Raw genomic sequence first — 72,089 nt, forward strand, 5'->3', positions numbered from 1 at the left:
ATTCAATACTGACGCACTCATAATGAAAGTGAGCATGAAAGAAATAATAGATGCTCTAAAAGCTCAAGATCTCACAAAAATTATGGCTTTTTGATGTTTAAACTTGTGAATTCCAACTCAAGATAATACCTAAACTTGGGGAAACAACCAAAAAGTTTTTAATTCTTCAAAAATCAACTTATCATGCTTGATTCCCTAATTTCTTAAAGTTTAAACCCTCAATGCATAAATGCCTATGTTTTAATTCAAGATATATCAATAAAAGTCATAAATCAATCAAAACTTATCCTAAACATGATATGAGAGCTTTTCAAGAGAACAAGGCAATCATTCAGGGATTTTTCTGATAGTGAAATGAATATCCCCCCCACACTTAAGATGTACATTGCCATCAATGTACAAAGATAGATATGTAGAAAAGAATATAAATATAAGAAAGGGAGAGAAGTGAAACTTCCTGAGTGATGAATGAATTTCCTTGAACTGGAGTTTTGGAGAATAATCGGCGTGAGGGTAGAGGAGGATACTCCGGCGATGGTAGAGGTTCATTAGTCCATAAGTCCTGCACCAAAAGAATATTATATCTGGTGGTAGCTATGGTCGTGGTCAAGCAGGACATAGTAGTCGTGGAGAACCTTTCCCAGTGGAGATTCAAGTTCTTGAGTAATAATGAGCTTTGGAGCTCTTTATAACTGTGATAGAATCAGGAACTCTTTTAGGAAATATATAAGGAAGAGTAAGTACTCAATATGAATTAGCCGAAATTAAAAATTGTAAAATAATAATTATAAGTCCTAATTAAAATAAGGTGACAGAAAAATAAAAAGTAGTCTTAAAAAAAATAAAAGTAAAAACATAAAATAATAAATAAAAGTTTTTAAACATCTTCTCGCTAGATGGTTCGCGAGGTGGGGTGACGATGAGATGTGGAGGTGCTGAAAAATCAACAATAGAGTAGCATCAATGTTATCGAAGCGCTGAAAACACTGTTGCTCGAACCGGGTAAGGCACTCAGAGATGTCAGCGTATGAAGCCGTCGCATGAACTAGACGAGAAGCAGGTGGTGGCTGAGGCGGTGGGTCCTCGTGACATAGAGGGACATCATCAGTAATGTCCTCAAGGGCCTTCTCCTCGGTGGATTGGGCGAGACAGTACTAAAGAGGGAAGGTGCCACATCGTTTCTCGATCATCCTCATCCTTAGCATGCTCGAGATGCCCTGTGACGACATCTGGCCTATGAGAGTGAGGGAGGATGACTGGGCTGCTGTGTTGAGGAGCCCGAAGTGCCAAGCCAACCGTGTCACATAGGGCCCAATGGAGATGACCCCTTTCCTATGCCACTCCGTCTAATGTTGAATGGCGAGTGCAATAAAATAAGTAAGGTCTATGACGTGCTCGTGTGACATACACCATAAAAATTAGGCGTCGTGAGTGTTGACGATGCCAGTGCTCTCTCACATTCCTGTTAACGTGTGAGCCAAAATGGAGTGTAAGTACCTTAGAGATGGAGGGAGAGTCGATACCTTGGAGCGGCTAGGAATGTAGGAGGCAACGCTAGGGACGAGGGCGTTCCAACACTGTGAAGGAGAGTGATGGATGTGGCGATTGAGAGCGTAGAGTTCATTCTCCTCCATGAACTATTCAGTGTAAAGGCCTAGTGCAGTTTCGAACTCTGGGACGTTCAATTGGTGCACTAGACTACCGAGGCAAAATTGGATTATTCTCGGGTCATCAAAGCGGGCCATCACAGTTTGAAGATGGAACATTGAGCAAAGTTCCATCGTGAGTTCGAGATATGTCGGCTAGACAATCTTAAAGAAAAGCCCCAAAGGATCGGTGGTGAGGAGAGCCCGAATTGCATCCGCGAGTTGGACTTGTTCTAGCGCGGCCCAATCGATACAGCGGCCCATTTCCAAGGGTCAGGACAGTAGAATCTAGAAAATTTCTTCTTGGGGCCCAATGGGAAACTGCAGGAAAGGATGACGAATTTCCGCGGTAGGATCCAAAGAAGATGACGCTCCCTTCTTTTTCTTCGAAACAGGGACAGCGACTTTTTTTCCTTCTGAAGATGACATGGTGTACCTGTAATAGAAATTGAAGTGGAATGTGAATACTTTCCATGGGGCTTACTTATTAACCTATACTATAACAGCCAAAGTAAATGTGCCAAATAACCCTATGAGAATAAGTAATGGAGATATCTAAAGAATGAATTTGTATGGGGTTAATAGCATGAAACCCATAGAAACAATAACCATGAATGAATGTAGCCTAATATACTGACTAAGAAAAAAAAAGAAATTACCAAAACAAAACTTAAAAATATACATTTATCTACTATCCTAACTATGAATGTGCACCTAAAATAGTCAATTAGAGCATAGAAATCATGAAAGAAGCAAAATAATTGAAGAAGATTGAGATAATGGAGTAAACAAACGTAAGAAGGTGGAGCTTAGGCGTCAAAAATATGGTTGAAGGCGGTGCACGAGTGTGGCAGGAGGCCGTGTGAATCTGCAGCGGCTAGGGTTAAGGATTTTGGGTGAGGAAAATGATGAATAATGAAGGGTATTTATAGATTTTGGGACACACAGCCAAAGAACACACCCGTGTCCCCTAATTTTTGCCCGTGTGATTCCCGAATTTTGAATTTGGGCGCGTCTGACAATTTCCCCACACCCGTGTACCTTGGGTGTGTTGGTGCACATGGCTATGTCGCACGGCTGTGCCTGTCTTTGTTCGCTTCTCCCACGCCTGTGTATGAAGGTCCACGCCCGTGTTGTTTTGACAGGCTCACCCACAGTTGCTTAGCACGGGCATGTCGCACGCCCGTGTTGTTTTGGGAGGTTCGCCCACGGCCATGTCTCACGCTGTGGCGATTTATCATATCTCGTGTTGGGGAATTGTTGCCCTATTTTCACACGGCTTAAGGCACGCCCGTGTGCTTTGCTGTGTTTGTGTGGTAAACCTATATTCAAGAGCTTTGTTAGTAAGCTAGGTGTTAAACACTAAAATTTAAAGAAGTGAATATAGTTAGTGCTCGGGTTGCCTCCCGAGAAACGCTTATTTATAGTCTAAGCGCAACTTACCTCTCTATTGAATGATCATGATGGTTAGAGGAGTTTATACTCCTCATTCCTACTATGAATCTCATCAAAATAAGGTTTTAGGCAAGTATTGTTTACCTTAAAAGTGCTGAACTTGGGATGACTTACCTCGACTATACCAAATGGGAAAATGCTAAGTACTTTAGGAGGAATTTCTTCATTCAATTTGGCAGTGACAATGTGAGGATCTGCGGCATCTAATAAAACTTTATCTCCAACCTTAAGTTGATTTGGAAAGGTATTGAGCTTGTTCTGGCGTAGTTTTGGTGTGTTCTCGATTTATGTGTCTGCCATCCTCTAGCTCCTCGATTTGTAGCTTTCATTCTTCATGAGTAGGTCCTCTACTATTGCTTGAAAATGGCTCGTGTACTTCCTTCAAACTCATTTCCTCTAAAGTAGGTTGCACCATATTGTCAGTTTTAGTAAAACGGTTTAGACAATCACCTTCAATTTTTGATGTGTTTCCGGAATTGCGAGCTTGAAGGGTGATTGTTTTGTCTTCCACACGAAGTGTGAGCTCACTTGTGCCAACATCAATAATCGTTCTAGCAGTTGCTAAAAAGGGCCTTCCTAAAATTAAAGGAGTGTTGCTATCCTCCTCTATGTCTAGAGCAATGAAGTCAACGGGAAATATATATTTATCGATTTTAACTAGCACATCTTCAATAATACCCCTAGGAAATCTTATAGTTTTATCTGCTAATTGAATTCTCGTCCTAGTCTGTTTGGGTTTCCCAAGACCTAGTTTTTTAAACATTTTGCAAGGCATGACGTTAATACTAGCCCCTAAATCAGCTAATGCATTATTAACATCTAAACTACCAATTAAGCAAGGAATCATAAAACTCCCTGGATCTTTTAGTTTGTTGGGTAGTTTATTCTGTAGAATAGCTGAGCAAACTACGTTTAGCTTCACATGCAAAGCCTCGTCCAACTTCTGCTTATTTGCTAAAAGTTCTTTTAAATATTTCATTGCGTTTGGCATCTACGATAGAGCTTCAATAAATGGTAAGTTAATATGTAATTTTTTAAGAGTTTAAAGAATTTACCAAATTTTTCATCTAAGCGGTCTTTCCTTGTCGCATTAGGGTATGGCACACGAGGTTTGTATTCTGTACTTGCCGGTTTCTATTCATTGTAGTCTACCTCACCTTTACCTTTGCTTATCTTAGTTTCTTGCCTTGGTTCTGGTTCAAGTGTGACTAACCCTTCCTCATCTTGACTAGTAATCGCGTTGAGTTGCTCCTTTAGGTTAGATTCTGTGTTGCTTGGCAAGCTACCTTGTGGTCTTTCAGAAATCAACTTGGCAAGCTGTCCAATCTGAGTTTTGAGCCCTTGGATCAATGCTTGTTGATTCTTAAGTGCTGTCTCGGTATTCTAAATATAAGTTTCTAACACCGATATAAACTTTGAGAGCATCTCTTCAAGGTTCGGCTTCTTTTCCTATTAGTAGGGTGGTTGTTGAAAACCCGGAGGATGTTGTGGCCTTTGATTTCCTTGACCGCTCCACGAGAAATTGGGATGGTTTCTCCAACCTGCATTATAAGTGTTACTATATGGGTTATTTTGGAATCTAGAGTTATTGTTACCCATATATTGGACTTGTTCCTCCTCGATTCTAGGGTTGAAGGGTTGATATTATGTGTATGCTCCTCCTTCATTCGAATCGCACCTCATCACTGGATGTACCTGAGTAAAACCACACAAACCGTCAATCTTTTTATTTAAGAGTTCTACATGGTTAGATAGCATAATAATCGTGTCGAGGTTGAAAACACTGGCTGCTTTTGTCGGCTTTGTTCTCATAACTTTCCACTGATAGTTATTCAATGACATCTCCTTAATAAATTCGTAAGCCACCTAAGATGTCTTATTATTGATAGTTCCTCCAGCAGCTGCATCAATCATCTGTCGAGTCGAAGGATTCAGACCATGGAACGTTTGAACTTGTAGCCAAAGCGATAACCCATGGTGAGGGCATCTTCTTAAAAGGTCATTGTATCTCTCCCATGCATTGTAGAGTGTTTCTAAATCCATCTGCACAAAAGAAGAGATATCATTACATAATTTGGATGTTTTAACTGGTGGAAAATATTTTAATAAAAAATTTTCGGTCATTTTTTCCCAAGTAGTGATTGACCCTCGTGGTAACGAGTTCAACCATTTTTTAGCCTTATTTCTTAACGAAAATGGAAACAACCGAAGGCGAATGGTGTCATCAGAAATGCCATTAATTTTGAAGGTATCGCAAAATTCTAGGAATTTTGCTAAGTGAGCGTTGGGATCCGCGTCCTGCAAACCATCAAACTAAACAAACTATTGTATCATTTGAATTATGTTAGGTTTCAGTTCAAAATTATTTGCAGCAATAGCAGGTCTAACTATACTTGACTCAGTTCCTGTTAAATTAGGTTTAGCATAATCATACATAGTGCGCGGAGCAGGATTTTGATAAACAGCAATTGCAGGAGGTAGTGAATTTTCTTGGTTTTCAGCCATATCCTCGGTTGTGCTTTGAATATCGTCCTCTTGCTCGTTCGCTGTGTATCTTAAGCTTCACTTTATTTTTCTTTGGTTTCTGCGAACTGTGTGATCGATCTCACTGTCAAAAAGTAATGGTCCTGACGGGTTACTTCTAGTCATAAACTATAAGAACCTGGCAGAAAAAGGGAAAAGAAAGAATTAGTAATAAAAATTAGAATAAAATTTAAATTACAGTAAAAGTAAATGGCTAAAGTAATAAAAATCGAGTGTTCTTAATATCTTAATTCCCCGGCAATGGCGCCAAAAACTTGATACGTGATATTCGTAAAAGGTTTTAAATATTTATAATGAATCGTTCTTGAAACTAACTATTATCACGATGAAGGCAAGTGTACCTATAGAACAGTAGCATAGCTTTAGCAAAACCGGATTGTCGAACCTAAAAGAACTAAAAGTACTAGTACTGACTGTCTTTTTATTATCTAGCCTGAGAATAATGGGGTTTGTTTTAACTAACTAATTAACTAAACTAAGGATTCACAGAAAATAGAATTGGGGAATTACTTTTAAAAAAAACCGATTGAATTAACACAATACCTAAGGAAAAATCCACCTAGACTTCACTTGTTATTTGACTCTGAATCGGACGATTTATTCATTTGACTTGATCCGTAGAAATTCCTAAGTTATATTATTAGGTTTCACCCTAATCCGGCAAAATCTTGTCACACTATCTCCAGGCACGCAACCAACTCCGCTTAATTATGACAAATGTACTCTTAGACAGGGTCTATTCCTCCTCTGAATAAGATCTTAACTTGAATCAATATCCTGGAATATCAAAACAAGAATTAAGAACACATTATTAAGAACAAGTCAAATATTTATCATACAATTCAGATAATAACGACAAGATCTATCTTAGGTTTCATTCCCCTTAGGTATTTAGGGGTTTTAGTTCATAACTAAAAAAGGTAAACATCTCAGAAGAATAATGAATACAAAACATAAAGAAAAACCCAAAACTCCTAAAGGGAAATTGAGGGGAGATCTTCAGTCTTGATGATGAGTCCGGCTTCTGAGATGGATCAATCGACTTTCCTTGAGCAGTTTCCTGCTTCCTCCTCCGTGTGCCCTTTTCCTCCTCCTCTACGGTGTATTTATAGGCTTTAGAATGCCTAAGAACCCTCAAAATTGGCGTTTTCCAAATTGGACTAAACTTGGGCTCGACAGGAACACGCCCGTGTGCAATTGCTTAAGGCCGTGGTTAAGCCTGTTAAATAGACATGTGCGTGTGGTCCACCTGTGTAAGTCGTGCTTCGATTCTACCAAATTGACTCAGTCGTGTGTTCTACCCGTGTAAGGAAGTCCAGCTCGTGTTGATTTCGTACATTGACCCATTTTCTCCTTTTTTGGCCCGTTTCTCGTTCTTTTCACTCTCCTATGCTCACCTAAGTATAAAACATGAAATTAAGGCATTAGGAGCATTGAATTCACCAATTTTAAGGAAAAATCATCCATAAAATGTGCTAAGCATGGGATAAAAATATGTATGAATTACGGTTTATCAGCTAAATACTGTTATCTGCCGGTACGTTCATTTAGAAATGTACCAACCGGTTCCGTATAGTTTTGTAAGTATGTTTTGCTATTGAATTGCTTTCTAGATTCTCTGTTTCTGATTCTATAGTATATGGCCTTGATCTCCCACTGAACTCGAGTAGATCACTTCCTCTTCTGTTTCCCCTTTCAGGTACAGTTCTGATTCTATTGGTGGGCTCAGTATGCGGAGGTTTCGGACAGTCTTAGAGGGAAATAAATTATAAGTTTGTGATTTCAGTTTCAATTTGATACTCAGTTTTGAAATGTAAGGTTTTCAATATTGTGGTACCTCCTCTGTTTTAAGACTTAAATACTTTACTATTCCGATTTTAAATACTTTGATATCAATGCTTTTGGAAATGGAACTAAGGTCAACTGGTTTTATAAAATTTTCTCAGGATCACTTCGAAGATCAATGTAGCATTTCAAATTCAGTCTAAACTCCTAAGCCAGGATTGGGGTGTTAGATTTAGTGGTATTAGAGTTAGGTTTGCAAAAATTTAACCTCTGCTCCTACGCTTTCCTGTGCGTACGTGTTGGTTTTAAAACGAAATTTTTAAAAAACATCACCGTAGTAAATTAATGATTGTGTTTTGTGTTATGAAAATGAACTGTCTGAGACTCAGATACTGGTCCAGGCAAAATTTGAAACTGTAAAATTAGAAATGTAGACTCTGTTATTACAACTATTTTGGTGTTCTGATAATATAGGCCTTTTAAGTTAGCCATATGCCAGATATGACTCCCGAAGGTGAGCGTGAGGAGCCATCTGCTCCCCCGGAACGTGTGACTGTTCAGGAGTTGGAGGACAATCTGAGTCCGCCCACTTTGGGTAGCAATACCTCAGAGCTTGGTACTGAGACACTGACCCGGGTTGTAAGGGAAGTGCTAAAATGAGTGTTGAAGGCTAGGATAGGAGAGCTTAGTGAAACGTTTTAGTCTAGGTGCGTGGATTATTGGAAGAAGAGATATCGCAATTGATAAACCGTAATTTATACATATTTTTACCCAATGCTTAACACATTTTATGGATGATTTTTCCTTAGAATTGGTGAATTTGATTCTCCTAATGCCTTAATTTCATATTTTATAGTTAGGAGAGCATAGGAGAGCGAAAAAACAAAAAACGGGCCAAAAATGGAGAAAATGGGCCAAAGTACGAAATCACCACGGTCTGGACTTCCTCACATGGCAGACCACACGGCCGTGTCAATTTGGAAGAATTGAAGCACGACTCACACGAGTAGAACACACACCCGTATCATTCTAACAGGATCGAGCACGGCCTAAAGTAATTACACACCGGCGTGTTACACGGGCGTGTCCCTGCCGAGCCCAAGTTGAGTCTAATTCGAAAAAGGCTAATTTCAAGGGTTCTTAGGCATTCTAAAGCTTATAAATACACCCTAAACGAAGAAAAAGGGACACACGGAGAGAAGGAGGCAGGGAACTGCTCAAGGGAAGCCGATTGATCCATCTCAGAAGCCGGATTCACCATCAAGACTGAAGATCTCCCCTCAATTTCCCTCCAAGAGTTTTGGGTTTTCTTTATGTTTTGTATTCATTATTCTTCTGAGATGTTTTCCCTTTTAGTTATGAACTAAATCCCCTAAATACCTAAGGGGAATGAAACTTAAGACGAATCTTGTTATTATTTTCTGAATTGTATGATAAATATTTGGGTTGTTCTTAATTATGTGTTCTTAATTCTTGTTTTGATATTCCAAGATATTGATTCAAGTTAAGTTTTATTCAGATGAGGCATTGACCCTGTCTAAGAGTACAATTGTCATAATGAAGCGGAGTTGATTGCGCGCCTAGAGATAGGGTGACAAGATTTTGCCGAATTTGGGTGAAACCTAATAAGGGGATTCATAGATCGAGTTAATGCAACCCTAGCGTGTTAATTAGAGAAAAGTCTCAATTATTCAATCTAGGAATTAGACGTTATTAATCTTGAATAGGGATAATAACATAACTTAGGGATCTCTACGGAACAAGTTAAATGAATAAATCGTCCGATTCGGAGTCAGAATAACAAGTGAAGTCTAGGTGGATTCTTCCTTAGGTATTTCTTAATTCAATCATTTTCCAAAAGTAATCCCCCAATTCTATTTTTTGTGAATTCTTAGTTTAGTTAATTAGTTAGTTAAAACAAACCCTCTTATTCTTAGGCTAAATAATAAAAAGACAGTCATTACTAGTACTTTTAGTTCGTTTGGGTTCAACAATCAGGTCTTGCTAAAACTGTACTACTGTTCGATAGGTACACTTGCCTACATCGTGATAATAGTTAGTTTCAAGAACGATTCTTTATAAATATTTAAAACCTGTCACACAAAAATCGCGATCAAGTTTTTGGCACCGTTGCCGAGGAACTGAGATATTAGGAACGCTCAGTTTTTATTACTTTAGCCATTTATTTTTCTTGCAAATTAATTCTATTTTAGTTTTATCATTATTTATTAATTTACTTTTTCTTTCTCTTGGCAGGTTTTTATAGTTTATGACTAGAAGAAACCCGTCAGGACCACAACTTTTTGATGAAGAAATCGATCGCACAGTTCGTAGAAAACAAAGAGAAATAAGGCGAAGCTTAAGATACACAGAGAACGAGCAAGAGAACGATATTAAAACCCCAACCGATGAGCTAAAAACCAAGACAATCAGCTACCTCCTACGATACCCGTTGAACTGGCAAATCAAAATCCTGCTCCTCGTACTATGTATGATTATGCTAAACCTACTTTAACAGGAACTGAGTCAAGTATAGCTAGGCCTGCTATTACTGCAAATAATTTTGAACTAAAACCTAACACTATTCAAATGATGCAGCAATTTGTTTAGTTTGATGGTTTGCAGGATGAGGATCCAAACAATCACTTGGAAAATTTCCTGGAATTCTGCAATACATTTAAAATTAATGGCATTTCTGACGATGCCATTCATCTTCGGTTATTCCCTTTTTCGTTGAGGAACAAAGCTAAACAGTGGTTGAACTCGTTACCACGAGAGTCAATTACTACTTGGGAACAAATTACTGAAAAATTTCTATTAAAATATTTCCCGTCGGCTAAAACAGCAAAATTACGTAATGATATCTCTTCGTTTGTGCAGATGGACTTAGAAACTCTTTACGATGCATGGGAGAGATACAAAGACCTACTGCGAAGCTGTCCACACCATGGATTACCTCTATGGTTGCAAGTTCAAACATTCTACAATGGTATGAACCCCTCGACAAGGCAAATGATTGATGCAGCAGCCGGGGGAACCATCAACAACAAAACACCTGAAGAGGCTTACGAATTTATTGAAGAGATGCCACTGAATAACTATCAATGGAAACTCACGAGGACTAAGAGAACTAAAATAGAAGGTGTTTATAACGTCGATTCGGTTACTATGCTGTCAAACCAGGTAGAACTTATAAATAAAAAGATTGACGGTTTACTTGGTTCTACTCAAGTACATCCAGTAATGACGTGCGAGACGAATGGAGGAGGAGCATGCACAGAGTATCAACCCTTCAACCCTAGCATCAAGGAGGAACAAGTCCAATATATGGGTAACAATAACTCTAGATCTCAAAATAACCCATATAGTAACACTTATAATGCAGGTTGGAGAAACCATCCCAATTTCTTGTGGGGTGGTCAAGGAAATCAAAGACCGTAACATCTTCCGGGTTTTCAACAACCACCCTATCAACAGCAAAAGAAACCGAACCTTGAAGAGATGCTATCTACATTTATCTCGGTGTCAGAAACCCGTTTCCAGAACACCGAGACAGCACTTAAAAATCAACAAGCGTCGATCCAAGGGCTCGAAACTCAGATAGGCCAGCTTTCCAAACTAATCTCGGAACAACCACAACGTAGCTTGCCAAGTAATACTGAACCCAACCCAAGGGAACAGCTCAACGCAATTAATGTTCAAGATGAAGAAAGATTCGTTGTGCCTGAGCCAGAACTGAGGCAAGAAACTGTGGTGAACAGAGGTCAAGGTGAGGTAGGTCATAATAAAAACAAATCAGTGAATGTCGAATATAAACCTCGTGTGCCATACCTCAATGCGAAAAGGAAAGACCGCTCAAATGAACAATTTGGTAACTTCCTTAAACCTTTAAAAAAATTACATATTAACTTACCGTTTATTAAAACTCTATCGCAGATGCCAAACGCAATGAAATTTTTAAAGGAGCTTTTAGCAAATAAGCGGAAGTTGGATGAGGCATCGCATGTGGAGCTAAATGTAGTTTGTTCAGCTATTCTAAAGAAAAAAACTACCCAACAAACTAAAAGATCCAAGGAGTTTTACGATTCCTTGCTTAATTGGTAGTTTAGATGTTAATAATGCATTAGCTGATTTAGGGGCTAGTATTAACGTCATGCCCTACAAAATGTTCAAACAATTAGGTCTTGGGAAACCCAAACAGACTAGGATGAGCATTCAATTAGCAGATAAAACTATAAGATTTCCTAGGGGTATTATTGAAGATGTGCTAGTTAAAATCGATAAATTTATATTTCCCGTTGACTTCATTGTTCTAAACATAGAGGAGGATAGCAATGCTCCTTTGATTTTAGGACAGCAATTTTTAGCAACTGCTAAAACGATTATTGATGTTGACACAGGTGAGCTCACACTCCGTGTGGGAGACGAAACAATAACCCTTCAAGCTCGCAATTCTAGCAACACATCAGAAATTGAAGGTGATCGTCTAAACCATTCTACTAAAACTGACAATATGGTGCAACCTACTTTGCAGGAAATGGGTCTGAAGGAAGTACAAGATCCATTCTCAAGCAGTAATAGAGGACCTATTCATGAAGATCGAAGGCTATAAATTAAGGAGCTAGATAAATGGCGGACGCATAAATCGAGAACACACGATAAAAACAAAACTACGCCAGAACGAGCTCAATACCTTCCCAAATCAACTTAAGGTTGGAGATAAAGTATTATTAGATGTCGCAGATCCTCACATTGTCACTACCAAATCGAATGAAGAAATCTCTCTTAAGCTACTTAGCATTTTCCCATTCGGTACAGTCGAGGTAAGTCATCCCAAGTTTGGCACTTTTAAGGTAAACAACACCCGTCTAACACCTTATTTTGATAAGAATGATAGCAAGAATGAGGAGTATAAACTCCTCGAACCACCATGACCATTCAATGGAGCGTGGATTGTTGGAAGAAGAGAGATCGCAAATGATAAACCGTAATTTATACATATTTTGACCCCATGCTTAACACATTTTATGGATGATTTTTCCTTAAAATTGGTGAACCCGATGCTCCTAATGCCTTAATTTCATGTTTTATACTTAGGAGAGCATATGAGAGCGAAAGGAACGAGAAACAGGCCAAAAATGGAGAAAATGGGCTAAAGTACGAAATCAACACAACCTGGACTTCCTCACACGGGCAAACCACACTGTCGTGTCAATTTGGCAAAATCGAAGCACGACTCACACGGGTAGAAAACACGCCCGTGCCGTTCTAACAGGTTCGAGCACGGCCTGAAGTAATCGTACACAGGCGTGTTATACGGGCGTGTCCCTACCGAGCCTAAGTTGAGTCCAATTTAAAAAAGGCTAATTTCGAGGGTTCTTATGAATTCCAAAGCCTCTAAATACACCTTAGAGGAGGAAGAAAGGGACACACGGAGAGAAGAAGGCAGGGAACTACTCAAAGGAAGCTGATTGATCCATCTCAAAAGCCGGATTTACCATCAAGACTGAAGATCTCCCCTCAATTTCCCTCCAGGTTTTCTTTATGTTTTGTATTCATTATTCTTCTAAGATGTTTTGCTTTTTAGTTATGAACTAAATCCCCTAAATACCTAAGAGGAATGAAACCTAAAATGAATCTTGTTATTATTTTATGAATTGTATGATAAATAATTAGCTTGTTCTTAATTATGTGTTCTTAATTCTTGTTTTGATATTCCAGGATATTGATTCAAGTCAAGCTTTTATTCAAAGCAGGAATAGACCCTGTCTAAGAGTGCAATTGTCATAATTAAGCAGAGTTGATTGCGCGCCTAGAGATAAGGTGACAAGATTTTGTCGGATTAGGGTGAAACCTAATAAGGGGATCCATAAATCGAGTTAATGCAACCCTAGCGTGTTAATTAGAGAACAGTCTCAATTATTCAATCTAGGGATTAGACGTTATTAATCTTGAATAGGGATAATAACATAACTTAGGGATCTCTACGGAACAAGTTAAATGAATAAATCGTCCGATTCGGAGTCAGAATTACAAGTGAAGTCTAGGTGGATTCTTCCTTAGGTATTGTCTTAATTCAATCGTTTTCCAAAAGTAATCCCCCAATTCTATTTTTGTGAATTCTTAGTTAGTTAAAACAAACCCCCTTATTCTTAGGCTAGATAATAAAAAGACAGTCATTACTAGTACTTTTAGTTCCTTTGGGTTCGACATCCGGTCTTGCTAAAATTGTACTACTGTTCGAAGGTACACTTGCCTACATCACGATAATAGTTAGTTTCAAGAACAATTATTTATAAATATTTAAAACCTGACACACAAAAATCGCAATCAGCACTTCTCCGATTGGAGCCTTGTGTTGTGAAGCGTGTTAAGACACATTTAAGTGATAATAAAAGTGGTGCTAGTGGTGGTGTGAGCGTACCGTCTTACGAGCATTGCGAGAGGCGTCATTTGGGCTACTGCTGGAAGAAGATAGGAGCGTATCTCAAGTGTGGATCTAAGGATCATCGGGTCCGAGATTGTCCTCGGTGATTTTAAGTCAGGTATGTTTGGATGTTTTGGAAAATATTTTATTTATTTCTGTTTGAAGTTAAAATACTTATTTAGTTTATTTTATTATTATTATTATTTTTACTTTTATTTTTAATTTTTAATTTTATTCTTCTTCCTTTTCATTTTTTTTTGTTCCTCTTCCCCTCTTCGTTTTTTTCTTTTCAATATTTTCTTTCTATGAAAATGAGTTAATTACAGATTCTGGAGTCTCGCTCCTCTATCATTTCCTTCGTCATCGAAAAAAGGTGTGGAATTCAAACTTTCTCTGCATTATTTTAGTTTTCCCGAATTCTGATTTGACCTATCGTGTATGAGTATTTTTAACACTTTGGTTTTGGTTTTCTAAATGCTGAAAGTGAGAGAAATACTTCAATTGTTGATATTTTTTTTATATTACTTAAGTTGGGGATGGTTTGGTGGCTAAAGCGGAGCTTTCGAGGTTGTTTTGAGGTGGTTTCGTGACCTCCCTGATGGCCACACGGGCGTGTGCCAAGGCACACGGTTGTGTGGCCAATTTGGGGATTTTGTAGTTTCTCATACGATCGTGTTCCTTGTTCCACACGGGCATGTGAGTTTGCAGATTAGGGTTTCAGATATTTAAGTCACACGACCGTGTGACTGATTTGAGAATTAGGGATTCCACACGGGCGTGTGTTTTGGAACACACGGTAGTGTCTGGTGGGCACACGGTCGTGTGAGATCCTCACACAGCCATGTTTGGTGGGTACACGACCGTGTCTGCTCTCATCTTATTTTAGAGAAATTGGACAGTGAGTTACACGGCCTACACAGCCTACTCACAAGGCCATATGCCTCTATCACACAGCCGTGTGCTACCTTACACACAGGCGTTTGGACCTCCACACGGCTTGGAGTGTCCCACACGGCTGGGGCATACCGGCGTGTGGCCCTATTTCGCCAGACTTTGATTTTAAGGCATATGTAAGTGCGACAGGGACTTCGTGTGTTTAAACCCTTAGCTAAGCTTTAGTAAAGGTGTTTACGACTCTGATCTGAGTTTGGATAATGCGTTTTTGTGATTGGTTGTATGACATAGTTTATTTTCAACCCGATTAGCTTGGTGAGTGTACGTGTAACTAGTTTTTATCTGACCGTCTGACTACGTGTCATTGATATGCGAGGTTATTTTTCTAATTGATACTGAACTTAAGTAATAAGTGTGTACATTTCTGATTCTGATTGACTAAATATGAGTGACTGTCTCTGATTGATTATATGGAAATTGGTATTCTGAGTTTTGTGCATCCATCTACATACATACATTTGCATGAACTAATTTGGGTAGAATTTTGAAGAGAAGGGAGATTTACGAAACTGGCAGCTGATCTACTAGTGACTGATAGCCCTATTACCCAGAGGGTCGTGGACATTACTGATAACAATATAGCAGATTACCACCTTGCACTGTACTACATGTACATTAGCTATACTACGTACCACTATCTGATCTGGCAGTTTTTACTGCACGTCTATACCGCGGTTTACCGCATTACACAGTACAGCTTATAAGCTAGCCTTGCTGCGTAATATATCTGATCTGGGAGTTTATACTGCATGTCTATATCGCGGTCTTCCGTATTATATAGTACAGCTTATATGCTAGCCTTGCTATATAATATATTTGATCTGGCAGTTCATACTGCATGTCTGTACCGTAGTCTACTGCATTGCACCATACAGCTCAGTAATAGCCTAATTCTTAGAGGGTCGTGGCCAGTCTCAATTCCTTAAAGGTCGAGGACAATGCTGATGTCCATCATTGCCAGATAACTTGGGATGACATCATATAGAGTGTAGGGTTGGATGGATGGGTTGATTATATCCTCCATGGTGTGATTGGTTGGATGAGCTTACAGCTCTATTGAGGTGTGATGGGGGACAGAGAGTTGTGTTGGCTGGATGGGTAGGTTTCTTTCGCTCAACTGTACTTATATGCATTTTATCAACTGTTTGAGAATGCGACTGACTGTTATACTGTTTGACAGAAAAGCTTTTCTGACACTGTGTACTCTGATTGCGACAGTCTGACTGAATGTTATAGCGACTGTGTGATTGAGTGTGTTTTAATATGTGCTAAATATTGTTATCTGTCGGTACGTCCGTTTAGAACGTACCAACCGATTCTGTATAGTTCTGTAAAAATGTTCTGCTACTGAATTGCTTTCTGGATTCTCTGTTTTTGATTATATAGTAGTTGGCTTTGACCTCACACTGAGCTCAAGTAGCTCACCCCCTCTTCTGTTTCCCCTTTCAGGTACAGTTCTAGATTCTGTTAATGGGCTCAGTATGCGGAGGTTTTGGACAGTCATAAAAGGAAATAAATTCTAAGTTTGTGATTTCAGTTTCAAGTTGATACTCAGTTTTAAAATGTAAGGTTTTTAATACTATGGTACATCCTCTGTTTTAAGACTTAAATGCTTTACTATTCTGGTTTTAAATACTTTGATATCAATGCTTTTGAAAATGGAACTAAGGTCAACTGGTTTTATAAAATATTCTCAGGATCACTTCGGTGATCAATGTAGCATTCCCAATTTGGTCTAAACTCCTAGGCCAGGTTTGGGGTGTTACAGGGTTGAAGGTGTTAGTGAGGGGATGGACTCAACTGTAAAAGAAGAAAGATGCACAATCAATGAAATAATGCTGGAAAATAGGATGTCATTGACAGATAATAAGAGATTAAGACTTGAGAATGATGAGCTCAATATTGACGATATGCGAAGAATGCGATTGAGGGTAACTCGTTTGGAAGAGAAGATAAAATTGTACAAGGATAAAATGTCCAGGAACAACAAATTAATAGTTGCTTATAAGTTGTTGTTAATTGTATCATGGATGATATTTTTGGTTATCTTGCTTCTGGATGGTGAAATACTGTTCATTTATTTTCATTAGTTGTTAAGAATGAATGAATGGAATGGAAAATATTTTTTTCCAACAATTGACATCCATAAATTGAACCATCCATTACAACCAAAATTAAACCAGTCATCAAAAACCAAACATCAATGAAGTGTTCATCAAAATACAATAATCAATTAAATCGTCCATCATCGAAATACATCCAACAAAATCATCTAAAAAAATAAAACTATCCATCATATGTTAACAAAATAGGACCATCAAATTAAACATGGAACAACATCAACTATCTCCATGGCTTACGATACTACTTGGGTAGGTCTTCGGACTTAGCCTTTTTCATGTTCCTACTTTCCTGAGTCCCACCAGCAATTTCCTTATCCTTCCTTTTATTGGTGCACTTGGTTGGGGCAGTTACCATGGTTTCCCTTCTCATTCCAAGTTACAATGCATAAATTACATAATTAAAAAACATGTCATCAAAATATAGTAAACATTTTAGAGGTTGGCTACTTACATTCAAAATTTACATCCCTATCCTCTCATCGATGTATAACCCAATCCCTTGCACAACTTATTTTCCCCTAATATGAAGTCTTGTAAGTATTTGTTGTGTCAAAAAGGTTGGCATGGTTGAAGGATTTGGTTTTGTTGAAGGAGTTAATCGTGATGACGATGATGCTTTAAATGCAACAATTTGAGAAGGAGTCGGTGGAGTAGGATCAGAATAACCTGGTAGAGCAGAAGCTGCTGCAACTGGTGGAACAGGAGCTACTGGAGCTACTCCAGCTGGTGGAGGTGTACTCTACAAATTAAACATGTTAGTAGTTTTCAAAATAAACATGTTTTGCATTAAATTTCTTATAAGTTAATTAAACTTACAGTAGATGAATTCTGACAACTTTTGAAGTTGTGTGCATATAATAGTTCGATTTAGACCCTTCGAAATGGTGGTTTTGGGACCACAAATCCGAGTCAAAAAAATTTTTAAAAATTATTTTATGTGTTTATTATGTGTGAATTTATATTCATGAAATTTTCATGTTTTAATTTTGTCGTTTGAGTGCCCTATTTAATAAAGGGCTTAATCGCGTAAAATGAAAATTTGATGGTTAAATGTGAAAAGGTCGAATTGTTGTTGTATTTTTAATTTGAGGTATTTATAATGAAATATTACCATAGTTAAATTGATGCACAGTTTAACACATTGTTTATAATGGTTTATTATTTTATAACTAAGGTTAAATAGGTAAAATGATAATATTGCAATAATAATAAAACATAAAAAAATCAAAACCATGTGTTCATCTTTCCTACTTGACCGAATATGAAAAAGAAAGAAAGAAAAATAAATCTTTAAGTTCCGTCCATCGTTGAAGCTTGATTAAGGTATGTAACTAGCTAGGTTTTTTATAATTTTTACGTTTTTGAAATTGTTGCAGTGTAATGTACAAAGCCCATACTTGAATTTCTAATTTTTATGAATATTTTGAGTTATGCCATTGATGAATAATTGATCTTTGTGATGTTAGATGATGCATTATGAAATATATGTTTTGGATTAATATATTTTGTATTTGGAATTTTTGATGAATTTGAGTAATTAGGGCTAAATTGAAAAAATAATAAATTGAGGGACTAAAATGTGAAATAAATGAAATGTATGGACTTGCATGAGCATGGGTCACATTCGACCTAAGCATGGTGTGTGCAAATTTTGCATGTTTTGTGTTTTGTGCAATTTGGACTAAATTGTAAATAGTGTAAAATGTTAGGGGCAAAATGGTAATTTTCCATTTATGTGTTTTTGGACTAAATTTAATGAAATTATGTTTGAATGAGTTTAATTTGAATATGTTTAGATCAAGAACCAAACAAATCGGATTTGGATTAGGAAAAACCAAAGTTTTCGAATAATCATTCTATTCCGATTATCGTTGTCTGAGGTAAGTTTATAAGCAAATAGATGTTGTAAATTTTAAATAAATACGAGTTATAAATGCTGAAATGAATTATGTGAAAGTATATAAATGGTAGCCGAATGTGTATATTCTTGGGAGATATGTTTACAAACTCGATTAGACCGAGATACGACGTCCGAAAGCCCCGTACAAACCTTGGGAATAGCTAGGATAGATATGTCATGACATAGGATTTCTTATATCTGATTACGTGTAAGACCACATCTAGGATGTTGGCATCGATATGTGATTACGTGTAAGATCACGTCTGGGACGTTGGCATCGATATGTGATTAAGTGTAAGACCACGTCTCGTACGTTGGCATCGATATGTGATTCTGTGTAAGACCATGTCTGGGACGTTGGCATCGATATGTGATTACGTGTAAGACCACGTCAGGGACGTTGGCATCGATATGTGATTACGTGTAAGACCATTTCTGGGACGTTGGCATCGATATGTGATTACGTGTAAGACCACATCTAGAACGTTGGCATCGATATGTGATTATGTGTAAGACCACATCTGGGACGTTGGTATCGATATGTGATTACATGTAAGACCACGTCTGGGACGTTGGCATCGAATATGTGATTATGAGTAAGACCACATTTAATACGTTGGCATCGATATGTGATTCCAATATGTGTGTTCGAGTAAGACCATGTTTAATACGTTGGCATCGATATGTGATTCTGATATGTGTGTGCGAGTAAGACCACATTTAATACGTTCCCATCGATATGTGATTCCGATATGTATATTCGAGTAAGAACATGTTTAATATGTTGGCATTGATAGGTGATTTCGATATGTGTTTACGAGAAAGACCCTATTTGGGACAGTGGCATCATTATGTAATTACATGTAAGACCACGTCTGGGACGTTGGCATTGTACGATATGTGCGACTATCCGAGTATCCTATTTAATTCCAAATGATTCAACGGGCAATGTTAAGTAAAGACCGAATGTGAAATTGAATTAAAAGGTACAAGTATGTGTCAGCTAATGTATTGAAATTAAGTTAAGTTTTGGTATTTGAAGTGATGATATGAATCATGTTATAAAGTTGGTTATATGTATATTGAATGCAAATCTATATTCGGCAAAATGATATAAGTATGTGATATTAAAGTGTGAAACATGTGTATGCATATATAATTGTGTATATATATTCGTCTATATGGTGATATTATGACCTTGGAAGTAAATGATAACTTTGATAATGGATATATATGTATTTCGGCCAAGTTAAAGTTGATACATGAATGTATATATTGTATATGAATTTGCAAGTTTGAGATTAAATGTGATTATGATAGCATGAATTGGTTTGGTTAAATTGAGTTGATTATGTCATTAAGATGTTTATTTGCTTATGACTTACTAATCTATGATAGCTTACTATGTGTATGTTTACTTCTGTTTTATAGATTTTGGAGACTAGTTACGGGCTCAGGGATCGTCAGAAGTCTATAACACTATCGTCTGATTATCGGTATTTTTAAAACCTAAATTTCGAACCTATGGCATGTATAAGCTATACTACTTTTCTGATATGTTTGAAGTGTTATATATAATATGCCATGCGAAAATGGATAATTTGATATATAGTATTTGCTATCTTGATCATGGTTCTTGTGTGTGCTAAGTTTGGTTTGTATGCTATGCTCAAATGATGATTTTATTTGGTTTGGTTGAATCGGCTATGATATATATATAAGTATGAATTATGCTTGATATGTTACCTATTGTTTAATGATTCGTCTATGTCTTGTATTTGATAGTAATGATTTAATTTGGTTGATGAGTGTATTCAGTTAAATGTTGAATTTAGGTAATGAAATTATTGAATTGATGATTCGGCAATGTTATGTATATATATGTGTGTATGAGAAACATGTTTTATTTAGTTTTGCCATGTATTTTGGTAACAAGGTGATTCGGTTATGGCATGTGATAAAAGTGAGTTCAATATGCTTTCATTAAGTGAAAAAATGAATATGAATTATGTTAGTAAATTAATCATGATTCGGCACTTATATATATATAAGCATATGATGTGTTGGTTTGATATATATTTATATGTGCTTATCCAAACATGTAACCATTAAATTGGTATTGAATATGAATGTTCTTTTTCAAGATAAGTGATATTAACATGTTTAGATTTGGTTTTGGTATTTTAAAATATTAAACAAGTGTTGCTATGTTATATGTATACATATACATATTTGTGATGTGTTTGATGTGAAATGCAAATTATGGTTAATATATGGATTTGATTCTATGTGAGATTACATGCACGTAATGTGATTGAGTAAAGTTGAAAGTGGACATTAAAATAAACTTAAGAAATAAGCATGACTACATTCGGTTATGGCTTTGTAAAATGACCAAATGAATAGTAATTTAAGTTATATGGAATCATGATTATTTTTATGCAAAATAGGTGAATGTGAATGGTTATATGTACTTTGATGGTTAGACCATTCGGTGTTCTTTTAATTTATGTCTAAATTGATACAGGACCTTTTAATCTTGTGCAATCTACTTAGATGAACTTATAAGTAGACTTGTTTATGATTTAGCCATTTCAAACCATATATATATTGTAACGTACTTATGCCATGAATAATTTGGTTAAATTTATTATATCCTTATTGTGCCGAATAGAGTTTTGCTAAAAATGATATGTACTTAAATATGTTTACTTTATATAATTCATGTTTGTAATAATTGATTGAATTATTTTATATCTTTGATATGCGCATATACTATGTGGTAAAATGATATATTTGGCACTATTTGCTTATGAACAATATAACTGAATATATGTTTGAAAAACGTTATGATATGTAACACCCCTTACCCGAGTTCGACGCCGATACTAGGTACGAGGCATTACCGTTCACAAATCACATACACATGAACTAAGTCAAGTCATACGAGCCCGTTAAAATTTAAAACTTTTTCAAACTTGGTCTAAACTTCTTTAATATGGCCTACGATGCCCCAAACATCCATTGGAAAACCATTCAGGACCAACTTGAGTCCTTAAACCAACTTTAGAAAATGACCTTCGAAATAGGGCACACGCCCATGTAAGAGGGAAACACGCCCGTGTGGAACTTGAACATGGTCGTGCTATTGGTCCGTGTGGCGTACACGGCTTATGCATCTAAGGACACGCCCATGTGGATTTATTTTTCAATTCGAACCTACAAGGGTTTTCACATGGCTTGACACACGCCCGTTTCCATGGCTCGTGTCCCTCACACGACCTCGGCACGCCCTTCTCTCAGCCTATGCCCAAAAACCTTGACATTCTATTTCTGACATTAGCAACCCCTTAAGGGTCACACGGCTAAGGCACACGCTCGTGTGCTAGGCCGTGCCCTTCACGCCCGGCCGATTAACACGCCCATGGGGCTGACCGTGTGTCACACACGGCCTAGACACACGATAGTGCGGACGAAATAAGGCTATTTACCAAGCCTTTTTGCCACCCTTACTTGCAGTAACCTACATAACATCTAACATGACAAATCCACACAGCAATACAAAGTCTAATCAGCCATACAAGGCATTATCTCATTCATGCAATTTACTCATCCCTGAAAATATCATCATTTGCATATATCAATAATGAACATTAGCCATTATCCCATGCTTTATACAAAATGAAGGGATTCATCCCAAGCCAACACATTTGGCCAAATTAACATTGACACAAAACTCAAAATTCTAAGCCCTATAAATTTCATATTCAAAATAACAAAACCACTTATACCAAGTGCTTCAGTTGATAGTGTGATCGATACCTCCGACATCCGATGATCCTCGAGCAAATTAGGCAGCACTATAAGAAAATGGAAAGGAGAGGGAGTAAGCATAAAGCTTAGTAAGTTGCATGCAAATAAATATAACAACAACTTTACCATTCATCATCATGCTCATAATACAAAAGTAGGCATAAGCACAACTTACTCATCACTATCCAATACAATTCACATAACATATATTGAGTTCACATCTCATACATTTCAAATAGGTGCCTATACCACTCACAACACCGTTATACTTTTCTCATTTAACTTAAACTATAACTCTCAACGTTGAACTATTTGGAATGTTATCGGATATTCACTAAGCCTCAAACATTGGGTATAATGCCGATGCCATGTCCCAGATATGGTCTTACACTGGCTCATCCATCAAGTCGATGCCATGTCCCAAACATGGCCTTACATTAGCTCTCACATATCCATGCCGATGCCATGTCCCAAAATGGTCTTACACAGACACATCTCGTAGCTAATACATGTCCCAGATATGTCTTACATTGGCTTACATCTCGAGGCCAATGCATGTCCCAAACATGTCTTACACTAGCACACAAATAACCGAATGTCATGGCGTGAATATCCGATTTATTTCTTAAGGTTCAAACGGGAGTTCTACTATCTCAATATTCATCATACATAATCATTTCCACAAAAAATCAATTTAAGTTATATCAATTCAAACACATATAACAACAATGTAGTTGTATTATTTACATACAACTTACCTCGGTATACATAATGTAGGTGACTAGTTCGACTTAGTCTGCTAGCTTTGCTTTTCCCCGGTCTAGGCCTGAATTTTGTAATTCTTGATCTACAATGATAGAAATTCATTAATTTCATCAGCATATTAATCTAGACACTCAAAAATTCATAATTGGGCAAAATGACCATTTTGCCCTTAGACTTTCACAAAATGACCATTTTACCCCTGGCTCCAAAAATCGATTTTTATCACATTTTCTCACTAACCAAGCCTAGCTGAATAATTTTATACTAGAAACAGCCCATAATTCTCATTATTTCACACATTTATCACATATTTTATAACTTATGCAAAATGGTCCTTAGTTAAGGTTTCCATGAAAACTACTTCACAAAAGTTGTTTATTTAACAACCATGATTCATTTTATTCCATAAAATTTCAGAAATAAACATGTTTAATATCATGGAAAGACCCTAAACTTTCAACCATTTTGCAAAATAGTCCCCTCATTTGAAAGCTCATGCTACAAGGGGTCCAAAAATACAAAAATCATCAAGAAAAACTATCAAAATCACATACTTGTGAAGGTAAAGAGTGGCTGAAATTTTTCAAGCTTCCAAACCCCTATTTTTGCTAGTATTTTCGGTGGTGAAGAGGGTGAGAAAAAGATGATATCTTTTCCTCTTTATTTTTTTCATTTTGGTCAAATAAATTACCTAATTTCCATCTAATTTTGACTTTCTCTATCTTTTGTCTCCTATGGTCGGCCATCACTTATCCAAGGGTCTATTTTCCCTTTAGAGACCCCAAATTTTGGTTCTCTAGCTATTTAACACCCTTAGCTATCAAAATAGGACTTTTGCACTTTATACGATTTAGTCCTTTTTCACAATTAGGCTCGCAATCGCTAAAATTAATTCGCCAAAATTTTCATGCACCTATATAATCATAATATAACACATAAAAAATATTAAAAATAATAAAATAGTTTCTCTAACTCCAGATTTGTGGTCTCGAAACCATTGTTCCGACTAAGCCCAAAATCGAGCTGTTACATGATATGATTCGTAAAGAATTTAAATTAGTTATATATGTTAATATTTGATTGTTATAAAAGTTTGAGCAAGTGTACGCATACAATTGTTCAGAATTTGTGTCTTGTCTGGTAATACCTCGTAACCCTATTTCGGCGACAGATATGGGTTAGGGGTGTTACAGTCCAACTATGGAACACTTGTGGCATTTTATCTTCCTCCCTCTTCTAGACAATTTACTCCCACTTATCTCTTTCTCTTCTCTGACTCTGTTTTTTTTTTCTCTAAGGCATTTTCCTTGGAATGGGAGGGTCACTTGGTCCCATATCGATTTTAAACTAGAATTTCTCACTTAGGACAATAAGCAATACAAAGCCATACAATTTTTCATAAACATCTTTTTTAAACCTCTTATAAACAAAATCAGAAATATAAGCTTTTTTCCACAAAATTGATACAACAACATATGAACATGGGATACCAATGAGATCCCATGTCCTACAACTACATGACCATTAAAATAAGTCAACAACTACAACATCACCAAAGTTGGCCACTTCAAACCCTTTTGCTCCATTCCATTTAACATGACAGTATGAACTCATTTGGATACTCTTGTGTAACTTCTCACATACCTTAGGACAGAATTGATCATTCCAGTTTTTAGTTTTGGCCAAATTCTTTACAATCCTACTCATAACATATTGTTTAATTTCTTCTAACATGGAAATTATAGACATTTACCTAGCTCCTAAAATTTTTGTATTAAATGACTCGGTAAAATTATTGTCAGTTGTATCACACATGGACCTACCAGAAGAAAAGGCCTTTGACCATTGCTCAGGGTCAATCCTAAGTAGACTTATGATAAGTGATAAAAGTAACATATTTTAATCCCATTCTTAATGTGTTTTTGGATGATTATTTATGCAAATTTGTAAATTTTATGCTCCTTATCCTTTAAATTCATGTTTCTATACTTAGGAAAGCATTCAGAAGCAAAACAAGAGAAAATCAGATAAATAGAGCAGACTTCAGGAGCCATACGGGCTAGGTCTTCCTATATAGGTTAGACACACGACCACGTGCCAAACCGTGTTGATTTCGTGATTCGCATCCCAAACACTTCGAAAAATGCTATTTTTAGGCTTTCTAGACATTATAAAGTCTATAAATACCAAATAGCAGAAGAGAAGAGGGAGAGATCAGAGAATATTCAAGAAAATAACTCGAAGAACACCATTGGAGCCAACTTTGAAGTAGATTTCCATCAAGATTGAAGACCTCATTTTAATTTCTTTTGAAGTTCTTATGAGTTTCTTTATTTCCTGTGGTATTCTGTCTTTAAGATGTTTTTATTCACAATTATGAACTAATTTCATAGATACCTAGAGGAGATGAACCCTGTGATGAATTCTATTATTTGATTACTTTATTCTTCTTCTCAGTTATGTGTGCTTAACTCTTGTTTTACTATTTCTAGGATATTAATTCATGTTTAATGTGCTTAAATCAGAGGAGGAAACGTCCTTATTTAAGAGTAGGTCTAGCATATTTGAGTGCAGTTTCATGCAATCCTAGAAATATAACAACATAAATCTATTGGATTAGAGTCAAATCTAATAGGGGAATCTATAGATCGAGTTAATGTGACAATAGGGGTTTTAATTAGAAAGAAATTTCAATTAATCAACTTGGAGTCAGTTACTCTTAATCTTGAAAGAGATATTAGCATAATTTAGGGATTTCTATGAATCAATTTACCAAGTGAATAAATCATTTAATTTAGATTCATAATGATAGATGAAGTCTAGGTGGATTCTTTCATGGGTATTGTTTCGCATATCAGTTATTATTCAATTATTTTTCAGATTTATTCTCTATTGAGTTCTTTAGTTAATTAATTTAGTAGATTTTAGCTTAAACCAATCACTACAATTTGTCGGTTAAATAATAGGAAAACGGTAATTACTAGTACTTTTAGTCCTCGTGGATACGATATCTCTACTCACCGTAGCTATACTATTTATAGATAGATGCACTTGCCTTTTTCGTATTTTTAGTTAGTTTTGTGACACATCAACTTACCTTGGCACTATGTTTGATATAGTCAATCTTTTTTCTATGCTCTTCAAAGTCAGCAGTTATGTATGATTTGCAGGCTCCCCAAAATGATTGTTGCAGGTCTCCTCCAGGATTTTCTTTCCTCTAGTTGGTATATAGATGCCTTGCACATACTCTATGCTCAATCCTTGGCAACAACTCAAAAATCTCTTACATCAATCCCTAAATGCAAACAAAAATAATAATATTAGATGACTTCTATAATAAAGCAAGTATCATATCATAAAATTATTTAAGTGAACATACCTTATGTTTGTCAGTCATAAAAGTGAATCTAGAACCATCACCAATTACTAAATCCGAAATAAGATTATTAAGAAACCATCCCTATGTGTCTCTACTTTTATTCTCCACAATTGCCCATAAGATAGGGTATATTTGGTCACTACCATCTCTCCCCATAGCACACAAAAGTTTCCCATTGAATCTCCCATTCAAAAAGCATCTATCCAGACAAATAAAATGTCTACAACACTCTAGAAACCTTTTTCTCAAGGCACTAAACCCTACATAAAATCTCCTAAACTTGGGAACTTCAATAGGGGTTGGTCTTTTACCATCACCTCTATATTGCTATTTGGATATGCCTTTTTAAATGCATTTGCATAGTCCTATAGTTTATTATACTCATAGTAAACCCTTCCATTTATTTCCTTCAGTGCCTATTTCCTAGCTCTACTACATGTACCCCTGCTTAGCTCAACTTTCAACTCTTCCTTAGCTAGTTTTTGCATCTCAGTTAACTTCATCTTTGGAATCAGTCTAATCTTCCTTAAGAAATGTTCCCCAACAAACTTGTAAGATGCCCTTTTGTTCTTAAAAGTAATAGAACTCTCGTGGGTTTCTATAAAGGTTTTTATCTTGTAAAACCCATCATTATTATCTACACCAGCATATACTCGAAATGGACATCCATCTACCCTACATTTAGCCCTAGTCCTACCCTTCTTATTCCTAAGATACACAATATCAAACCTTTTTTTTACGGCGTACTTTGCTAATGTAGTCTTAAATTCCTTTGATCCCCTAAACACCATACCAAGTTTCGAATGTGGCATTGGGTTATTAAGATCAAAAGATACATGTCTGCTTCTCCTACAAACTACCTCATCATCTGAATCACTTCCATAAGACCCTAGATCTAATGAATCAACGTATTCAGTTCCCTCATCTAATGAAACCTTACCATTTTTCTCTCCTCTTTCATTACTTTCACATACCTTTGCTCATTCTCTTTGTTTTTTCCCTTTATTTTTTTTATACTAAGCCTTTATATTTCTCACATTTTCATTCTCATCCTCAGATTCTGCCCTTAAAGCCCCTTCACTGCCCATTAAGTTGTCTGTATCATTGGCCCCATTGCTTTCAGTACTTTCCCCACTCTCAACACATGCATCACTACTCCTACTGAAGTCTGGTCCCACATTAGATTCCACATCTAACTCTGTAAATGTTTTCTTAACCCCACCATTAACTCTCTCATTTCAATTTAATTATTTATAACAATTTTGCTCCTTAACACCACTATCATTTTCCTTACTACCAGACAACAACATGGTATCATCAACAACATTAGGTGTGTTTACCTCGTGTTCAACATATACATGCATGGACCCCCTTTGCCTAATATGGTTAATCATTACTATAAATGATTAATTATCATAGTAAACACACAGCCCCTTACTAAAATCTACCCCACCCTCACAATATACAAAGCTTCTCACAACTCTATACCCTACTTCCACTATCATCTCACACGGCATGTAATAACACAAAAAATCAAGGTCAAAATCCCATTGCAGCACTTCCCCTCCAACATAAGATGCACATGGATTTGTAACAAAAGTTCCACCGAAATGTATATGCACCACACATTTATCTGAAGACATTATAGCAAACTGTACATGCATGATATAAACTGCAATATACATACGTGATATACATACAAATTTTTAACAGTGCTAAACCTAACATGCATAATATACATACATAAACATTAATAAACAGTCATACACATAACAGTGATATACCACATAATATACATACATTAAACATGACATACATAATAAACAAACATAACTGTAATATAACACATAACAAACAAACAAGTATACATACATAATATGCATAACAACACATAACATACATAACATACATACATAACAGTACATAATATACATAAAAATTTAAAAACATAGCATACATATATAAATAGTAAAGAAACATACATAATAGACATACCTTTCACCCTTAATCTCTAAAACGCTCGAAGAAAATCCCCGTCACCCACGAATGCCAAAAAAAACAAAAAAAAGTCAAATATCATACGAATTAAAAATTGGAAGTCAGATATAATACGTACAAAAACAATTAGTTTGTGAGAATGAGTCTAAATAAAAGGGTTTAATTTTTTAAAAAAACATAAAAAAAACCCCACCGAAGATGAAAAAAGCTTTGTATGCTAAAAATATAATAATCTTAATTCGATGATGAACAATAACCCACAAAAATAAAGTGAAATACTTGTAATCGATGGTCAAAATATGGAAATCTTGATTCGAATACTACAACAAATAGTTGGGTAATCGAAAGGGATGACTAGTTGATGATGAAATAAGGTTTTTTCTAGACAGATGGGTGGGTAATCGAAAGGGTTTCTGATATTGTGAAAGGTTTCAAACAAATTGAATCGAAACAGTTTCTCAAATGAACAATCAATTTTAAATATGAGATTTTTAATAACTATTATCTAACTTTTGATCTTCAACAAAAAAATCCTCATAGTTTTCTTTAGATGAAGAATTGACAGATTTTTCCCCAAACAATTCAAAGCCCGATGCTATGCTTTTAGTTCTTTCTTATTTTTTCAACTTTTAGTAAATTTTGTCTTTATTTTTTTTCAAAGGTCGGGTTAGTAGCTGAAAAGAAAAGGGTCAAATGGGGTTCCCAAATTGCAACACGTGGTGGAGCGCGATTGGCCGACACCGACATGTTAGTAAAATTTAAACGGCGTTAGGCTAAGGTACCAAACCTGTAATAGCTCAAATTTCAGTGATGTCGAAAATAGTAGTTCGAGACCACCAAATCCGAAAAATGAACTAGTAGATTATATTATTTAATATTTGTGAGCCAAATGTAGCTTTTAAAATATTTTTGAAATAGTAAATTGTGTTTTATAAATATTTATTTGGTCAAGAAAATGAGAAAAAAAATTTATCGAGATCTCGGTGTTATAAATCGAGCCATAAATATTTTTATAAATATTTACAGAGTGTCAACAAGGTAGTAGTAAAATTTCGTTAGAAAATTTTGACGTTTGGGTGATTAATTCAATAAAAAAACTAAATTGAAAAAGGTGTAAAAGTTGCTAGAAGGATTAAATAGCTCAATTGTCAAATGAGGAAGGACCTACAGTGTAAATAAGCCCAAAAGAGATATTTTGGGTGGCAATAGCTAAGAAAAATCAAGAAATGGGTGAAATAAGGGAAAAATTGGAAAATTGTCAAAATTAGCTAAATAAAAATGGGACCAAATTTGAATATCTAGAATTCTCTTCATTTTCTTTTCATTTTCATCAGCTGAAAAACACCCATGGAAGAGGGTTCAAGCTAGTTTTCATACTCTAGCTTCATGTAAGTTTAATTCTTGCTTTCTCCTTCAAATTTCTAAGATTTTGGACTTTTACAATTGGGTCCAACTTACTATGTCATTAGTTTTTGATTCCATGGCTAATTTTTAAAGTTGCTATGGATGAGTGCTAGAATCATATGATGAATAAATATATAATTGAAGCTTTAATTTTGATATATGATGATTTTATCAAGTAAAATTGATGGAAATTGATTTTAAGACCTAATTATGAAAGAGTTTGGAATTAAGGTCTAGTGCTAAAGTTCTGATTTTCAGGGGTTATAAAGTAGTTTAAAATGATAGACTAAAGTATTAATTGAGAAAAATTAGCTCAATTTAGGGGTTAATTGGGTAAGAACTGAATTGTATGAACTGTGAAATTTGGGGTAAAATGGAAATCAACAATTTGCATAAAACTGTTTTGGACAGCAACAGTAGTCTAACTTTGAAAAATCACCAAAAATTGTAGAAATCGAATGAGAGGATGAATAAAATATGAAATTAAATCTTATTGAGTCTTGTTTCTTATAGAAGAAACGATGTAAGCAAAGGAATTGTAAATCATGAGATATAATAAATTTTGTGAGACAAGGTCATAATGATTTTAGGTTCCCCTATTCTGAATTTGGAAAATCATAAAAAATTGAAAAAAAAATTATGGCTTAAATTTATATTTTTAGAATCATAAATGAGTTTATTTTCAATAGAAACAAACGGGAACATTATTCGAATCTTGTATGAGGAGATAATTAATTTTTAGTGAAGAAGGGTCGGAACTATCAAACAGCAGAACAGGGGTGGGTGACTTTAAAGAATAAACTGTACTTATTGGCTAAACCAAAAATTTTGAAACTTTTATGGTAAAAATATATGTAAGTATAGTTTCAGGGAAAACTAGTGGATCTTAATTTGGAGCTCCATAGCTCAAGTTAAAAATAATTTAGTGACTATGATACGGATGGACAGCTTTGGAATATAAATATAAGTAAATAGTGAAATTATAGATAATATTACTTAGAAGCATGACATATACATTAAGGATATGGAATGGAGAGGAGGAGGAGGAAAATATGTGGTAAGTATTTTCATAGTTATTATTGAGCTCATTCACATGAATCTGTCATTTGAAATTGTGATAGACAGGAAGAAATAGTGAATGGCATGCTTATGTATGGTTATATGTATTTATCTGAAATACAAGAAAATGATGGGTATATATTTGATATATGGAGACATGAGACTATGATATATGAACACGGAATATATTTTATAAATGTGTTTGTTCATAATTATAGAATTGTGCAACTCAAGTGTACTATCTGTATAAAGATAGTATTTCAAATGATTTGATGAGTAAAGCTCCAATATGAGATAGTCTGAAATCAAGACAAATCGTTATGAAAGCATATTTAAAATACATTGATATGATTGTTATAAGTTATGTGAATAAATGATGTGTAAAAGTATATGCATATGAAATGAAAGTTGACCTCATACATGTTTCTTGATATTTATATGAATTATATAACTAACAATGTGATAAGAATAGATATTAGGGCTCATGATCAATTCGAATAATTATGCTTTGCATAAGTATGTTGAATATAGAGAAATGGTAAGTTAATTACCATGTTATACGAATTTATTAAATATTACATGTTTACTTTGTTTTACTTTTTCCCCTAATTAATAATGATTCGATAAGCTCTGGTAATGCCTCGTACCCATTTCCGATGACGAATACGGGTAGGGGGTGTTACAAAACCAATGGACGGACAAAAATTTTGGATACTAATCTGGAACAAAAAAAACCATAGGTACCAATCTGGGAGAAGTTGACAAGTTCAGGTACTAATCTTATATTTAACCATTTATTCTATTACTAATTATTAATAATTCATAATAATTGAACTTTTACCAATTTTCTGATTTAGTCCTTATACCTTAATTAATCACTAATTCAATAGAATTTCCTATCCGAAATTCAATTCTATATAATATGAGTTCGGTTTACATAAGCGGGGTCTCGAAATCAAATTTTTCAATACCACTGGCTTTAGGATCATTAAACTTGTACCTTAATTAACTATCAATTAAACAAAATTACTAGACCAACTTTTCATATATTTTTATACAAACCCCATAAATATTAAATATTAGTATTTACGAACATGGTTTACGAAAGTAGTATTTAAGAATTGTAATTCCCAACACCACTGACTTCCGGGTTGTTACATTAGGTGGTTTTCCAAACATCATCTTAGTGGAGAAAGTGATCTAGATTATGTATAGGAGTGAGGTCACAACTTGGTGAGTGGGTTCGACTTAAATCACATATTGTAGAAGTCGATTTATAATAGATTATTCTCTAAGTAAGGCCTTGCAGGCGTATAAAATTTTCAAACTGTGTAACCAAACTTTTATTTCCATCTATTATTTTATATTTGTTAGTTAGTCGAGTTGTAATTCAACATAAATCTAGAAGACAAATAATGAATTCACTGATCCTTAGTTTGATTCATGGAATCTAAAATTACTTTGAATAATAAGATTACTAAAATATAAGATTATTTGGCACATTATTAAGTATGTTACATTACCTTGTTTGATTCATGTGATTGAGATGTAAGATTTTATTATTGGTTAACATCATCAAGATTAACTAAAAATACATTTTATTAAATTAACCTCATAGAAATTAGTAGAATACATTTTTTTTGTTAAAACATGTTAACTCGTTATGGTTTAAGAACAATTTAATCAAAATGATATGATACAATAGTAAATTCGTTTTGAGAAATTTAGCATTGTTTTGAGAAATACTATTAAAATGTGTTGTGAAAAAGTAATTTTGAGAAGTACTTTTAAAAAGCTTGGTTTAAGATTTAAGTGTTTAATATTACTATTAAAAAGTACTTTTGAAAAATAAAATATTTATTTTAGACATGATGTTATAAAGTAACAAATATGTAATTAAATTATTTAATATTATGATATTTTAGTAAGAATATAAAAGATAATTTATTATAATTTGTTATTAATATTTTAATATATGAAATATAAATTTCAAATATTTTTTAAGCAATTAATATTAATTATTTATAAAATTTAATTCGAATATATAAAATATATTTTAAATATTAAAATATAACCAATGAAAACTAAAATATATAATATTATATATTTAAATAAATTTTGATAGGAAAGTAATCACATACTCAATATAAATATTAGATAAAATAGTTTATAATGGTTAAAATTGTTCCTTGTTTTTTAAAGTGATTTTGCCAAATGTAGAAGCTAGAAAAAATTACTTTTGCTTTGGGGGTTCAAAAGTATTTTTTAAAAACACTTCTGACTCTAAAAATTATCTACAAGTATTGCTTATGGCTCAAAAAACGTGTTTTAACTTTAAAAGTACTTTTGAGAAATAATGCTAAACTAAGTCTTAGTGTTTAAGACTTGGGCATTAAATTTTATATAACAATTTAATATTTTAATTGAAAAATTATTTAAATTAATTAATAACATTATAAAAAATATAGTGACCAAATTATGTTAAGAATTAAAGCATAAATATTAAATCTCAAATTTAGATATGATAGAGGGACCAAAACTAAAATTTAATCAATTTAGATAAATGAAAAAGAAAAGAGAAAGCATGTCCATATGTCAATAAAGCGTTTTGAATAATTTCATTATAAATTTTTATCATATCTTTTTTTTTACATAATGTCTAGAACTACCCACAGCCCTTCCCAACACATAAATAGGAGGATAATGCGCTTCAATACACTCGAACCCACGTCCTCTTGTATTGACAGCAATATCCATATCAATCGAGTTAAAAGACTTAATCAACCAAATATATGAATTTTTAAAATATTTGAATTTTGTTACTAGATATTTTTTTCAATTTTTTTAAGTAAAGAGGATAATGAATTTGAATGCATGAATACGAATTCATTATCAGCAAGAATAAAATAAATTCAAATAATGGATATATGAAACTAAATTTTATTCATAAAAATAACATGGATTTGAATAATGGATGTTTAATACTTAATACATACATCATTTTAAAATCTATTATGAATAATAATTAAAATATCAAAATTCAAATATTATCTAAATTCGTAAAATAAAAAATGTAAAATCTAAATCTATAAATAGATTAAATATATATAAATATACAAGGTTTTTATAACAAAATCAGTCATCAAACCAGAATCAATTAGTCGGTTCAGTGGAACAAATTATAAAAAAATTTAAAATATAAAATATAAAAATATGTTCATTCTGTTATGAATATCTTATTAAGTGGATGTTCATCATGATCAAGATAAAGTTTTGATGTACTTTAAATTCTAATAGTTATTAGAATTAGATATCTACTTCTTTTATACTTCTTATACCTATAAATAGAGACTCTGATGAAGCATTGTAAATCATCCCTTTGATCAATAAAGTACATTCTTTATTGCTTTCATATTTTCTTTGTTCTTTATTCTCTTTGACTCTCTTTATTTTATAACACGTTATCAGCATGATGATTCTCTATTTTTTTTTCAAAATCTTTCGAAGTCATCACACAAATCAAATTCCTTTTCACCTTAAACTTTCTTCCTTACAACTTCATCTTCAGGATGTTGAAAGATTCAATTTCAGAATGGATTGCGGTTCTTATTCCCGATCTTTGATTTATACTTGTACAGCATCGGTAAAGAATAGATTTGTCAAGGTGATGACGATGATGTTAAAGATCTTCAGGATGTTTATTATTTTTGGAAACTAATCATGACAACATGAATAGATTGATTCTAATTTAAGATCCACGCATGTTTGCGATGGTGATTATGAAATAAAGAATCAATTGAGACATTTATAAGTTCGTCCTAGTAAATCTATTACATTCCCCGAAATGAATGTAAATATAAAGAAAATAAAAGATACACTCATGGACCACTAAAAGTGGGAACATAATAATAAATAAAAGAACAATGAGAGTTCTCAAGATAACTTTTCAAAGGGTAAAGATAACTTATGTTATCAATGTGATATGAAAGATTATTGGCCATATATGTGGCGTATGCCCAAATATTTTGTTTCTATTAATATTCTTTGAGGAATGATATGAAAATATAGTAATAAATTCTATCATTACAGATAAAAAAATATTTATCTTATTTGGTATTGGAACAAACAAATATTATTCCAATATTTGATAATACAAAATTAGTTGAAAGCTCCAGAAGAGCTAATATATCACTATCCAAAAAGCACAAAATTTGTGATGGTTAATACATTACTTTTAAAAGTTATTTGTAATGGATCTCATACTGAGATTATGCATGAGGAAAATATTATATTTCATATGAATAAAAAAGGGGATTGGGTTATTAATTTGTATTTATTTTATAATCTTTGTGATATTCTTTTGTCATCATCCCTATTAAAGGGTTGAAAAAAATATATTTGATTGTGAAAGATATACTTATGAGCAATAGAATATGATAATTCTATCTAAAGCTTATTATGGTTGGATGCACCTAAATTTGTAAGTTTTTTTTAAAAACTGTAAGTATAACTCTATAGTATTCAGAATAAGTTCTAAATTAAAATTACATGGTAAAATATTACCAATGAGAACTTGCAAGAGAAAAACTTATGTATTAAAGTCATTGGTTATGTACCTGTTGTACATCTGAAAAATAAGATCCATTCTCAAAGTTTGCTATTAATATATTTTTGGGCATTTGAAGATTTTGACATATTCCCTGAAGCAAATACTGTATATAATTATTTGGAAATTATATTTATTGACTTGGTGGCATTATAGACTTCACATTGATTTAGGCATTTCCAGTAGTAAATGTCACAATAGTACTTAATTGTGGATACAAATTAAAAGGAATGATAATAAAATTATCAATTTGTTACAATTTAGTACAATTGAGACACATGTTAAAGTAAACCAGAAGTTTACTAATACAAATGTGTTTACTACTTGACGTGACCAGTTAGACCATCCTGGATCATATATGATGCGAAAATAATTGAGAATTCATATAGACATCCATTAAAGAACCAGAAGATTCTTTAATTTAAAGAATTCTCATTTGTTGCTTGTTCTCAATAAAAAATAGTTTTTTGAAACTCACTAGCTAAAGTTGAGATTTAATGTCTTACATTTCTGAAATGAATATGGGTTCATTCATCCACCATGTGGATGGTTTTGATATTATATGATTTTGGTAGATGCATCTACAAAATAATCACATGCGTTATCAACTCGCAACCTAACGTTTGTGAGATTGCTTGTTTAAATGATTAATTTCAGATTATGCAACAAAAACAATTCATTTGCTAATGTTGGTGAGTTTACATCCCAAGTTTTCAATGATTATTACATATTAATTGGGATAAAAGTTGAACATCCTCTAGCTCATGTTCACACACAAAATGATTTAGTTGAATTGTTTATCAAATGCCTCCAACTAATGGCTAAATCATTACTTATGAGAACAAAACTTTCTATTTCAATATGAGATTGTATTGATTTACATGTTGTACGCATCAAGCTAATAAATTACAATACTCCTCATTACAATTGATTTTTGGTCAAGAGCCAAATATTTCCCATCTTACAATTTTTTTGATGTGCAGTATATGTTCCAATTACTCCACCACAATGCATAAAGATGAGTCATTATAAGATATTGGGAATCTATATTTATATGAGTCTCCTCATAATATTTTTGAGCTATTAATTCGATATTTAGTTATGACAAGAGTTGTCAGTTTTACCAGGGGGAAAGAATAAAAAGTTGGATTAATAAAGTACTTGAAATGAATTATCAATGTCTAAGATCCTCGTACAAAGCAATGTGAACCAGAAGTTCAACAGATAATTTTTTTGGGACCACTAATCCGAGTCAGAAAAATATTTTGAAATAATTTTCTATGTTTATTATGCGTGAATTTATATCTTTGAAATTTTCGTTATTTAATTTTGTCATTTGAGTGCCCGATTAATTAAAAGGGCTTAATCGCGTAAAATGAAAATTTGATGGTTAATTATAAAACGGCCCAAATGAATGTGTCTTTATAAGAGGAAGTACTTATGTTGCAATTATGCAATTTATTTTATGTATGGACGACATTAGACTTATAATATATAGTTTTATTATCAAATCATTAAGGTTAAATATGTAAACTTATTAATATGTTAATATATCATAAAACATAAAAAAAATTAAAGCCATTTTTGTGTTCATACTTTGTTCTTGCCAAAAAAAAAAAGAAAAGAAAAAGAAAACTTAGGTTCGTCCATTCTCAAGCTTGATTCAAGGTAAGTTCTAGCTCGATTTTGATAATTTTTACGTTTTTGAGATCATTGCTAAGTTATCTACAAAGCCCAAGCTCGAATCTCTGATTTTGGTGAATATTTTAAGTTATGTCATTGATCAATATTTGATTTTTGTGATGTTAGTTGGTGAAACATGAAAGATATGTTTTGGATTGACATGTTTTGTATTGGAATTTTTGATGATTCTGAGTAATTAGGACTAAATTGCAAAAATAATAAATTGAGAGACTAAAATGTGAAATAAATGAAATTTATGGACTTGTACGAACACTAGGAATATTCGGCCTAAGCATGTTTGTGCAAATTTTGCATGTTTCGTGTTTTGTGCAATTTGGACTAAATTGTAATAAGTGTAAAATGTCAGGGGTAAAATGGTAATTTACCCATTTATGTGTTTTTGGACTAAAATGAGTGAAAATGTTGAATGAGTTTAATTTGAATATGTTTAGATCAAGAACCAAGGAAATAAGATTTGGATCGGGGGAAAACTAAAGTTGACGACTAGTCGTCCCGTTCTGTTTTTCATCGTCTGAGGTAAGTTTATAAGCGAATAGATATTGTTAGTATTGATTATTTACAAGTTTATATGCTGAAATTGAATTATGTGAATTTATATAAGTGAAAGCTGAATGTATATATGCATGAGAACTAAGTTTACGAGTTCGATTCGATCGAGTTACGACGTCTAGAAGCCCCGTACGAACCATAGGACTTTGCTATGTGTTTTCGTGTAAGACCACGTCTGGGACATTGGCATCGATATATGTTTTTTCGTGTAAGACCACGTCTGGGACATTGGCATCGATATATGTGTTTTCGTGTAAGACCACGTCTGGGACGTTGGCATCGATATATGTGGTTACGAGTAAGACCATGTTTGGACATAGGCATCATATTTGATTCGTGTAAGACCCTGTCTGAGATAGTGGCATCAATATGAGATAGCATGTAAGACCACGTCTGGGACGTTGGAATTGTTCGATATATGTGATTGTCCGAGTATCTTATTTGATCCCTAATGGTTCAACGGGCTATATCAAGACAAGATCGAATGTGAAATCGAGCTAAAATGTCATGTATGTGTTAAGTTAAATGATTTAAAAGACAAGGTAAGTATATATTTGATATGAATAAGTGAAAAATGCATTATGAAAGTGAGAATTATTTATGTTTATGAACTTATATGTATCCGGCCAAGTTAATATAATTACATATCGTTCATGTATTGGTATATGAGTTTTAAGCCTGAAAAATGTGTATTTGATTATAGATTGCTTAATTCGGTCTAGTTGATTCAATACTAATATTCATTTAATGACTTATTAAGCTACAATAGCTTACTGTGTGTGTTCTTATTTACCTCTGTTTTATAGATTTTGGATTCAAGTTACGAGCTCGGGGATCGTCAGCAAAGTCTATCACACTATCAACTATCTTTGGTATTTTTATAAGTGAATTTTCAAATCTATGGCATGTATAGGCTGGATTATGAAATGTTTGATTTTTGGTTAATGTAATCTTGAGCCATGTGAAAATGGCTTAATACTTTGTTATGTTTGGATTTAATGTCTCATATAAGTGATGGTCATGTTTGATTTTGGTGTTCGGCTATTGCTCATATGTGCTATACGTAACACCCATTACCCGTACCCGAGACCGAGATAAGGTACAGGGCATTACTGTGTACAAACATGACATTTCCAGAAAATTTCGGGCTATAAAATTTCATTCCAAATTAAAACCAATCAATCATATTCATAATGTCCCTATTATGGACGTACGAGACCCAAGACGTACATTGAGAATGGTCTGGGACTAAACCAAGAACTTAAGAAAGTTTTTGGAAAATTTCCTAGGTTAAGCCTCACATACCCGTGTGGAGGCAATGCATACGCCCGTGTGCTTTAGAACACGCCCGTGTCCCTTACCCGTGTGGAATTAATTGAATTTATTTCTCATTTCGAACCTACAGGGATTTTCACATGGCCGAGCACACGCTCGTGTCCCTAGCTCGTGTACTTCACACAGCCAAGACACGCCTGTATTGTCGCCCGTGCCCAAAAACTCGAGCATTCTATTTATGACATCATCATGCATTTAGGGACACACGGCCAAGACACACACCTGTATGCTAGGCCGTATCCTCCACACGGCTGAGACACACAATCGTGTCTCTACCCGTACGTTTACTACCATGCATTCTGACCTAAAAATTTTAGGTGCAGGGGACACACGGCCTTACCACACGCCCATGGGGCTGACCGTGTGTCACACATGGCCTAGACACACGCCCGTGTGTCTATCCGTGTAAACCTTTTTAGAGGCTACAAATCTAAGTCAATGGTCACCCTTATAACCACTCATATTCGCGAACCTCAATGATGTTTAACATGGCCTAAATATGTCTAAGTACTACCATAATGGTCTATTGCATGTTAACCTCATCTCATCGATTATGTACATGCTAATTTATCCTCTTTGTGTTTAGGATTTTCGTTTCATTGAAAAAAACATTTAGACTTGGCTCATTGTCATAACTCATTCCCAATTATGACCTAACCATCCCAAGTGATTTGGCCACATTTCATATGTCTATTTATAATATGCCACATTTAATCATCACAAGAACATTTAACCATAAATAAGCACGATTAGTAGGTCATAGCCTACATCAAAATGAGTCATGTCTTATGGCCATATACAAAAAGAATAAGTTTAATATTTAAGCCTTTACATAGGCCACCCAATGACACATATCATAAAATAACCAGAACCTATACATGCCATTGAAACAAAATAAAGTATCTATATACCAAAGCAAAACAAGTTGATAGTGTTAACAATGCTCCAATCATCTTTCAATCTTCACGAGTCCACGAGCTCTGTAAAACATGGAAATAATAGGGAAGGGTAAGCATTAACATGCTTAGTAAGTTCGGATAATGGGAAAGTAAACTTACCGATTATTTAACATGCAACCATATAAGATATTCAGCCAAACATTCATAGTAAAATTTCCTATCACATGTACTCAACCATCAAGTTAGTCTCATGCCAGTACAATGTAATACCTTTCATAAATAAGCTCATCAATTCAAACATGTCTATTCTCATTTAACATTTTAACCCCGTCGAATTTCTTGGAATCTCGATGGATATCTCGTTTACCATCAAATCATGCAAGTGATCCTGAAATACGCACTCTCGTGAACCTCACTTTTATGATGGGATTATCAGTCGAGGCTAAATCCCCTACAAAGACATGTAATCCTACGAGTTCAAGTCTGAATTACCAGTCCAGGCTAAATTCAGATCCTATTCGGATTACCCATCTGGGCTAAATCTATAACACCCCAAACTCGGCCTAGTCATTATGGCCGAATTTGTGATGTCACATTGGAGTGTGTTTTGAAAAACGTTGTTCCATTGGAAAAGTCTGTTTTTAACATAAACCCTCGTTATGATTTTGACAAGTCAAGATATCTTGTTCATTGTTAAAACTCCGGTTGGTTTAGTAAAACGTAAGTCAACTTAGATTGTGATTACCCTTTTTTGAGAAAAAATAGTGTTTGTTGCTGAAGCTTTTTAAACAAGTTGCGTAGGCAAAAAAGTTGGAAATCATTTATCTTTTGAAAACTCGAGTCCTACTGCTAACAAGTGCAAACCAATATAATTAATTTCCCAAAATTAAAAAAAATAAACTTAGAGTAGCCTTATTACAAAATAAAACCCAAAATAAAATCTCAATTATAATATTAAAAGAAAACTTCGTCGAGTGGCCACCTCGGATCCTCTGTCACCTCGATCCATCTAAGCTTGGGGATTTCCTACACATTTAACAGATGGGTGAGTTTACGAAAACTCAATGTGTGAAATTCCATAAAAAACATACAGTCAGAGTAAACACAATTTGGGCTTAAGCCATTTCAGGTTCAGTTAGGGGCCTTAGCCCCTCTTTCAGCAGCAATAACAGTCTGGGCCTGAGCCCATTTCAGTATCAGTGGCAATCTGGGCCTTAGCCCATTTCAAAACAGTATGCAAACAAAAAATCCTACCCAATCCATCCGCTACACACCATCTCCGTACCAGCCTTACACACCATGTGGGGATAAAATTGACCCACCCAGCCCTACACACCAAGCCGCACCGGTTGCGGCACTAAATCAGTATTTGCAGCAGAGCTACCAGTAATAGGCTTATAGCCTTTCAGTACACTTCTTCCAAAATCATATATCCCACCCCATACAATGCAACATAATATAAATAAACATACAGTAAAAATGGCATGCTTAAACAGTTATAAAACACATAGAAGTAAAACAGTCATCTTACTGAAATAAGGGTCCAGTTACACTTACTGGCCCAACAGTAAGTCCGCAGTCGTCTTAGGCAACCCGTGCAACCTTAACAGTCAATCGGTGATAATGGGTCCACGGCCTATATTGCGGGCCCATGTGGGCTCACACGCTCGTGTGGCCCATATAGCCCAAATTGGCCTTAACCGTGTGGTTCACATAGCCTAGCCCAACATGCTGACAAAGATTGCTAACAACCTCCTTGATGGTTATCTACACATAAAGCGAATTCATTACTCATGTTACTCATACATATGGGTTGAATCCACATATACCAACCTATAGGAACACAAACCCTAAAGCGAGGAATAGGAATATTTGGCCAATACCAACCCAAGCCAACATATTCCAGTTTAGATCAATCACTACGAATAGTATTACCTTCGGTCAAGAATGAACGAAAAGGTTTCAATCATTTCTGCAGCGCTAGAGAACTCCTCCACTCCTTGCGACTCACTTAAACCCGAAAAAACACCATGACCAAAAGAAAGAAGAATATAAGAATTAGCATTTAGAGAAATAGAGGAAATAAGCTTAAAGAGTATATTCATAGATACTTACCAACCGATATCTAGCCAATGAAAAATGATCGAGTGAAAGGGAAGAGAGGATAAAATCGAGAGAATAAAAGGGTACTCCACCAAGGCTTGAGAGAGAGGGAGAGTAGAAGAGAATCGACAATGAAGGACTAGGGAAAGGATTGATGGGGCAAAACAATATTCGGCTACAAGGGAGGAAAATGTTCGGTTACACAAAACCAAATGTGAGTAAAGGCAAAGTACCAATAATATTCAAGAGGAGATAAGTGAGGGAGAGAGAAGAAGTTGGTCAAGTAAAGCACGATAATGGAGAGCAAAAAAAACCAAACTACCCGAATGGACACTAGTGGTATTCTACCAAACAAACAATACTCAAAAGGTAACAAAAAATGAACAACAAGTGGTAACCGTTTCTGAAATCGAGAGCAAAACCACAATTTGGCAAAAAAACTCGAAATGAAATGACCAATTACAAATACCTAGCCAAATTTTACCCCAAAAGAACTCCCCAATTTCGTTCAGCCTTCCACACACTAAACACCTCCCCCAACATCTCTACACAACTGAAACACTAAGTGCCAAAGTTCAAACCTGGCAAGACTCTTCTCCAAATTCGAACTTGCTTGATTTTCCCCTTAATTTCCTCTCATCCATCTCTTCAAATTTGGCTAGCAACAACCCCATTCAAATCTGTTCAAACTCTTGATGTTTCGGTCAAACACAACTTCCTCCCATAGCTACCAGCAAAAATAGTCTCCATTTGGACAAGCAGAGATTCGAACCTTAGACCACTAGCATATTCACTATCCACTAGACCAGCAAACCCATTCTGTCATGTTTTCACCAAAATAAACTTATAACCCTACAGGCCAAAGATAGGGTTCTCATCCTTAAAAAGAAAAAGGTTTTAGAAGCCAAGGCTTGAACCCATGACTTCTCAAACATTTCCAGAGCACACAACCACTAAGCCAAACATATATTTGTGTCACTTTCTTGCACAGTTAAAAATTTATGTACAGTCTTCTAACTGCACCCACTCAAGACTTAAAACCTCTACGCCCAAAATTTGGGGCGTTACAAAATCTGTCAAAGCACACATATTCTTTGGGATGCTAGATCACTATAGGATCACCCGTCCGGGCTAGATCCTTTATACCATTATTTCATTTTCGAGTAATCTATCAGACATTCCTTTTTATTCAATCCGGACATTTCATCATAACATTAATAATTCATGAGTTGTCATCCAATAAATATTACTATTATAATTCATATATGTACATACATCTTAAATGTATTTAAAGATAGTTTACATTCAAGTTACACAAACTTACCTGGTAACTGCTTAGGTTTCGTATTTTAGTTATTCCGAAACCTTTTATTTTCCATGATCGATCTCTGAAATTGGTTCCTCGAGGTCTATATCAATAAAAATAAATTATTAATACCTCATGCTATTTATTTCAGACCTAAAATTACCCCCGAGAAAAATAACCATTTTACCCCTAACATTTCAAAATTTTACAACTTAGTCCCTAGGCTCGTAAAATGAAATACATGTAATTCCTTGGTTACCCAAGCCTAGCCGAATGTATTATAAACTCATACTATCCCACATTTTTCTCTATTTCACATTTCTACCACATATTTTGTACCTTTTGCAAAACAGTCCTTTTAAGGGTTTTTCATGAAAGTCACTTAGGAATAGATGTTTAACACAAATCTAACTTTCATATTCCCCCATAAATCATCAAAGAACAAACATTTCACACATGGTTCATTTTGCATACATGAACCCTAGCTTAAAATATGGGTAGAAATGGAGAGAACATGTTACAAGGATCTCAAAAATATAAAAAAAAAGTTAAAAACGGGGCTAGGAGTCACTTACTATTGAGCTTGGAAAGTGAAGAAACCCTAGCTATGGTGTCCCTTGGAAATTTGGCAGCAAGAGGGAGAAGAATGGCTGATTTTTGCCTTCATTTCCCCTTTTGTATTGATTTTATTACCAAATGACCAAAATGCCCTTCCTTACTAAACTTCTAAAATTTTCCATACGTACCCACTTTTGTCCAAAAACTTAGAAATTGGAAAAATTACTCTTTAATACTTCTAATTAGTAATCTAAAGCAATTTTTTCATGCCAATTGATTCTAAAATCCAAATTTTGCAATTTATTCAATTTGGTCCCTAATTCCCAATTGGACACCTTACACTAAGAATTTCTTCATGAAACTTTAACACATGCTTATTTTCATATTCTAGGACTCATAATAATCATAAAATAAATATTTTGACATCAGATTTGTGGTCCCGAAACCACTGTTCCGACTAGGCCCAATTTTCGAATGTTACATTTCTTCCCCTTAGGGACTTTCGTCCCCGAAAGTCTTACCAGTAAAAGGTTCATATACTGACTTCTCATGGTTTCTTCAGGTTCCCATGTGGCTTCTTCCACTCTATGTCTATGCCATAGAACTTTTACCAAGGTTATATTCTTGTTCCTTAATTGTTTGACTTCTAGAGCCAAAATTTTGATCGGTTCTTCACCATACGTCATGTCCGGTCTAATCTCAACTTCTGTTAGCGAAATCACATGTGAGGGATCTGATCTATATCTATGCAATATAGACACATGGAAAACATTGTGAATCTTTTCTAATTCAGATGGTAAGGCTAGTCAGTAGGCTAAAGGCCCAACTCGTTCAGTAATCTCCTATGGCCAAATAAACCGCGGGCTCAATTTGCCTTTCCGACCAAATCTCAAAACCTTTTTCCAGGGAGACACTTTCAAGAATACTTTATCTTCGACTTGAAACTCAATCTCTTTCCTTTTCAAATCAGCATATGACTTTTGTCTATCCGATGCCACTTTCAAACAATTGCGGATCACTTTAACCTTTTCTTCAGTTTCCTTGATTAAATCAATCCCGTGAATCTAGTGTTCCTTGAGTTTCGTCCAATACAATGAAGTCTGGCACTTTTGGCCATATAACGCCTAATAAGGTGCCATCTTTAAACTCGTCTGGAAACTGTTGTTGTAGGTGAAGTCCACCAATGGTGAATATTTTTCCTAACTACCCTAAAATTCAAGGACGCAGCACCGTAACATATCCTCAAAGGTCTGAATCGTCCGCTCAGAATGACCATCAGTCTGTGGGTGAAATGCCGTACTAAAACTCAACTTTGTACTCAACGCTTATTGTAGTTTCTTCCAAAATCTCAAAGTAAATCTTGGGTTTATATCTGAAATAATCAACAATGGTACCCCGTGTAATCTCACAATCTCGGATATGTATAAGTCGGCCAATCTATCAAAAGAGTAATATGTCTGTACAGGAATAAAGTGAGCCGACTTCATTAGCCTATCCATTACAACCCAAACAGCATCTTTCTTTTTCAGGATTAACGATAGTAAGGTCACGAAGTCCATGGTGATCCTATCTCATTTCCATTAGAGAACCATTACAGGCTGTAATAAACCTAAAGGCACTTGATGTTCAGTCTTGACCTGCTGACATATCAAGCATTTCGACTCAAATTCAAATATGTCTCTTTTCATGCCATTCCACCAGTACATTTTCTTCAAATCATTGTACATCTTAGTACTTCCTGGGTGAATTGACAGACGACTATCATGTGCCTCTTGCAAAATTTTTCGAATAAGCTCATCATCTTTAGGTACATAGACCCTATCTCGAAACATTAAACAACCATTAGAATCAATCCAAAAATCTAATTCTACTCCCATTTCATATTGTGCTGATCTGAGTTGCGCAAACCTCTTGGAGAAATGTCGGTCTGGCTCTCAACTCCGCTAAAACTGAACCATCATCAGATAACATCAAACGCATGTTCATAGCCTCAGAGAAAACAAGGACTTTCTGCTCAATGCGTCGGTGACTACATTCGCCTTACCAGGATGGTAGTTGATCACAAGTTCATAATCCTTAATCAACTCTAGCCACCTTCACTGTCTCGGATTCAATTCCTTTTGAGTCATCAAGTACTTCAGACTCTTGTGATCGATGAATACATGACAAGCTTCACTATACATGTGGTCTCTCCAAATTTTTAAGGCAAATACAATAGCAACTAGCTTCAAGACATGAGTCGGATAATTTTTCTCGTGTGGTTTCAGTTGCCTCGAGGCATAATCTATCACTTTACCCTCTTGCATAAGCACACAACCCAGTCCATTTAAGGACGCATCGCTGTAAATCACAAATTCTTTTCCCGATTTGGGTTGTACCAATACTAGAGCTTCTTTCAGTAATATCTTCAATTTATTAAAACTTTGCTGACATTTTTCTGACCATTCAAACTTAACATCTTTTTACAGTAACCTCGTCAAGAGAGTTTTAATAATCAAAAATCATTTCACAAAGTGTTGGTAATAATCGGCTAAGCCCAAAAAGCTTCTACCTCTGATACGTTCTTTGGCGGCTTCCACTCAACAATAGCAAAAAATTTATTCAAATCAACTCGGATGCCATCACCCGACACAATATAAATGAGAAATCTGACTTCTTGAAGCCAAAACTCGCTCTTGCTCAACTTAGCATAGAGTTGCCTATCCCGTAAAGTCTATAAAACAGTTCTCAAATGTTCAGCATGTTTGGACTCATTCCGGGAATAGATCAAAATGTCATCTATTAATACTACTACAAACTTGTCTAAGTACGGCCAGAATACATGATTCATTAAATCCATAAATACAGCTGGGGCGTTTGTAAAACCAAAAGGTATGACGAGGAACTCGTAGTGGCCATGCCTCATCCTGAAGGTAGTCTTAGGCACATCTGCCTCCCTAACTCGTAACTGGTAGTAGCCCGATCTCAAATCTATTTTTGAAAATACAGTGGCTCCCCTCAACTGATCGAACAAGTCATCAATTCTTGGCAAGGGATACTTATTCTTAATAGTCACCTTATTGAGTTGTCGGTAGTCTATGCACAACCTCATCGATCCATCTTTCTTTTTCATGAATAAAATGGGAGCACCCCAAGGTGAAGAGCTCGGTCTTGTAAAACCTTTGTCAGTCAATTCTTGCAACTGTGATTTTAACTCCTTCAACTTAGTAGGGGCCATTCTGTACGGAGCAATAGAAATAGGCCTCATTCCCGGTACTAGCTCAATACCGAATTCCCCCTCTCTAATAGGAGGTAACCCTGGTAGCTCTTCTAAGAACATGTTTGGATACTCACAGGCTATCGGTACCGACTCAATCTTCAATTTAGATTCTTTAGTGTTCAATATGAACGCAAGGTAAGCTTCGTATTCTTTCCTCATATACCTTTGAGCCATCATTGAAGTAATCATAGCTAGCGGTGTATTCAACTCATTCGAATCCAACTGGAGAATGTCACCATCTGAACATTTTAATTCCATGTACTTGCTACCGTAGTTTACTATCACATCATGGACGGTCAACCAATCCATACCAAGTATTACATCAAATTCGTCAAATGGAAAAAGCATAAGATTTGCTGGAAAATAATGTCCTTGAATCGTCAAAGGACAATTCTTACAAACTTTATCTACTAATACCGACTTGCCTAGAGGGTTCAACACCTTAATTACAAATTTCATTGATTCTACAAAGATGTTCATGCTAGACACCAATTTCATGCATATGTAGGAATAGGTCAATCCCTGATCAATTAAGGCAATAACATGAGTATTATGAAGAGAAAATGTACCCGTAATGACATCGGGAGTTGAAGCTTCCTCTCTAGTGCGTATCGCATAAGTCCTTGCGGGGGCTCGAGCCTCTAATTTTTCAGGCGTATCCTTGGCAGTAGTTCAACTACCACTTGCACTTCCAGAATGTTGTGGTGTCTACCTCGAGGATTAGGAACATTAGACTTTGGGGCTAAATCCACCTCTTTATCGGTTCATTTCAGGAAATCTTTAAAGAAGTGGTCAAAGGAACCACATCTAAAACATGCCCCACTCTTCATTTGGCATTCCCCGAAATGAAACTTGTTGCAGCTTTTACATCTCGACTTTTGATCATCTACACTACCTTAGGGAATGAAGACTTTGGGTTGTGTCACTTAAAGCTTCTTGTTTTGCCCAAATATCTCACCGATGTAGTGGAGCATTCTTGTTGACTCTTTCATTTCTTCGTGGGAAAGGAGTGCGTTTTGCCACTAGATCTCTTGCTCGAAGCTCTTGCTTCTCTCTTTGCTTGCTTTCTTTCATTATTCAGTTCCTCAGCCTTCTTGGCTTGATCGGCTAACTTAGCCAACTCCCTTATTTCAAGAATCTCGATTAACAGTTTGATTTCAACATTCAGACCTTCTTCGAAGCGCTTACACATTTCCACCTCCGATTGGACCCACTCACTTGCATACTGACTTAGTCTCATGAACTCTCTTTCGTATTTTGACACGGTTCTGTTTTCTTGTTTGAGTTCCAGGAACTCCTTCCGCTTCTGGTCCAAGAACCTTTGGCTGATATACTTCTTCCTAAATTCTGGTTGGAAGAATTCACATGTGATACTCTCTCTCCGTGCTACTTAGGATACGGTCTTCCACCAATAGTATGTAGTGTCTTTCAATAGCGACACCGCACATTTCAAACTTTCCTTCAGAGTGAATGATAGTTTGTCGAGAACTTTCATGGTATTCTCAAGCCAAAATTCGGTACGTTCCAGATCATCATCAATTGTGGCCCTAAACTCTTCGGCTCCATATTTTCTAAGTTTGTCCACAAGGGCCTTACCAATTCTCACGGGTGCCACACCTTGTGGCACTTCTCCTTCAGGTCGAGCAGGGGATGGAGGAGGTTGTGGTATATTGGGGCGGTTTCTAAAATAATCCCCAAACCATTCATCCATCATCTCAAAGAAGGAAGCTCTTGCTTCTTCTCGGCTTTTAGACACAGGCCTTCTACTACTACTAGCAGTAGCTCGTTGAACTGAAGCTGGAGCATGGCTCTCGGCTCCCTCGGCCTCATCTTGAGCTTGATTGGAAGACATTTACTATATTCAAATACAATTAAAAATAGTTAGGAGATGTCACACTCTCATAACTTGTATAACGGCATGTATAGATATACTCGACATATGCTACGTTAGTCCTAGAATCGATTAAACCACTACTTTGATACCACTGAATGTAACACCCCTTACCCGTACTCGAGATCGGGACAAGGTACAGGGCATTACTGTGCACAAACATGACATTTCTGAAAAATTTTGGGCTATAAAATTTCATTCCAAATTAAAACCAATTAATCACATTCGTAGTGTCCTTATTATGGACCTACGAGGCCCAAGACGTACATTGAGAATGGTCCGAGACTAAACTGAGAACTTAAGAAAGTTTTTGGAAAATTTCTTAGGTTAAGCCTCACACGCCCGTGTGGAGGCAATGCACACGTCCGTGTGCTTTGGGACACGCCCGTGTCCCTTAACCATGTGGAATTAATGGAATTTATTTCTCATTTCGAACCTACAAGGGTTTTCACACGGCCGAGCACACGCCCGTGTTGTCGTCCGTGCCCAAAAACTCGAGCATTCTGTTTATGACGTCATTATGCATTTAGAGACACACGACCAAGACACACGCCCGTGTGGTAAGCCGTATCCTCCACACGGCTGAGACACACAATCGTATCTCTACCCGTATGTTTATTACCATGCATTCTGACCTAAAAATTTTAGATGCAGGAGACACACAGCCTTACCACATGCCCATGGGGCTGACCATGTGTCACACACGGCCTAGACACACGCCCGTGTGTCTATCCGTGTGGACCTTTTTAGAGGCTACAAATCTAAGTCAATGGTCACCCTTTATAACCACTCATATTCGCGAACCTCAATGATATTTAACATGGCCTAAATATGTCCGAGTAATACCATAATGGTCTATTGCATGTTAACCTCATCTCATCGGTTATGTACATGCTAATTTATCCTCTTTGTGTTTAGGATTTCCGTTTCATTCAAAAATACATTTAGACTTGGCTCATTGTCATAACTCATTGCCAATTATGACCTAACCATCCCAAGTGATTTGGCCACATTTCATATGTCTATTTATAATATGCCACATTTAATCATCACAAGAACATTTAACCATAAATAAGCACGATTAGTAGGTCATAGCCTACATCAAAATGAGTCATGTCTTATGGCCATATACAAAAAGAATAAGTTTAATATTTAAGCCTTTACATAGGCCACCCAATGACACATATCATAAAATAACCAGAACCTATACATGCCATTGAAACAAAATAAAGTATCTATATACCAAAGCAAAACAAGTTGATAGTGTTAACAATGCTCCAATCGTCTTTCAATCTTCACGAGTCCATGAGCTCTGTAAAACAGGGAAAGAAGAGGGGAGGGTAAGCATTAACATGCTTAGTAAGTCCGAATAACGGGAAAGTAAACTTACCGGTTATTTAACATGCAACCATATAAGATATTCAGGCTAAACATTCATAGTAAAATTTCCTATCACATATACTCAACCATCAAGTTAGTCTCATGCCAGTACAATGTAACATCTTTCATAGATGAGCTCATTAATTCAAACATGTCTATTCCCATTTAACATTTTAACCCCGTCGAATTTCTTGGAATCTTGATGGATATCTCGTTTACCATCAAATCATACAAGTGATCCTTTAAATACGCACTCCCGTGAACCTCATTTTTATGGTGAGATTACCATTCCAGGCTAAATCCCCCACAACATAACTCACAGAGTAATGTCAGGATTACCAGTCCAGGCTAAATCCCCTACAAAGACATGTACTCCTACGATTTCAGGTCTGAATTACCAGTCCAGGCTAAATTCAGATCCTATTCGGATTATCTGTTCGGGCTAAATCAGTCAAAGCACACATATTCTTTAGGATGCTAGATCACTATAGGATCGTCCGTCCGGGCTAGATCCTTTATACCATTATTTCATTTTCGAGTAATCCATCAGACATTCCTTTTTATTCAACCGAGACATTTCATCATAACATTAATAATTCATGAGTTGTCATGCAATAAATATTACTGTTATAATTCATATATGTACATACATCTTAAATGTATTTAAAGATAGTTTACATTCTAGTTACACGAACTTACCTGGTAACTGCTTAGGTTTCGTATTTTAGTTATTCTAAAACCTTTCGTTTTCCACGATCGATCTCCGAAATCAGTTCCTCGGGGTCTATATCAGTAAAAATAAATTATTAATACCTCATGATATTTATTTCGGACCTAAAATTCACCCCTGGACAAAATGACCATTTTGCCCCTAACATTTCAAAATTTTACAACTTAGTCCCTAGACTCGTAAAATGAAATACATGCAATTCCTTGGTTACCCAAACCTATACAAATGTATTATAAACTCATACTAACCCACATTTTCCTCTATTCCACATTTCTACCACATATTTTGTACCTTTTGCAAAAAGGTCCTTTTAGGGGTTTTTCATGAAAATCACTTAGGAAAAGATGTTTAACACACATCTAACTTTCATATTCCCCCATAAATCATCAAAGAACAAACATGTCACACTTGGGTCATTTTTCATACATGAATCCTAGCTTAAAATAGGGGTAGAAATGGAGAGAACATGTTACAAGGATCTCAAAAATACAAAGAATATTAAAAACTGGGCTAGGAGTCACTTACTATTGAGCTTGGAAAGTGAAGAAACCCTAGCTATGGTGCCCCTTGGAAATTCGGCAGCAAGAGGGAGAAGAATGGCTGATTTTTGCCTTCATTTCCCTTTTTCATTGATTTTTGTTACCAAATGACCAAAATGCCCTTCCTTACTAAACTTTCAAAATTTTCCATGCATACCCATTTTTGTCCAAAAACTTAGAAATTGGTAAAATTAATATTTAAGACCTTCTAATTAATAATCTAAAGCAATTTCTTGCAAATTGCTTCTAAAATCCAAATTTTGCAAATTATTCAATTTGGTCCCTAATTTCCAATTGGACACCTTACACTAAGAATTTCTTCATGAAACTTTAACACATACTTACTTTCATATTCTAGGCCTCATAATAATCATAAAATAAATATTTTGACATCGTATTTGTGGTCCCAAAACTACTATTCTGACTAGGCCCAATTTTGGGATGTTACACTATATGCTTTGGAAATGGTTGATGATTTTGGATATATATGTGGTTGATGAATTGGCTATGGTGTATATATTTATAAGTATGTTTGCTTGATTTGGCTTAGTATTGGAGTGAAATGATAATGATATATATATATATATATCTTCGAATGGGTATTTGTTGTTTTAAATTCGGTTGTAATGACAATGTATGTGAATATATATATAGACGTGCATAAGTCATGGTTGTTAATGTAGTGAATTGGTCAAATAGAGACAAGTTGATATATTATTTAGACTTATTAATATGCTATATTTGTGGTTCGGCAAATGTGATTAAAGTAGGTTGTTATGTGTTTATTTGTATGTTTGTGTTAGACTTGGGGTATTGAATATTTGTGGTTAAAGTTAGGCTATGGAAATTTGATTAATAAATGTAGATTTTATGTTAGTTTCAAAAGGCATATTATTTGGATGTTTGGATTAATTTATTTGAGTAGATTATTTGGTTAAGTTGATAATATACACTCGGTATATGCTAAGTAAAATATCATATATATATATATACATATATATCTATGTTATGAAATTGTTGTGGTTAGGAAGCAAATGTTATAAAGGTATGGTAATATTTGATAAATGAAATAGACACAATGATATATGTTATTTATATGAGAAAAAATGATGTATATTTATATGTTTTAAAGTTAGTGCATAAAATTTGTAAGTTTATAAGTTATTTTATTTTTTTTAAATCATTTGAATGCCTTAAATGTTTAGTATGCATATATGATTTGTATATGTAATGAAATATATTAGGTTATGAGTTAAACATTTGATTTCTATGATTATTTGATTGTATTGATCGAATAGAAATTTGGATAATTAGATGAATGGTATGTTCGAAACATGTTAGTTTGGTCTAAAATTTTACTAGATGATTAACTTTGTAATGAAAGTCTGTACTGAGTTGTATTATGATCGGTAATGCCTCGTAACCTTATTATTTTTGCAATTTAGTCCTAATTACTTAGAATCATCAAAAATTCCAATACAAAACATGTCAATCCAAAACATATCTTTCATATTTCACCAACTAACATCACAAAACTCAAATATTCATCAATGGCATAACTCAAAATATTCACCAAAATCAGAAATTCGAGCATGGGCTTTGTAGATAACTTAGCAACGATCTCAAAAACGTAAAAATTATCAGAAGCCGAGCTAGAATTTACCTTGAATCAAGCTTGAGAATGGCCGATCCTAAGTTTTCTTTTTCTTTTCTTTTGTTTTCGGCAAGAACAAAGTATGAACACAAAAATGGCTTTAATTTTTTTTTATGTTTTATGATATATTAACATATTAATAAGTTTACATATTTAACCTTAATGATTTTATAATAAAACTATATATTATAAGTCTAATGCCGTCCATACATAAAATCAACGGCATAATTGCAACATAAGTACTTCCTCTTATAAAGACACATTCATTCCGGCCCTTTTATAAATAACCATCAAATTTTCATTTTACGTGATTAAGCCCTTTTAATTAATCGGGCACCCACATGACAAAATTAAATCACGAAAATTTGACAGATATAAATTCACACATAATAAATATAGAAAATAATTTCAAAATATTTTTCTAAATCGGATTTGTGGTCCCGAAACCACTGTTCCGATTAGGGTCTAAATTGGGCTGTTACATAATTCATTTTACAAATCAACTGCCAGATTCATTAAATCTCACATACCAAGTGAAAATGCTCCAACATGAATTGATATCCTAATAGGGAAAATTGTTAATGTAAAAGAAAGTAATTCATGCATGATGCATGGAAGACCAGTCGGTTCTAAAGATTAAAATCCTCGTAAAAGTAAAGGAGCAAACATTCAAGATGGTCATATAGTGGAGGCGAGGGTTCTTGAAGAGACCCATGACATAATTAATTATAAAAATCAAGAAGAGATTCAGGTACCTAAAAGTGAAAATGGAAATGATGAAAATAAAGAGATCTCGATAAGTTATGTCAATACGAGAAAAAGATGGAACCGAAAAAAAAAGTAGTTGTCAGTAACAATTTTGCTTATAATATTGCTATTAAAATAATAAAAAATGAGGATCTTGAGTCTAAATCTACTAAAGAATGTAAAAATAGAAAAGATTGGCCAAAATGGAAAGATGTAATTCAAGCAGAACAGAGTTCACTTTCTAAACGTGAAGTTTTTGGACCTGTAGTCCAAACACCTAAAGATGTAAAAGTCGGTAGGATATAAATAGGTATTTATGTGAAAACAAAATGAAATTGATGAAGTCGTAAGATATAAAGCTCGCCTTGTAGCACAAGGATTTTCCCGAAGGTCCGGTATTGATTATGAAGAGACATATTCTCCTGTAATGGATGCAATCACGTTTAGATATCTTATTAGTTTGGTAGTACGTGAAAAAACATGACATGCATCTTATGGATACTATTACATCCTATTTATATGGTACACTTGATAGTGAAATTTATATGAAAATCCCTAAAGTATTTAAAATCCCGAAAACATATAGAGTTTCTTGAGAAAATTATTCGATCAGATTAAGAAAAGTTTATTGGAATAAAACAATCTAGACGTATGCGGTACAATCTTCTTAACGAATACTTGTTAAAAGAAGGTTACAAAAACGATCCAATTTGTCCATGTGTCTTTATAAAAAGGTTTGGATAAAATTTGTGATAATTGTTGTTTATCTTGATGGTCTAAATATTATTGGAACTACTAAAGAGCTTCAAAATACAATAAATTGTTTAAGGAAAGAATTTGAGATGAATTGAAAAAACAAAGTTTTATCTTGGATTACAAATCGAGCATTTAAAAGATGAAATTCATGTTCATTAATTAACTTATATGGAAAAGATATTAAAGAAATTTTACATGGATTAAGCACACCCATTAAGTACTCTAATAGTAGTCGGTCGTTAGATGTGAATAAAGATTAATTTTGTCCTTGCAAGAATGATGAAGAGTTTCTTAGTCCTGAAGTGCCATATCTAAGTGCTATAGGGGCATTGATGTATCTTGCAAATAACACAAGACTTAATATAGCTTTCATCGTAAACTTGTTAGCAAGATTTAGTTCTTCTCCAACAGGTAGACATTAGAATGGAATTAAACATGTATTTAGATATTTCAGAGGGACCATTAATATGGGGTTATTTTATTCAAATGATTCAAAATTCCTATTAGTTGACTATGTCGATGCTGAATACTTATTAGATCCACATAAAGGTTGATCTCAAATAGGATATTTATTTACATATGGGATTACTGTCATATCAAGGCGTCAACAAAGCAAACATTACTTGCCACTTCTTCAATCATGCAGAAATAATTGCAATGCATGAGGCAAGTCGAAAGTGTGTTTGACTAAGGTTATTGACCCAACATATCTAAAATATATGTAATTTGCCTTTACTAGAAAAGATGTCAACTATCTTATATGAAGATAATGTAGCACGTATAGCTCAATTGAAGGGTGGTTACATCACCAAAATTATTTTGCACCCATGATCTTGAGAAAAGAGGTGATATAAATGTTCAACAAATTCATTCTAATGATAATTTAGAATATCTTTTTACTAAAGTATTGCCAACTTTAACATTTGAAAGACTACTACATAAGAATTATAAATCAGATCAATAAAATACATTTTTTATTACTTTCATATTTTGTTTGCCCTTTATTTTCTAAGCTTTTTCTTTATTTTATTTCATGTTTTGTTTGTTCTTTATCATTTCGGCCTTTCTTTATTTTATTAGTGCAAATACCTGAAACTACCCAATCTATGACCATATCTGCCAAAGCTGATTAATAGGAAAGTGAAAAGCATAAAAAGGTAACTGGGGAAGAGCAATTGACGTTTCAATCAGTCTCTTGGACGCCACGTCTCTCTGCTCCCCAAATCTCTCAACATCCGATTATTCCCTGCCACCTCTCACCTCTCTCCTCCTTTTCATCGAAAAGCTCTCAAAATTCCCAATTTTTCCCTAAGAAAAAGCCCTAACTCCATCTCCACATTTCCGCAACATGTCATTCGATGAAGAAGAGTCCTTCGAACACACCGTCCTCGTGGTCCGCGAAGTCACTGTCTACAAAATCCCGCCACGTTCCACCTCCGGTGGTTACAAATGCGGCGAGTGGCTCCAATCCGACAAGATCTGGTCGGGTCGGCTCCGGGTCGTCTCTTGCAAGGACCGATGCGAGATCCGATTGGAGGATCCCAACTCGGCTGAGCTATTCGCCGCTTGTTTTATCTACCCTGGCCAGCGCGAGAGTTCCGTAGAGCCCGCGCTTGATTCTTCCCGGTACTTCGTGCTCAAGATTGAGGACGGGAATGGGAAACACGCCTTCATTGGGCTCGGGTTTAATGAGCGGAACGAGGCGTTTGATTTCAACGTGGCCTTGTCTGATCACAATAAGTATGTTAGCAGAGAGAACGAGAAAGAGGCCAGTGAGAAAAATGCGACTGATTCTCTTATTGATATTCATCCGGCTGTTAATCATCGATTGAAGGTAGAAAATTTCGGGTCTTTTTTGTTTTTAACTTTTTGTAGCTTTAAACGTCTAACTTTCATTGATTTTAGAATGTGGGTTGACTTATTCTTTATTTTGATATATCATATACCTGAGCTATTGCTTAAGATTGTTAAAAGTTTAAAAGTTTAAATTTTGTTTGAGTTCAGAATGTGGGGCTGGGGGCGGGGCAGGTTTTCTGATTTATTTTTATCGTGTTATTATTGCCGTTGTACTTGGAAGGTCGTAATTTATGAGTGTGGGTAAAAGTAAATGTCAATCGTTTAATAAAGTTAGTTTGTATATTTGGATAAATATTGAGTTTTTTGTTATTTTCCCTTTTTTTTTATGCTACTGCTTGAAGTTTGTTTTTTAGGTTGTGAATTTCTTTTTTGCCAATGTGCTATGTTAGCTTGGTTTTGAGGTTTTTTTTTTTTTCCTGGCTTTTAAGTTATTTTGCTGAATTTGGATTGTGGTGTTGCTGTCTTGTAGAATCTAAAATGTTGTGAAGAAATTGTACAATTTCAGTTTTTGCCAATATGCAATGCTAAATAAGTAATTTATTATATTTGTTTTTGTAGGTTATGTTGTTTTAATATGGTATTATACCAATAAAGGTCTTTAATTTTGGTGTTTTAATATGGCTTGATCATTTATCTTTCACTCTTTGTGGTTTTAGTTTTCTTCTCTAAAGAGGACAACTTAAATCTGTTCTGTTGTTAATTATTAATGGGTTTTAAATGCTGTGTTTGAATTCATTTTAGGTGGATTTTGATCTTGTGGTGTTTTGGGTTATAGGAAGGTGAGACGATTCGGATTAATATTCAGCCCAAGCCATCTAGTGGAACTGGCATGCTTTCAGCTGCTGCATTGTCAGGGGTGGTTCTAAAGCCTAATACTTTGTGCCTTGTCCCGCCGCCTGCTGATTCGGGAAAGATAAGATCTCCTCTCCCACCCCCTCCCAATGACCCTGCAGCTGCTCGGATGACATCTACCAGTCAAAGTGTTGGTCAAAGAGCACCCACCGAAAACACAAGACAAACTGACCCTTTAACAGACTTTTCTCAACTTGAGGTACGACTTTATTCAACCTTTTGGTCAGATGCATGCTTCATGAGCTTTACATAAAAGTTTTGCAACCTTTGTTGACTTTTTCTTAGATTTAGCCTTGCCAGGGAATTGGTTATCATAAAATATATGCAGAAGCATTTTCCCCCTTTTTATGTATATTATACGCTTCGCATTCCCGTTTGTTCTTTGTTAGAAATTATACTTGTAGCTCTTGTCAAGCTATGCCGTACAACTCAGCTTCTAGATGATTCTGTGAGTTCATTGTTTTTAGGCATTGTGTGTATTTAGCCCCATTGACTTAATGTTTCCTTGCAGTAGAAATAAGGTGGGAATAGGTTCATAATTGAAGCTCAAACATTAAAAACACAATATATATTGCCTTTTTCATGTTGGAGTCAAGTACGGAGTGGAATTTTTCTTGGGTTCTCGACCTTGATAATAAATGTTTCAATATGTTTTGGAGGCTGCTTTAGTTCTTTGTAACTGAAACTCATTTTTGGTACCAAAATTAACTACATTGGTGACATTTACAGAGGAATCTTCCTGCTAGTGGATCTGGACCTAGGAAGACCACTGCATCAGGATGGGCGGCTTTCTAATAGTACGAGTATTTGGTCAGTATGTAAGATCTTTTGTTCCATGTTTTGGATATATGAAAAAGATGAAGAAAGAAAGAAAGAAATTTTAAAAAAAGGAAGGACAAGGTACCGAATATTTCCATGTTTCCAATATCATATTGATGTCCCTTTTCCCTTGCTTGGACTTGCATGTTATTGTTTTATACTATTTAAGTATATCAGAGAAATTTATTATTTTTATGTATAAATTGATACATGGCTGACTTGTCAATGAGTGCAATAATCATTGTATTCTTGTCATGTTGTGTTGTGTTTTTTGGCGTCATTTGGGGTTTAAGAGGAGATGTTAGCAATTCATAATCTATATTTATTGATATGTCGTATTTATCTCTGTATGATTTGTATCATGTAATTGTGTTGGGATCCAGCATCAATCCTGGGTTGAAGCCTAACTTTAGCTTTTTCTTTTGGCTACCAAGCCAAAATCCAAATGATCACGGGAGGTTTTTTGGTGTTTGGAACAATAATGGTGAAGCATTTTCGGAGAATTTAACCAGCCTGCCGCTAAATTTCAACGCGAATTTAATGCTCGCAAAAACAACCCCAGTGAAAGCTTTCTTACTGTTTTAGCCCTATGTAAGAGACGAAGGTACAAGTGCTTGCCACAACAAAAAGCTTTGCTTTTTTTCCTGTGATTGCGAAAATGTACCAAATCGATAGTTTTATGTATATATTATAATATTAATATTAATTAAAAATAAGTTATTTAACAAATAATACTAAATATTATTTATTTTAATTATTATTAGTAAATTTATTGTTTGACATAAATATTATTCTAATAAATTTAAAAAATAACAATAAATTATTTTTTTTGTTGTGTATGCATCTTTTAATTTAAGGGTAATTATTTCTTACATTGTTGGTGCAGTTTTTAAAATTTCGCGTTGCATTTATTTATATAATTACTTTTTTTATTTTTTATTATATTTTATAATATATTTGTCAAACTTTTTATCTTGTGGAGTTTAAAAAATTTCATTTGCAGTGTATAAAATAATTTCTCTTAATTTAATGCAGTTAATGGGTTTTTTTTATAAAAAATTAATTAATTATAAAAATAAGATGAGAAAAAATTAATTATGAGAATGAGTTGTTTGTTATGCACCGTGACATCATCTTCTTTTTTGGATAATTGTCATGCAATCATTAGGCTTTTAAAAACATAATTTTTTTTGTTGCTGCCACAACAACAATTTAATTTTTTTTAAAAATTAAATGACAACCTGCTAGCTGCTAAGAGCTCTCTTGACACGCATAGCTTCCATCCTAAGCTTCTCAAGAGTCGTGTTAATCTTGTTGATATTTTTTCCATGTTTTTCCTTAATTAGTTTAATGTATTCCATAACATTCATCAATGTTCTTATAAAGAGGAATGACCATAAGTAAAATCTATCATTGAAAACAATTTTTCAAAAGTCTAAGAGCAAAAATAAAAAGCTCTCAACTTCTAGCATGCTATCATTTAAACTTTTTTTTTTAATTAGTGTTATGTCGCCTAACAACTCAACATTAGATTTTGCTGTCACCTACAGTGGCATCATAAAAAATATTATTATTTTAAAAGCTTAATAATTGTCTGATGATTAATTAAAAAAAGGCAGCCCCGGATACTGTAACAAACAATTAATTTTCGTAATTAATTTGTTCCCAACTATTTTTGTAATTAATTAATTTTTATGTTATTTTTATAAAAAAAAACCTTTAATAATTTTTTTTCTTCATTATAATTTACCTTATTGCTACTATTATATTTAAATCCAAACACATTCCATTATTAATTTTAATTTGATTATTATAATATTCAATCTTACCATTATTAATTTTTAAATTTATCGAAATCAATCTCATCAGGAAAGTTTTAGAACCTCATTGGGTAAGCTAATAAAAAAGTTGTAAACTTTATTTAAACAAGTTCTAAATAATATAATATTTTAAATTAAAATATGTTGAAAGTCTTTTTATTCTTGGTAGAGTTAAAATTTAATGATGTATTTTTATTTTTTAAAATTAAAATTTTCTAGTTCTAAAAATTTAGGTACAATTTGAATTTAAAATTTAAGTTCAACTATTAACATCGTTAAAATTATTTTATTCAAATTTGTTGGTGTGATATTTAAAAAAAAACTCATTTGATAGCCATGTGACAAACAATGACATTATAATGAACTTAATTTAACAAAAGAAATTTAATAGCGTTAGTAATGAGATTTGCATTTTTAAAATCAAAAAGTAGAGAGGCTAGACTTCTGAAAATAAAAATATGACTAAATTCCAAATATATGAAGAGTACATGAATTTAAAGTATATTTTAACTTTTAATTATTTTTGTATATCTACCTTTACAATAAAATTTAGGGGATTTTTTTAATATTTTAGTCAATATCATTTCAACTTCTAAGTATTTGAAGTATCAATAACAAAAAGGACAAGAAAAACACTTAGCCATAAAATGAACACAAGAAATCCTACATAGATTGGTAAAAGAAAAACTATATGCATTCCTTGTAAATGTTAGAAAAATTGTAGTACAAGAAAGGAAGTTATGATGTAAGAAAAGAAAATTAAAAAAAAAAAGAAACTTGAAGCGTGATTTATTGTCTTTTAAGGTTTTAATTTTATCTCTAGGATACAACAAGTTTTAAAACTAACAAAAACAAATAGTGAGAATGGCATTATTGAGTTTTATATATAGGCACTTAGTACATAACTTGTGGCACAAATTCCGTTTTTCTTATAAAACACTGGACCTTTTCAAAAAAAAAAACTCTATGTTTTCATTAAAAGTAAGTTCCCCAAGTGCCCGTTTTTTACCTTCAACATATTTATATAGACCTAATAAGAAAATCCATTTATCTAATGGGCTAAAAACCTCTAAGTTATAAAGAATTTTATATTTAAATTCTTTATACTTGATATTTGTTAACAATGTGAGATTACTAACATTGCAAACTACTGATAATTAATGTGTCAAATTGAGGTTCAAATATATGTCACCTATAACATATGATACAAGTTTTAGTGTAGAAAATATTATTGATATTGTTATATTGTTTCTCCTAAAGTGTGACAATTTAGTGTTTCTTTTTTCCAGTTCAGTGGGGGAAGAAATGAGAAAGAGAGAGAGTATAAATTAAAAAATAATAACCAAAATTATATGACTTCTAAATTACATATGAAATAGCATGAAAGAAATAATGGTTTTGAAATCTTATCCCCAAATTGTTGCATGTAACAGTGACTTACCATTTTTGTCTTATAGTGGCAAGGGCTGGTAAGTAAACTTGACACAAAATCAGTAGCGGTGACTTACCATTTGAAATGATGATTTAGGGCCCTTTTGGATAGGCGTGTACCTTTCTTTTTGTTTCACGCTACAATATCCAATATCACCGCTACCACTATTTTTACACTAACTGTAAGTAAACACACCACCAATCCAAAGGGCCACTTAGCCTTTTTCTTTGCGGTTTAAAAAGTTCAATAAAATGGTTGGTGGCGATTTAGGGCTTTGAGGCAACAAAGATTCTTTTTCCTTCTAAGGCCATGCTACCACTTGTGAAACTTCATTATTTTTTTCAATTTATGTCACATCCTAAAAACTGGGTTAGTAGAAATTGGGTCAGTGAGCCAAAAGTGGTCACATTTTATTTTTGGATTAAAATTGTGAAATTATGTTAAGTAAATTGATTTGGTTTAGTGGTTGAATGTTCTATTTATGTACATGAGGTCTTGCGTTCAAGTCCTTCCTTTGAGTTTTTATTGATTTTATTCCTACACTTGACTGGTCACAAGTAGGTTATATCTTATTCTTGTTAGTTTGTTGGTAAGAATGGGCATGTTGGTTCAATAGTTAAGCATTCTTCTTTCTGTTCGGTTTCAAGTTCAAGTTTTGCTTCTCTTTGTTGTGCCGCCCATGCTCAGAATTTGAGTCAAATTCAAATTCTAACAACGTGATTTAAATCAGGATAGGATTTAGTAGGGCGTTAATTAGCTTTGTTTTTGTTTAAAAAAAAAGTTTTTCCTAAAATTTTGCTAAATGTCGTTCCCTTTTCCCCTCTCACTTTTCACGTTATATTTCTCAATCTTCTTTGAATGTTCTTTTCTTTTTTGTTTTTACTACAGAATTTTTCCATTGTCGTTTTCTCTGTTCATCTCTTCTACATTATTATTTTGTTTTGCTTCTTCTTGCATTCTTGCATTATTAATTCTCTGCTCTTTTTGCTACCCATTCTTGTTCTTTTGTCATTCTCCCTTCTTCTCTGCCGTTAATCTAGGCTATGTTAATGTCCACTTCTGGAGTTCTTTGCTGGCTGTGAGTGGTAAGGGGGAATAGGATTTGTAATTGTAGTTCCTTTCGGTGATTTATGTGTTATCTGTTCATTTTTTAGGAATGTTACTTTTCGATTTGTCATTAATGGGCGTTTAATCATTTCTACTGTATAATTTTGTTTAGGTGAGAATCAAGAAGAGCATGTTCCTCTGTCAGGTTGAGTATCGACAGTCCTCTATTTAGAGGTAAGTGTGTGAAATGTTCGTTTTTATTCGAGATAGTATTATGGAATGTGTTCGCTATTAACCGATTGATTTACGGTGTATGATTGTATGATTGATTGTTTGTGGATGTCTTTTTTAGGTGTTGGATTTGCTGCTACTATGTCGGTATCGAAAAACGATCAGATGTGTAATGATAATCTTGAAAAATGGTGAACGATGTGATGCTAAGAATTCACTATTGACGCCACATGGCCGTGTGCTAGACTGTATAGGCGACACGGGCTGGGTTAAGTGGGTCGTGTGGGCCACACGGGTTGGGCCAGTTGGGTCATATGGGCCCATTTTCTGTAACTTTTAGTTGGGGTCATGTTTTGAGGTGCAGTTCGAGGTCAGTGATTCTGTAGGTTTGATAAGTAATAAGTATGATATTTGTTAAAAGAAAACTATTGTTTTGATATGAGTGCATAGATTCTCGAGGTATGTTACATTACACAATGCGGTTCTGATATGTAAATTAGTGAGCATCATTGGTATATTTTTGATTAGTTAAGGTATATATGATTATTGATAAGTTATTTTTTGTTCAATTTCTATAGTATGTGACATTGTGGCTTTTCTAATTAAAGTGATTTGTAATTATTGAAATTTGATATATCTGCTCTGCAAAGCATGATATCACATGTTTACTAGTTTCTGTTAAAAATACGAATGCATGTTCAACATGCTTACTATTCTAATTTTGTATTTGCATGTCATGTCACATTACATGAGGTTGGGATAATATGGTAAAGAGGAAATTCTGACAGTTTAATGATCTGCATTACCTGGTGGTTTAACCACATATCTATTCTGGTTGCTTGACTGTAGTATAGTGGCTTGACCACATATATCTGATCTGGCAGTTTAACTACACTCTGGTGGCATCAGTTTAACTACACTTTGGTGGCATTGTCCACAATTATATGTTGGTGTGCTTTTGGACGGACGAGTCCTGGGGAAATCTTTTTGGTGTATAGCAGAGTTGGGTAGGAAGTTTTCTGAAAAATATACATTATGTTTTCCAAAAATACTACATTGACATAACCATGCACGCACAATTTTTCCATTTGAATTTGATGAAATTCTCTGCGATACTTTGATTTGTTTACTATGTTACCCGTGTTTCTGTTTGAGTTAAGTTGCACATTGAGCTTTATAGCTCACCCCTTTTTATTTCAAAAATGAATTGCATTTAGAATCAAATTAACATAAACGGATAGAAATGATAAAGTTAGAGAAATTAGTTACATTAAGAATGAATGTGGTTTTTCACAAAGTATAGAAATGATATAAGAATTAATTAAGTTTTTTTAATTATTATTTAATTAAAAAAATTTATGTTCAAAAATGAAATGAAATTAATTGGTTATTGTGAATATGTTGCATATGGAAATTAAATATATTTTCTCATAGATTCTTTTACGGTAAAGTTGTCATTACTTCAATGGAATTAGAATTGGGTTGAAAAAATTATTTAATTAGAAAATTAATTAATTTAAATTAACTTAATAAATAATATTTATTTTGAGAAATAGAAAAACATGTTTTGGGTTAGATTAAATTATAAAGTGTTAGATTAAAAGTTCAAGAAGAACATATAATTGGACGCGATATAGGAGAAATCCAAAATCCCTAATGATAAATATGAAAGGCGTCAACCCTAGTATCCTCTCTCCTAGTAGAACTAATGGTCTAATCTTTCTATCAAATAAGTATTATTTGTATTATACTAATTCAACCAGGATTTTTCTATTTCTACCTATAAATATGACACTAACAGGGCTAAAAATATACAAGTTATACACAACTTTGAGATATTGTTATTTTGTTTAAAAATAGTGAGAAATTTATTTCTAAGTATAAATTCTATTTTGGGGGAATAATAATTCTACCGATTTTCATTGACAGAAAGAATTACTTTCCTACTAAAAGTAAGAATTTGGTTTTGGTTTTGCATTTTATTTGTGGTTGTTCAAACCCACACTCGAAGTGATTCATGGTACGAGAAAAGTAGACAAGGTTATTCGGTTAAAAGTCGAGGACGTCTAAGATTCATTTCGCACAAAATACAAGTATTTTTCGAAAAAATTTTATTGTTATAAATATCATAAATTGATTTAATTTTTAAAATTTTAATTTTTCGTTATAATAGAAAATCGTTTTTCAAAACAAAAATTTTTTCAAACAATGTGGGAACATCAATCGACGAATGATGTAAGCAACGATGAGTTCAATCAATATGTTAGAACTTACATATTGCGTGTGCTCAATGGATTGCTTATGGCAGATAAGTATGGGAGTACCTGCCACTTAATGTTTTTGCCATTGTTGGCGGACCCTACTCGTGTCTGCACGTACATTTGGAGATCTATTGTGTTGGCCTTCCTTTATTGAGTCCTTAACATTGTTGTCATTCGAGAAACAAAACAATCGAACGATTGTTGCACCCTTCTTTAAGTATAGGCTTGGATGTGGATGCCATTTATAGCATCAATTCCCTCTCATCCATTATCTTTTCCATTAGCGAAAAGGTAAAGATATATTATATGCGCCATTTAGAGTGTATTTTAGTATTTAAAATTTTGGGTTTGGGATGATAAATAGTTAATATATTTATAGATTTAAGACAAATTTGGATTGTGCTACATATTATCGGGAGTTTACACAAATCCGAATTGATAATAATAAATATGCAGTTGAAGAGATCAGTTGTTCATCCATTTTTTATGATTTACAGTTCTAATTGTTATAAACATTTACCGTTTTGTTAGCATTTAATTATTTTATGTAGTTTTGGTAGACACAATACTGGGTTAAGGACGTTCAGGTTGTGGTACCGAGGGTTGTAGTGGATGAGGCACACACGTTAGGGATTACCTACATGACATCATCGCATCGTAGCACAAGTGACTGGGTGCTGCTTTAGTTTGATATGTGGCAATCAATTCCAAATAGTTGAAAGAGTTGAAGATTGTGCGGAATGGTGATAAGAGGGATAGACTGTATAGAAATTGGGCTGAGGAACATCGAGAGTAGATTGCTCACCGACATAAGCATCACAAATTTATCATCACTAGACAATTGATTCAAAATTATCCATTTCACACAAATCTACAATAAATGTTTTGGATTAGGTTGAAGGGATTCAAACGGCAAGTATCCAATTATCCCAAAAACTTCCACATCCGAATTCGAAATATACAAGCTCGAGCACAAGTATGTAAGGGATTATATTTATTTTTGAATTTAACTCATCCATCAAAAATGAGAAATAACCAAGTCAAAATTCAAAGGAGAGCATTGATATGGAATGAAAGTGGAAGCGAATCAAATTCAAATTGTTTGACTCAAAAAGGAAAGATTTGGATTTTATTTGAAAAGAAAAAATAAATAAATTTAGTAATAAAGAAGTCAAAAATAGTAAAAGAAGAAATTTAAGAACAGAGAACAAATAAAAATAATAAATAAATAGACGGAATTTAAAAGTGAGAGATGGATTGAATAAACCGATGAATATGATGAATAGAATGATAAATGTTCAATTGAATCCTTTGAGATATAAATTCCAATAAACTACTTCTAAAAATCATAACAAAGAAATCTTACTCAAAGAAACAAACTCACAGAGTTGAAATTATAAATCCAAATAAAACTCTAAAGTATATTAAAACTCTAATTAATCTAAACAATAAATAGTTTTAAACAAAACTTTCTTGTTAACATAAAACTCCTAATAACTTAAAATACTTAATAATTATAAAAAAATTGTAATAAAAAAATAATAAGGGATAATAAATACAATATTTGGCTCATGTATAATAAAAATTAAGCTTAGAACTCGAACCCAATATGAAATGCCTAAGCTTGTGGGATTGATTAAGGGTCCTTTAACATTCTCCAGATTGGCTTCTCATCATAGATTGAGAGTTTAGACCCACGAATAAAATTAATCCCTTCTAATTCATCATTGCTCCAAAATCTATCGTCTTGAAGCTTCAACTCTTCTTCTCGAATTTTTTTGTGATAAAGTCTTGAACGAATAAATTAAGGTTTGATTTTAACTGTTTGAATTTGGATCTCATGATTGGCCTTGAGGTAAACTAGGCCAATCTCTATTATGACCTTTGAATTGGGGCCGAGCTATTTATATCAAGCGCACTTTTGCAATGATAAGGAGAAAGCTTAAAAGACTGAGTCAGACTCTTGAGTCTCAGATAGAACCCAAACACGTCCGGTCAGGCGTCAGAGCTTCTCTGCTTAAGACCCCTATGTCTTCTTTTCCCCCCTTTTTATTAAAAAGAAAAACTTTATTCACGGTTTAACCCTTAAACTATACTCATTTTCTTATATTGTTCCTAATTTTTTTTATCTCATTTTGGTTATTGAACTATAGTTCCGTTATACTTTTTAGCTCCTTTCATTAACGGTGTTAAAAAACAACGACCAATTAGAACATGTCACGTGTCCCGATTAATCGCTGATCTGGACGATGACGTGGTTGTTGGTCGCATTGACCAAATAAAAAAATTGTAAAAATAAAAATAAAATCGTAAAAGAATAGTTAAAAATATATAAAAATTGTAAAAAAACATTTAAATTATTTAAAAGTGATAATTGTAAAAAAATATTAAAAATAATAGAACATTATTTATTTTTTAATTATTAGAAACTTTAAATAATTAATCAAAATTATAAATAATTAACAAATCAAATTATTCTTCTTTGTCTTCGTCGTCGTCTTATAAATCAATTTTCTCTGCAAATTTCAAAAGAATAAAAGGAGATTTTCTATGTTGTCATCTGATTTCTTTTCTTAATTTATTTTGGTATTATTATTTTCATATTCGCGATTATGAAAAAGTAACAACATATTATTCGATTAAAAAATTATAAAAATTATTTAAGAATTTTGAAATTGTCAATGCCACTGATTCACAATTTTTAAATTAATTTTAAAATTAAATATTATTTACAATTTTTTAAATAATTTTCTCAATTTTTAATAATATTTACATATTTTAATGTTTTATAATTTTTAATAACTTTTTTACAATTTTAAAATATTTTTTATAATTTTTTAGTCTAATCAGCACACAGTGAATATGATCAATGACCACGTCATGGTCCACATCAATGGGGACACGTGGTGTGTTATGATTGGTTTTTTGTAAAACCGTTAACAGCATCAAAATGGAATAAAAAATGAATTTAAGTACCAATAGAAGAAAATGAGTGTAGTTCAGGGGTCTAGCCGAAAAAAAAGGTAGGTCTGGACTTTCAATTAATAAGGGAAAGAAAAAACAATTATAAAACCTTTTGTTTCTTTTCCTTTTCCCCTATTTTTACTAGTCAATCTGCTTCACTTTCACTCACTTTCCTTGTGCTTTCCTCGTTAACATACGCCTTGAAAACTGTTTTTTACTTTCTTTTTTTATTTTACATTTATCTTGAAATACTGTTTTTGCTTATTTCATCTGATTTAATATTTTCGGTCATTTCCGTTCTTCCAACAATTTTTTTTTTTAATTGCAGTTGGATTCTTTTTTTTGGCTGTTGATTCATCCTCTAAATCTTCTCAGGTCAATGTAGCTGGGTTTTTCTCCTAAATTACAATTTTCGTTTCAAATTGGGGATTTTGCTATCAAACTATGTAGTTGAGGATCCTGGAGCCTTTGTAGTAGTAGTAATAATAATAAAACCCTCTTTCTACATTTACCGGGCTTAGATTGAAATCTCCAGTTTTATTTATTTATTTTTATTTTTACGTTTCTAGCATTATTATCACAAGGATTTCCTTTTTCTTCTTTTGGTCAAAAACTTAGATTCATTTTATTTTATTTTGAGGCTTTTATCCCCGCTGATTATTCAAGCAAAGTGTTTTTTCCCCTATTTCCTTTAGTTGATTTATTGGAAGCTTCGAGTTTTCAGTTTGGTAAGTCGAGTTTGAGAGTGTGTTGGATTAGTGGGTAATAAGTGCCGACTTTGACACAGATCTGAGTTAAAATAACCAACATTAAGCTCTTTGGGGGTATTGGGTATTGTTGAAGAAAATTGTGGGGTATTGGGTATTGTTAAAGAAAATTGTTCTCTTTTGTTTTTTCCTACTTGAGAATGGATCATGTGATTGGTGGTAAGTTCAAGCTTGGAAGAAAGATTGGCAGTGGCTCTTTTGGAGAGCTTTATTTGGGTATGAGAATCCAAATCTCTTACATGGCTTTCTCTTTTCTTTTTATGGAAAATCTATTGTCTCTTTGTCAGCATTGTAACTTTCTTCTTCTAATTTTTTTTCTATTGAAGGGGTAAATGTGCAAACTGGAGAGGAAGTTGCTGTCAAACTGGTATGCGATATCCTCTTGATGATTTGTTTTTTTTTTATTGTGTCTTTTGTTAGTCTGCTGCCGATGGTTTACTTGCTAGCTGCGGTTGTCAACTTGTAATGGTGATTTGGGGACGTTGAATAGCTATAAATAAAGCTGTCTCTAGATTTTCATATGCGTGCTGCGTGGTTGTTTTCACTTACTGACTTGTCTTTCTCAAAAAATCAAAAATAGAAAGAAAAAAATGTTGGCTATTATTCTTACTTATCTTCCTGTTTTCTGTTTTTTCAGAATTACAAACCTTTGGACTTGTATTGCTTTAGATTTTGGGCATATGGCTAGAAAAAAATGATCAAGAGTAGGCTCTTCAGTCATTATTTTGTTCTTAAAAATTAAGATGTTATGCATGAACACTCCTCAATTTGTGCAAGGAAATGTCACTTGTCCAGGAAAATCTTCCATATCCAGCTGTGTTCAATTTATATGGCTCATCATTTAAGTGTAAAGAGAAAGAACATTTGTTATTGCCCTCATTTCCATTCTGAGAAAAAGTGTTTTTACACAAATGAAAAATTGAAAACATACTTCTCTAAGCAAAGGTATTTATTAATGGTTAACTGCCATTGGATGATAATTTTATCAGCTTTATATTTCCAACCTGCACTTTTCTTTTCTTTTGAATTGAAGATATGGTGGTGCTCGTCCACAGTTCCACTTAGAATGTGTCATTTTAGGTGAAAATGTGAAGGATGTCAAAAGTTCCTTATCATGGTAACAGTGATAGGGCAGAAAACAATTTTTTTATCTAATGACAGTTTATATTTTCTAAGCCCAAGCTATGACGTTGACCTATTTTTATTTTTCTGTTCCTAATGTCAGGAATCTGCAAAGACCAAGCATCCTCAGCTTTATTATGAGTCAAAATTGTATATGCTTCTTCAAGGAGGAAGTAAGTCTGTGTATCTTCCCTGCTCCTCCCTCTATGTTTGTCTGTAAAAATGATTTGGTACTGCATCATAATTTGGCTATGGTCTTCCTTGGGGTAGCCTTTTCCTCTCTACTACCATTATATGAGAAAAAAAAAAAAAGAAGAAAAGAACAAAAAATGCAAGCTTTGATCTGATGAAATCCAGCTTTTTATAATTTTTTATAAATAAGTTTTCATCAATTTACTACTGTTCTTTGTTGCTGCTGGTTTAAAAAGATGATAGAAGGCTTTCTTTTCTTTCTTAGTCCTTAAACGATTTGTTCAGTTGTTAATTGAAAACCTTTCTGTGGAGATACTGGCAGGTTGATCTTGAATATTCTGTTGTTATTGTTGTTTCTTTTATTTTTCTGTGTATGCATCTGTGTGTGTATAATTTTTAAGAAGCACATTAATTTTGTATTTAAATAACTCGGTGAGGGTTCTCCATATAGCGGGTATTCCCCATCTCAAGTGGTCTGGAGTTGAGACGGATTACAATGTCATGGTAATTGACCTTCTTGGACCTAGTTTGGAGGATTTGTTCAACTACTGCAATAGGAAACTTTCCTTAAAAACAGTGTTGATGCTTGCTGATCAAATGGTAAGTATGAGACTCTTTTGTGATAAACAGTTAGCTTTCAGGTTTTTTATATTTAATTTTCTCCCTTTTCTACTTTTTCCTCTGTTTCTTCTCAGATTAATAGGGTAGAATATATGCATTCAAAAGGCTTTCTTCACCGTGATATAAAACCTGACAACTTCTTGATGGGCTTAGGACGCAAGGCAAATCAGGTATAGTTTTTTTGTTTTTCTTGTATCTTATGTTGGAAATATAACATGTTCGTACTTGTTAGATAGCTAGGACAACCACCTTCAATTTTGAATTTCCGGTTATGATAAGAATATTTTATCATTGCTGGGAATAGGACTTTGTAACACTTGAAAGGCATGAAATAGTCTAGTATCATTTGTGTTACTTTTTTAGTTAATTCTATTATTACAGGTATATGTCATTGACTACGGTCTTGCAAAGAAGTATAGGGATCTTCAGACTCATAAGCACATCCCGTACAGGTGGGTTTTTTTTATTTTTTCACTTTTAAAGACTGAAATTCAGACTTGAAGTTCTCAAGATTGTATAATTCTCATCATGGTACCTGACTAGGTTTTTACATACTAGATAAGAAAGTTACTTCATGGTCTATATTCAACTGAGTGTTTGTTTTGTCCATGGAGGCAAGGCATGCTCCCTTAGCATTTTTCTATCTCTTGCTTGCTCAAATTTCTTTTTCATTTTTACCTATTATCTCCTGTCTTTGTATCAATATTGTAGTGTAACCTATGCGGTAAACATGTCCTGAATATTCGGTGCAATCCAACTTAGTCCAAAAATGCATTTGTTTGTGAAACAACTAACCAATTTCTTTGCTGCAGAGAAAACAAGAATCTGACTGGCAC

At 34.1% G+C, this 72,089-nt stretch overlaps 2 protein-coding genes and 2 non-coding genes across 4 annotated transcripts in view; 3 read left to right on the plus strand and 1 right to left on the minus strand.

The window, feature by feature from the left end:
- The first annotated feature begins 5,070 nt into the window (after positions 1-5,070).
- On the plus strand, positions 5,071-5,177 carry LOC121204420 (small nucleolar RNA R71). The gene has a single exon (XR_005899345.1). It is a non-coding gene; the product is annotated as a small nucleolar RNA R71 (small nucleolar RNA).
- Positions 5,178-10,276: 5,099 nt separating this feature from the next.
- LOC121203817 (small nucleolar RNA R71) lies at positions 10,277-10,384 on the minus strand. The gene has a single exon (XR_005898752.1). It is a non-coding gene; the product is annotated as a small nucleolar RNA R71 (small nucleolar RNA).
- Positions 10,385-56,317: 45,933 nt separating this feature from the next.
- Positions 56,318-59,051, plus strand: LOC107952892 (uncharacterized protein At1g03900). The gene is made up of 3 exons (XM_016888094.2): positions 56,318-57,102; positions 57,901-58,176; positions 58,707-59,051. The coding sequence occupies exons 1-3, from the start codon at positions 56,617-56,619 to the stop codon at positions 58,770-58,772; spliced, it is 828 nt and encodes a 275-aa protein (XP_016743583.1). The 5' UTR covers positions 56,318-56,616; the 3' UTR covers positions 58,773-59,051.
- A 9,526-nt stretch (positions 59,052-68,577) lies between these two features.
- Positions 68,578-72,089, plus strand: part of LOC107952891 (casein kinase 1-like protein 6) — a 5,932-nt gene continuing 2,420 nt past the window's right edge. Inside the window, exons 1-7 of the mRNA XM_016888093.2 lie at positions 68,578-69,534; positions 69,645-69,685; positions 70,544-70,613; positions 71,084-71,232; positions 71,328-71,423; positions 71,635-71,705; positions 72,066-72,089. The exon at positions 72,066-72,089 is cut by the window's right edge and continues 38 nt beyond it. Coding sequence (XP_016743582.1) covers positions 69,459-69,534; positions 69,645-69,685; positions 70,544-70,613; positions 71,084-71,232; positions 71,328-71,423; positions 71,635-71,705; positions 72,066-72,089 — 527 coding nt within the window. The 5' untranslated portion in view covers positions 68,578-69,458. The remainder of the gene's footprint in view (positions 69,535-69,644; positions 69,686-70,543; positions 70,614-71,083; positions 71,233-71,327; positions 71,424-71,634; positions 71,706-72,065) is intronic.

Source organism: Gossypium hirsutum, chromosome A07, assembly GCF_007990345.1.
Source record: "Gossypium hirsutum isolate 1008001.06 chromosome A07, Gossypium_hirsutum_v2.1, whole genome shotgun sequence".
Taxonomy (NCBI): domain Eukaryota; kingdom Viridiplantae; phylum Streptophyta; class Magnoliopsida; order Malvales; family Malvaceae; genus Gossypium; species Gossypium hirsutum.

Bases quoted from the DNA above. Each gene is read 5' to 3' on its own strand.
- LOC107952892 (XM_016888094.2), top strand. From the start codon at position 56,617: ATGTCATTCGATGAAGAAGAGTCCTTCGAACACACCGTCCTCGTGGTC. The intron at 57,103-57,900 runs GTAGAAAATTTC...TTTGGGTTATAG, and splicing joins CTGTTAATCATCGATTGAAG to GAAGGTGAGACGATTCGGAT. The intron at 58,177-58,706 runs GTACGACTTTAT...TGACATTTACAG, and splicing joins CAGACTTTTCTCAACTTGAG to AGGAATCTTCCTGCTAGTGG.